This window comes from Lepidothrix coronata, unplaced genomic scaffold (genome assembly GCF_001604755.1).
Source record: "Lepidothrix coronata isolate B3197 unplaced genomic scaffold, Lepidothrix_coronata-1.0 Scaffold68, whole genome shotgun sequence".
Classification (NCBI taxonomy): domain Eukaryota; kingdom Metazoa; phylum Chordata; class Aves; order Passeriformes; family Pipridae; genus Lepidothrix; species Lepidothrix coronata.
The window spans coordinates 4,822,287-4,894,375 of NW_016690248.1; the positions used below are offsets into that span (position 1 = coordinate 4,822,287).

The window sequence follows — 72,089 nt, forward strand, 5'->3', positions numbered from 1 at the left end:
TCAGGGCACACTGGCAGTCTGGTAGGGTTCATGGCATAGAAGGATGACTGACTGAATTAGATATACCATAAAACCTTTTAGCAATTAACCCCCAACTAACCAAAAGATTTAGGCTAATACTAACAGTGGATAATAAAAGCTAGTTAAATTTCCATCCATTACCCACACACATACACACACAAATATCTGAGCCACATTTTTTATGACAGAGAAGTCTGTACAGAGGGAAGAATATTCTATGAAGGATCCAGAGGTGTCAGGTTTGAGTCTGTCTTGCAGTTTGAGTTGAGAAATGACATGAGACACAAGCAAATATCAAATTCAGGCTTGTGCATTTAATTAGAGCTTGCATTAGCAGCTGCAGTACTTTATTTTGAAAAAGGCAATAATAGCAGTATTTTTTCTCTAATAAACACTACTTAAAAAAAACTCCAAAACCAGAAACCACTAGGAACTACTTATGCCCTAAACAACATTTTTAGATTAAATTACTTTTTACTTGTAATTTCTATTAACTTGTTTAACTGCCTAAAATATTTGGGGATGCTACCTACATCTGCACAGAGAAGAGTGGGTTTCACAACAGACATCAGCTCTTTAAATGTGACATTTCATAATTTTTCCATGCACATTGGTGGCTGTTCAACAGACTGAAGACAGTTCACCACATCTGTGCTGTGCTTAAGAGGTGATCTCTGCTGGTGATCTCTGCTACTGGACTGAGGCACAGATGGCTCTCAACTTACTGAATTTTGAAGCTTGCACTTGTTCTGCACAGGGGAGGGAAATGCAGTGCAAAGCTCCTTCTGGATCTCAGCAAGAAAGATCTGTCAACAATTGGCATAATAAAAGAGCTGGTTTTATAAGGTAGAATAAAAAAGGGAATACAGATAATGGATAAATCTTATGTCACTTCAGATGCTGGGAACCCCATATTGATGCAGTGTTGACAGACCCCATATGGATTTTCTCATGGCATGTTGCACAGATGCCATCCATGGACTAGCATGATAATTCAAAGACTTCTATCCATCAATTAAATTTTGGAACAACCTTCTAATAGGTTGAGTAGGGAAAAAAATCCTAAACTATGAACTATGAGCTTTAATTAAGAGTATGACAGACCTTGGTAAATTCGTGGATGAGATTATGTAGCATCCATTGCCTGAATTCAGTGACCAACTGTGTCTTATGGCAGGTATTTTATGAAGAATTCTACCATAGGAAGTTTTTAGTAAGGCGTCATTTTTATACTAAAGAAAGGTTTTGTCAGACTGTCCTGGATCATTTTCAAATACTGAGACTGGGATCCAACATCGTCAATGCTTGTCTGGCTGTGCTCTCAGGAGGAATACCACCCACACAGATGCTAAGAGCTACTGAGAAACCTGCTGATGTTCACTTTTTGGCAGGCTCAGTCTGCTTCTCTTCTCCCTCAGAAAATCCTAAATGTAAGGTGAATTTGTGTATAATGACTTCGGAGCTTTGATTTCCAAGACCAGGAACATGTTTCTGGGGTTATTTTTGCCCTACCATCTTCAAACCCATGCTTTTGGGAGACACTATTACAGATTATTTATTAGTGCCATTGACAGGAGAAGGAAAGAACATGCCATGTGTCAGTCATCAAGCTCCTCTCTGGAAGCTTGAATTCTGGTCACTGTTTCTTTCACAATATACGAGTTTATATGGCATACTGCATAGTAGAGGTATTCAGTGCAGTTAAAACTAATTTTGGTATTAGTGAATCAGCGTAGACATCGTAGGGCAAAGCTGGAACTATGTACATTCACAGATAAACTTCTACTTCATCTAGCTCATGTAGAGACCACTTGGATGTTTGTACCTCACATTATAAGCTGAGTCTGTAGTCAGAAAAACCTGTGACTGTGCTGATAAAGCAGTAGGTCTCAGAGTATGAAGCTGTATTATAGTCAAGAAGCAGAATTTTGTCATATGGAGGCTGTCTGACTCTGTTTGGATCAGTGTTGTTGAAGTAGCAAGGTAATGATGCCGCAGCGTGTCCTTCAGTCATTGGACAAAAACCCCAGAATCAGTACAGACCTTGGGTCTTCCTTGTGGTAGGTATCCAAAGTGCATAAGACCTTGGCATAAAATAAAAACAGATCAAATCTGTTTTCACATGCTATCATTGCACCATCCAGCTACAACATGAACTTGTTCATAGTTTCATTCCCAGAATAATTTTATAAGTTATTTGTTGTTGGAGTCTGGACTTATTGCTCTTCCTCACCTTAATGTGAGCTAATGTGTGACTGTAGCGAGCCCAGAAAATAAAAAATATTTGAACATTCACTGGTTTATTCTTCTTCTCATGATTCAGGTACTACTGCAAAACTAAAGGCCACCATTGGACAGAGGTGCTGAAGGGTAAGTCTTTCTCTGGACCAGAGCTATCACACAGGCACTCCCGTCCTGCACAGGAGGTGTGAGGTGCTGAGCTATGCTCAGATCACACACAGACCCTGTGTGTTGGCCCAGCTAGTTATGACTAATGATAGAGTAGGACATCCTATATGTTGATGGCAATTTTCAGATAACTTAGCCTCTGAATTGAAATTATTTTCCAGTAAATATTAGCAAACAGATTTGTTACAAAACTGAATAATTTGTTCAAAAAGTGTAGGTTTTCTGATGGTGGCAAAAGATGATTTCCCAGCTGAGATGGCACTTCCTGACAAATATCATATTACTCTGCCAAAGCAGAGGGCTTGTCTGTGATACTGTTGTCATAATTAATACAGTGAACCCCAGTTTTTTTTCTTTAGAAACTCTTCGTCTTTAGAAATTATCCTTAAAATTCTAAATATTACTACTACTTCTTTTGTCACACTGTGGCAGTCATACAACATGAAACATTTTTGCTCAGACTATTAGAATTTGGCAAAGTTACAACATCTGAAAGTGAGGTCTCATAATGGGAAGTATTAAATAACTATAAATCACTGAGCAGCTCTATCTACATAAGCTCAGAAATATAGTTGTAAAAGCAGAAAAGCTCTCCTGAAATACAGCACTAGGTTTCCATGTGATTGTACTTTTTATCTGAGCTTACACTGGGGCAATGAAGTCATTGGAAGGTCAAGTGACCTCCCCAGGATCACTGACTGGTAGTCAGTGACCGAGACACTATCACAGCCTGTGGAAGTTCCTGGCTCTGAGAGAAGTACAAGGTAAGTGACACTAAGGTACATCTTTTCTCAGTTTCCATTATGTTTCTAATCTCTCTTCACTACAGTAATGAATGATAATGAGTTGCAATCTTTTCTCTAGGTTGCTCTTGCTGCTGCATCGGTGACACTTACTGTTACAATAAAGATATAAGTGGAGAAAAAAATTGTGCTAGGTGATATTAGGAATAAGCAAACCTAAATAACTTAGAAAAAGAACAGTGGTTGCAATAACTTCTTAGAAAGGACAGTCTTACTCAATGTGTCCGTGTCAGGCAGGTCACCCTCTCCTTCATCCAGAATTGAAAATACTGTGAAAAAAATTGACATGATTCAGTAACTTCTACTTTATGTAAGCAAGTCTTATTAATGAAAGGATAGAGACAGGTACATAGTTGACCTGATGATATTTTTCCTATGCAAAATCACAAACTCAGTTAACCCAGCACTAAGGATCAAGCTCTTGTTACGCAGTTGCACTTAGGTGCTGGTGAATATTAAGCATTTCAGACTCATAGAAAAACAATTTTCAAGGTTGTTCAGTGGTCGTAACTCAGGTCACTTTTTTTTGAAAGAGCTCAGCACTCAGCAAAACTTCTTCAAAAGGCAATAGACTTTCAACCCTGCTACGCACTCAGTGGCTCCCACTGGTCAGACTGTGCTCTGGAGGCTGTTGGGTGTTGCATCCTTTATCAAAGTCTGAGTGTGCACACTATACACTTTGCCTGAGAATAAAGGGAGTGAGGAGGAAGCAGGAAAGAACATTCAGCCGTCCTGTTTCTTTTTCTTCCTCTCCATCCTTCTCTTAGCCCCTATCTCTTTTTCCGCTGATACAGTACTTGCATCTCCAGCACAGTTCCAACCAGAAAGAAATAGCAGCTCTGAGCCAGAGCTGGAAAATACCATGGCAGAAGAGTGTGGGTAAGGGACAGTTTTGGGGAGACATGGACAAAAACTCAACAGTCAGCAATGTTGAGCCCTCTTGGTGCTAGTCTGGAAACATGTCCCATCCATGTGTTCTCGTAACAGTATTAGCCATGGTGGCAGCTGGTGAAAATTCAATAGCAATGGAATCCTTTGTGTATTTTAGCATGAGAATGTTCCATATGTTTGATGCTATCCCTTTAATCATCTTATGCAATGTTCATGATTTTGCTTTTCCTTGGTCTGCTGAAATACAATGTCTTGTTATTCTTCAGCTAGTTGTGTGTGTTTGTGTGTCTGTGTGTGTGTGCATGCAGTTCACTATAATTAGTTTATACTAGATTAGAATATTTTTTTTTCATCTCCAAATTATGATTTCCATTGTCATCATGCCTTTAATATCTTATTTTTGTAATTCATCTACTGGTTTCTTTTCTATGTAAAATTAGCATTAGATTCCTACAAGGGCACAAATGCAAAACCACTCACAAGCATAATAAGCCCTGTAAGGATTCATGAGTCTGATTGCTTAGAAGTCCTGGGTGTAAAGGAAAAGGGTATCTAAAAAATCATATGGTAGGGGAACCTGCACTGTCTGTAAACCTTGGAAACCCCATAGTATATGATGTGTGTGATGAGGTAAGGTGCAACTTGAGTTGCTCATGTTTATGTGACTCCTCCCATCTATATTGTCACTAAACCCATCTTCTTCCTAAAAAAACCATCTAACTTGCAGCTCTAGCAAACATTTTACCATGACTTCGGTTCAACTGTTGTGATGGTTCCTTCTGTGAATTGCCTTTTCTGCTAGATAAGGGGAGATATTATACTAAAATAATATTTTTTATATTTAGCTACTCATTTCCCAGGTCTCATTTGAGAACATCAGTCAGAAAGCCTATTATCTGTTTAAAAGACCCATTTATTACAGTCACTATTTTTCTCCTACCCTTTGGGTTAATAAAAAAAGTTTGAAATATATCTAAGATTTTAAACCTTTAGTTTGATAAAGTCTGTGTTATGAAGTAGGATTTTTCAGTGGCTCATTAAAGTAATTAAAGTTAACACTTCTAGTTTAAAGCATGCTAAAAGCTTTGAAATACCCATTCTCTCTCTCTCCATTCACATGTTATATAAAGCTTTACCTCTTATGAAATACCTTAAAAAATCTCTGTGGATGGTCTTGGTGGTTTCCATCATATCAGGGAGAGTCCCACCAAAGTGGCCATGCTGGTGAATCACGACCCTTAAAAGAGAGCCATGGTGAGAGTAGAATTGCTATTTTCCACACTTGAAATGCTTACTGCATCTGTTCTGTGGTGGTATACCAAATGTTTAAAACCTAAGAGAAAGAGATTGTGAAGGTTCTTCTTTTTTGAAGGACAGTTTCTGCTCTTACCATAGGAAGCAGGAAGCAGAACTGTCTAAATAATTCATTAGCTGAATTTTTATTGTTTCTCTGAATAATCTGTATAGCAACTTTTGATTTTCTTGAAGATGTTTGTTATTCTAAGTAGTTTAATGCTACCCTATTTCTGATCCTACAGATTTGTTTTGAGTATTTGATGCATACAAGTGGACCTTTGCTGGTTAATTTATCAGCTGCATCACATAATATTGTCCCTGTTTCTGTATGGAATAAGCATAATTCTTCAAATTGTGTATCTGCTGGGAATGCAGTGTGTCTGAATTCACAATTTGTATTCTCTGAGTATACTGTAGTATTCATTTAACATTAATTTTCCATGAATGTTTCATGTACCTTGTACTGGTTAATAACATGAAGACACTTTATGTATCCAAAACTCTTTTGTGATGTATTGGGGGAATTTGTAAAGCTGTTTTGACTACACTTCACTAGTAGTTTGCAAACGGAATTTTTCAAGTTGCTTCCAAACTCTTCTCTCTTGAACCCTGTTCTACATCCTCCATAGGCCATCATAATGTTGCTCTCAAAAATCATATTTAAAATGTAATGTCTTCTGAAAGTTGATGCAAAAAAGGGCAAAAAACTCATATTCTTCTCTATTTCGGGAGGCATTGGCCCAGCTAGGGTCAACAATTACTTGCTTACTCTAAGAAAAATTTATGAGAAAAATAAACCATAAGCTTTTATGCAAATGCTGCTTCTGACCCTTTCCAGGGATGACTTCTACTGCTTTTCTTCCAACATACTGGGTATGTTTATTTAGCTTCTATATACAAATATTAGGAGCTATAAAACAAGCCAATTCCTCTTTCTTTGTGTCTGAATTTAAGATCCATTCACTTATTTTCTCTCTCTTTCCCCCTCCCCCTTACAAGGGTTTTCCCTTTCCTGTAATCATACTGGTACAAAGGGCTTGAGAACCACTTCCCTCTCTGATTAAATTTAAGCAACAAGAGCTGCTGGATCTTGGGCTGGTAATGCTGGAATTGGCTGTCCATCACCCTCCCTCTCCATAAGCCCTTGGTACCTGGCAAGTGCCCTGAGATACTGCACACCTGTGGAGAAGGGGCAGGTTGAACCACCACCCTATACGTGTGTATATATATATACATATATATGTATATATATATGTATATACAGCAAACCCCCAACAGTGGTTTTCAACTATATTCTGAGGGATTGGGGCCTTTCAGGACTACCACTTTCCAAAAACATATCTTTGATGGGGCTGTCATCAGCCATCTGAGACAGCCCTTCTGGGAATGCCATCAGAGCGTGGCAGTTAAGCAGGTGTACAGAGTCTTTGAAGTACCTGTGGAAGCTCAGTATGAGGAGCTGGATAATTGCAAAGGCTCACAACACTTACACATTTTAGTTGCTTGTAAAGATAATTTCAATAGGCCTGCAAGTTATTCATTTATAGGGAAGTCTGGTGGCTGCAGAAATCCTAAATCACAGCACTGGCTTCCTGCTTGATGCTAATTTGGGCCAGTTCCAGCCAATGGAGTTCCTTTTCCATTGTGTCATTTAATTACACATTTACCCACACTTCTCAGCTAGTAAGAGCCTTAATATATGGCCTCTTAATCTAATACTGTTCTATTAAAAACTACACTCAGTATTTTAAAGTGTTAGACAACAGATGGAATTGACAGTTTTAATAGGTAGCAACTAACATCATCTCCCAATCTACACCTCTGTATTGGATTTCAAGCAACTGATATCACTGTGGACATGTGCAGATATGGAGCTTGCATTTAAAGGCAGAAATTCAATCAATAACCTGTCTCTCAACAAAGCTTACTAGATTATATCAGTTAGAAGTGACCATCTGGCCTAATCTTGGGAGTTCTGAGATATCATGTAGATCTTTTTCGCTAATGTCATTTTTATTTGGTTAACATTAATAAACCATAGCAAACATTGCAAATCTTGCAATCTGAAGCTGTAACTCAATTTTTGCCTTTAACATGAGACAAGTCAAACATCTGCTTCTCTAGGGGGAACGTGTGCGAGAGCCAGCAAAAGAAAGATGCGATCGCTCTGAAGATTTTACTGCCTTTCTAGGTGTTGTGAAATGATGAAAAGTGGCAGTCTTTTTTATTTACTAAAAGAAAAGTGTGTCACTAAAAGATATTCAACAACTAATGTGATTATTTCTGTGAATACAAAATATGAAGGGAAATATGTAGATAGCATTCTGGGGGTTAAAGTTTCAGAGTATTCTATGGCTGCTATAAAAGAAGAATGTACATTACATATTCATATACTAGATTTATGCTACAAATAAAGTCTAAGTTTTAATCTGGTACAGTCAATATATATCACATATCTGTGATCAGTCGTTTAACGCTGTCACAGCCAGAATGCATAAACTCTGAAAAGCCTTTTTTAATACCAGAGTTAAGAACATTCTCTTCCATTTCTTTGCTACATTAAATTTAATTTCAAATTCTATTTTGTGTTTGGCTGAGTACCAGCACCATTAGAAGTTCAGAAATGTTCTGTTCACAAAAAAGAAAAATAAACATCAGTGTCCCAGGTCTAATTATAACTTTGTACTTGTAAGTGGCACAATAGTGATTCAATTATGTAAATTATTGTCACTGAATTTTGATCTTGCAAAATAAAAAGCAGGACTGATTCCTAAATGGATCTAATGAAATCAACCCCCTTGAAATTCTGGAGATTCTTCTTTTTGGCTTTGTTCCATTGCTGATAAATTGAAATTTTTAAAATTTCAAACGGTGGAGTGCATCATGAATGCCCATAGGTAGGGAGGGGGAGAAGCAAAACAGGTGACATTGCTAAAAAGAAACAATGTCAGAAGAAACTGAAAAAAAAAAATATTTCGGAACTTCATTAAAGTAGTACCTCTTATTAGTACCTCTAATGGGGTCTTGTTTTAGGGTGCTTGGCACCCAGAAATCAAAGACATGTATCCTTCTCTGGACATTGGTACTCAGAACTGTACAAAGCTGGGCAAGCCATTTCAGCCTAGTGTGCCCTCATTTCTCCATCTAAAAATGATGAGAATGATCGTTACCCACCTTTATTTTCGGAAACTAAGTTTTATCATTTAATGCCTTCTAAAGATCCAGGCTGTTTTGCTGTTATGAAGTATTTCACTCACAAAATGGAACTAGCTAACTCTGAGAACAAAAAAATCCTACCTTGCCTCCCTTAAAACAAAATCTGGAATACAGGCAAACACCTTAAATTCTTAAAATAATAAAAAAAAGGTAGAATGTCAGTAGTGTTATTGTAAAAAGATTTGAAAACCAGAGTGAAAATAGAATCTGGAAAAACTGCAAAATCAGGGAATAGTACCCCTGAGAAGTTAAATATTTTTTTTGCAAAAACAAAATTTCGGTAAAGATTGTCCTTGAAATATCTTGAATGTGATTTTTTTTGGGAAATAATATTTTATTTTTGTGGTTTACTTTCCTCTTTTATTGGTGAAAGCTGAGAATCTGTAGTGGATTGTAGTTCCTGATTTTTTTTTTTTTTTGGTCAGCCTTCTGATTCAAGTATGTAAAAAATATTGTTTCTTTCAAAATATATCACAGGCAATGCTAACAGTTTCAGCCAGATCTAACAAGGGACTGAAATTTTGCATAGCAAAGAGAGTCTTAAGATGTCTTCTTTTTCTTTTATTGCTACCTATGAATCCAGCAGAATCCTGAAACTGATACTGGTCAGCTGTCCTCTTAAGTGAAGATGAAATTTTTGCCGTGTTTGTTTACAAGAAAACAACTGAATACTTTTGCAGGAAGAAACCCCTACATTTATCCATTGCTAGTAGCTTATTAACCAGCAGTAGAACACAGCCAATGGCTTCTTCCATGCTAGCAGGCTATGCACATACAGTCCTTTTTTAAACTCTCTGTTTCTCACTGTAGTTAATAAATAAGGATGCGGATGAGAGATTCATAGTTAATTTTCAGTAGCTAGCACAGCATGTCTCAGCCTATAAAGTTCTGGAAGTCTCAGTCTGTGAATTCCTTGATACTGACAAGCCAAACAGCTTAGAAATTATAATTATAAGTTACAAGTGTCTTAAGGGTTGTTCTTCTGACATAAAACTAATTTCATGTTTTTATTCATAATGTGAAATAGATGAGAGGATGGGACCTTATTTAGATTGAGCTCCCAGAGATATCACAGGCTCTGTGTCCTGATTATAATGGGATAAGATCACTTACATCATTCCTTGTAGCTGGTTGATTCTTTCTTTGTGCCTTTTTTTTTTTTTTTTTTTTTTTACAATCAGGCTAACAAAAAAGTGAGATTTCTTCCACTTTTCATCCCATCTTTTTTCATAGGCAGATATCTACTGGTGACTGTTGTTTTTTTCCTTAATGGTAGTCATACTAGAGCATTTCAGGTTCTCTCCTTGTGAACTGGTTCCAGTTTGACACCTCCTTTTGCATGAGTGATATACACCTGTACTATTTTCTTTGGCCAAGTAACTTCATGAATAGAGAAGTGAGAAGGTGAGACCTGGAAGGAGCCATGGAAAATGCAGCCTCAGAGGATGAGGACAGTCTCTGTCACCATTTCCCTGGAAGAAAGCATGGTATTCTGAAGACAACAACTCACTGCCCAAAACTACTCCAGGTCTTCAAAGGCTGGGGGTGTCTGAGGGGCATCCTGTGGGTGTTCTGGCACCCCCAATCTCATTAAAGCTGTGTCACCAAAGCCTACATCAGTCCCATTTTGGCATACATGCTGGGATTGGCAGTTGCTGGGAGGCCTGGGGTGAACGAAAGCACAAATATGGGGACAAAGTTGATTCCTTCCACAAACCTCTATATAATCAATTTAGAGGGAGGAAGGCAGGCCAAGGTCTATAAGATAGTAGTGAGAGAGAGGATGGGTTTCCATTTGCTGACTGAGGTCTGCCAAAGTCTTCTCTCCCTGCTTCAGGAAACAGATTTGGCTCATGTTCACTGCTGCTGATTAGGAATTACTCTGCTGCAGTAGTTGAGTCGTTCTGGTCTTCGAGTGCTTAAATGAGCTGCAGTAGTTCCAATCTTAATTTTGCATGTGTAATTGAGGATTTGCATTACTTAAAAATCCAATAATTCCCACGTGGATGTGCAAGTCAGCATCAACAAATTCAGGTATTGAACAGGTAGCATAACTTTAGCTAGGATAAGTGAAGTTCCTTACATCCGCCTCAGAAAACTCCATGGTTTTATATCTACTGGACTTAGTCAGATCCTTCTTCAGAGAGGTTTGAAGTGGAAGCTATCTCAGAAGGATGTTGTGAGGTTATGCAGAGAGAAAATTAGAAAGGCCAAACACCAATCAGAACTTAATCTGGCTACTGCTGTAAAAGACAGAAAAAATATATTTTTACAAATAACCAGTAACAAAAGGATGGCTAAGGAAACTCTCCATCTTTTATTGGGTCCAGGGGAAAACATAGAAACAAAGGACAAGGAAAAGGCTGAGGTACTTAATGCCTTCTCTGCCCCAGTCTTTTATAGTTGTCCAAGTTGTCATCTAGGTATCCAGCTCCCTGAGCTGGAAGATAGGGACAGGGAGCAGAATGAAGACCCCATATTTCAAGGCAAACCAGTCAGCAACCTGCTGTGCCACTTAGACACACCCAAGTCTGTGCCGCTGGATGACATCCACCCGAGGGTACTGAGAGAGCTGATGGAAATGCTCACTGAGATACTTTCTATCATCTACCCACAGTCCTATCTTACTGGGGAAGTCCCAGTTATCTGGAAGTCAGCAAATGCCCGTCTACAGGAAGGGCTGTAAGAAGGATTTGGGGAACTACAGCACTGTCAGTCTGACCTTACTGCTGGGGAAGGTAATGGAGCAGACCACCTTAAGTGCCATCGCATGGCACGTGCGGGACAACCAAGGGATCAGGTCCAGCCAGCATGGGTTTATGAAAGGCAGGTCCTCCTTGACCAACCTGATCACATTCTGTGATAGGTAGACTCTCTTAGTGGATGAGGGAAAGGCTGTGGATGTGGTTTACCTGGACTTTAATAAAACTTTGACACCATTTCCCACAGCATTCTCCTGGGGAACCTGGCTGCTCATGGCTTGGATGAGTGCATAGTTCCCTGGGTAAAAAACTGGCTGGATGGCTGGGCCCAGAGTGTGGCGGTGGAGTTACATCCAGGTGGTGGCCAGTCACAAGTGGTGTTCCTCAGGGCTCAGTATTGGGGCCAGCCCTGTTTAATATCTTTCTTGATGATTTGGGCCAGGTGATTGAGTTCACCCTCAGTTAGTTTGCAAATGGCCCCATGTTGAGTGTTGGTCTGCTGGAGGGTAGGAAATCTCTGCAGAGGCATCTAGACAGGCTGGATTGATGGGCTGCAGCCAATGGTATGAGGTTCATTAAAGTGAAGTGCCATGTCCTGCACTTCAGTCATGACAACACCATGTGTCTCTACATGAGCCAGCAGTGTGCCCAGCTGGCCAAGAAGGCCAATGGCATCCTGGTCTGTATCAAAACTAGTGTGGCCAGCAGGATCAGGGGAGTAATTGTCCCTCTGTACTCAGCACTGGTGAGGCCACACTTTGAATCCTGTGTTCAGTTTTGGACCCCTCACTACAAGAAAGACATTGAGGTGCTGGAGTGTGTCCAGAGAAGGGCAACAGAGATGGTGAAGGGTCAGGAGAACAAGTCTAATGAGGAGTGGTTAAGGGAGCTGGGGTTGTTTAGCCTGAAGAACTTGGGGAGAACTTGTTCTCTACAACTACTTGAAACAAAATTGTAGTGAAGTGGGGTTCAATCTTTTCTCCCAAGTAGCAAGCAATAGAACAAGAGGAAATGGCTTTGGGTTGCACCAGAGCAGGTTTAGGTCAGATATCAGGAAAAAAGTTATCGCCAAAATGTTTGTTGAGGGAAGCAGTAGAATCACCATCCCTGGAGGTCTTTAAAAGATATGTAGATGTGGCACTTTGGGACATAGTTTATTGGTGGACTCAACAGTGCTGTATCAATGGTTGAAACTGACGCCTTTTCCAGCCTTGAAAATTCTATGACTATGATTCTAGTTTTAACTATCTAAAAGTGAGGTGACAAGTCTAATCAGGTTGTAAGCTGGAATGATTTTGTTGTGACTTGGTCTTTCTGTAGAAAAAGCATTAAATCTCTTATTCTATTCTGAAAGAACCATAAATTAAGTGAAAAATAATGTGTTTTGACAATTTTCTTTTAGATTTTCAGAAATAGTTCTTTACTAAAATAGCTCTAACACAAATCTGCTTTCTAGGTATAAGGAAGGAGACTAACATAATTGCCAAAGTCTTCTTGTGTCAGCAAAGGTCTAAGAACTGAAAGATCATGGGGAAAATATTTTCTTTTCCTCCACTCTTCCACAAATGTAGTTTTACAAAGTCAGGATTGCAACATATGAGCAGCAAAGAAGAGATTCAATATATGCATTGGCTTTCTCATGCTGTGAGAGGCTAGTGGGAAATTTTTCATAGTCAGTTGTCACATTTCTGCAGCCTTAATTTGCTTGAAAAATAGGAATCTTTCTTTTTTTTGTCTTTCAGCATGGAATAAGGAGTTTAAAGAACCTCATCGTGGTTTCTGCATTCATCCAAGATTAATTTAAAGAGGACTTCTGGACATGGATTTTTCTGACATAAGGTCTCCACCACAGAAAGATACAGAATTTTACAAAGCTTTTGCAATATTTACTTGCATGTGATACTGAACCAAGGCATGGCTGAACTGGATGCTACTTTCTGCTTCTGCTACTGACTTCCTGTGCAGGCTTAAGCAATTTGCTTCAGCTCTTTGGCTACAGTTGTGGAGTAGACCACAGGACTCCATCCCAAACTCAGCTTACACCTCCCGTGTGAATGCAGACCCGTGTAGAGGTCTATGCTAGATCTCAATCCAAATCCATTATATGACTGTAAGAGAGAAAGTGAAACTTAAGGTTCACTGTTTTGGAGACTGGGTGGGACACTGGGTGGCCTGAGCTTTGCTAGGCCACCTTCTGCAGGCGTCCTGAAGTTAGCAACAGACACGCACAGAGATGGGCCAGGGTTTCAGTTTCTTTTGAGTCAGTGCAGTGTTAATGTGAAGTTTCACTTTCTGATACCTTGTCTACATTCACCTCTTTGGACAAGAGATATTTGGGAAGCAGGAGCCTCTTTCGATGTCCTTTTATATTGTCTATTATTATTATTATTACCACTATTATTATTACTACTATTATTATTACTGTTATTACATTGCAATAAATTATGATCAGTAACAATAAATTTGCTTTACCACACCATTAAAAGTTGTTAGTTATCTTGGGTAGTCTTTTTCTGAGTTATCTTTCACTTTCTTTTTCATTTTGGTCAGGTTTTCATTGTCCTTGTGAGACTTGCTTGGATTAGACTGTGATGCATGGCTTGCTGGGCTAAGGCAGATTGTGGATGATAAATAGCAAAGAAAAACAACCTACAGTTGCTGGAAAATGCACTACAACCTCTGTGTTTGCAAAGACAAAATCTTAGAAGGTCAACTGATAGAAAGGCTTTCAAGATATTCAAAAGATAGATTTCTGTAAGGGAAATGCAAAGCAATGACAGGATATATTTGAAAGGTGAGATTTGGTTAGTTCATAGAATCACAGAATATGCTGAGCTGGAAGGGACCCACAAGGATCATCGAGTCCAACTCCTGGCCCTGTACAGGACACCCTAAGAATCACACCATGTGCCTGAGAGTGTTGTATAAATTCTTCTTGAACTCAGACAGACTTGGTGCTGTGACTACCTCCTTGGGGAGTCTGTTTCAATACCCAACCACTCTCTGGATGAAACATCTTTTCCTGATTTTCAACCTATACTGCTCCTGACACAGGTTCATGTTGTTTCCTCGAGTCCTGTCGCTGGTCATGAGAGGGAAGAGATGGGTACCCACCCTTCTATTTCCCCTCATAAAGTTCCTGAAGACTGCAATGAGGTCTCTTGTCAGTCTCCTCTTCTCTGGGCAGAACAAACCAAATGTCCTCAGCTGCTCCTCATAAGGTTTCTCCTCCAGACCCTTCATCATCCTCATGGCCCTCATTTGGACGGTCTCCCATAGCTTAATGTCCTTTTTATATTGTGGTGCACAGTCTGCACCCAATATTCAAGGTGCGGCCACACCAGTGCAGAGTAGATTGGTACAATCACAGAATCACAGAATATCCTGAGTTGGAAGGGACTCGCAAGGACCATAGAGTCCAACCCTTATCCCTGCACAGAATCGCCCCCAAGAGTCACACCAGGTGCCTGAGAGTATTGTCCAAACACTTGAACTGTATCACCTCCCTTGAACTGACTGGCGATGCTTTGCCTGATGCACCCCCAGACATGGTTGGCCCTCCTGGCTGCCAGGGCACTGCTGACTCATATTCAACTTGCCATCAACCAGGGCCTCCACCCAGGTCCCTGTCTGCAGCACTGCTTTCCAGCCTCTCCTTCCCTAGTCTATACACACAACCAGGGTTGCCCCATCCCAGGTGCAGAATCCAGCACTTGCCATTGGTAAACATCATCTCTCTAATTTGTCCATCTCTCTAATTTGTCAAGGTCTCTCTGCAGGGCCTCCTTGCCCTTGAGGGAGTTGAGAGCTCCTCCCAATTTAATGTCATCAGCAAACTTAGTTCTAGTCCTGCATCCAAGTTATTAATGCAGATGTTGAAGGGCGCAGGGCCTAAGATGTTCCCTGTGGAACCCGACTAATGACAGGTCGCCAGTCTGATGTTACTCCATTCACTATAACTCTTTGTGCCTGACCTGTGGGCCAGGTGCTCACCCGTCAAGTAACATGGTTATCCAGCTGTGTGCTGGACATTTTGTCCAGAAGGATACTGTGAGAGACACTATCAAAAGTTTTGCTGAAATCCAAAAAGATTACATCCACTGGTTTTCCTAAATCAATTAGGTGGGTTACCCTGTTGTAAAAGGAAATGAGATTTCTCAAGTAGGACTTCCCCCCTCACAATGCTGTGCTGGCAGTGACAGATGACTGAGTTGTCCTCCAGGTGTTTTTCAATACTTCCCAGAATAACCTTCTCCATAACTTTACCAGGCACTGAAGTGAGATTGACAGGCCTGTAGTTTCCAGGGTCCTGCTTCTTGCCTTTCTTGAAAATTGGGACGATGTTTTCCAGCTTCCAGTCAGCTGGGACCCCTCTGGATTCCTAAGACCGCTCAAAAATCCTTGAGAGAAGTTTTGTGATTACATCAGCCAGGTCCTTGAGGATTCTTGGATGAATCCCATCAGGCTCCATAGATTTGTTTGGATCCAGCTGGAGCAGCAGATACCGTACAGTTTCAGCGTTGACTGGGAGTCGATCATTCTCACAGTCATGGTCCTCCAGCTCAGGGCACGATATCCCCTTGGTCTGTCATCCGTGTAGAAGACAGAGGCAAAGAAAGTGTTAAACACCTCTGCCTTGTCTCTGTCCCTGTTTGTGAGGTGACCATCCTCATCCTGTAATGAGCTGATGATATTTCCATACTGCCTGTTGACCGTAATATATTTGAAAAAACTCTTTTTATTGCACTTCACATTTTTCTGGCCACTTCATCTCCAGCTGTGCTTTGGCTGCACAAATTTTCTCCCTACAATGGCAAGCAGCATATCTGTATTCTTCCCATGTCACTTGACCTTGCTTCCACTGGACATACACCTTTTTTTCCATCTTATTTCCAAGAGAAGATCCCTGTTCAACCAAGCTGGCCTTCTATCTCTCCTGCTTGACTTCTGAGATTTGGGAATTGCTGCTCCTGTGCCCTTAAGAGGTGATTGAAAAGTGACCAGTACTGATAGACCCCAGGACCTGCAAAAACATTTTCCCAGGGGATTGATCTTACTAACTCCCTGAGCAGCTTGAAGTCTGCTCTCCTCATGTCAAGAGGAGAGGTTTTTATGTAATGTTCATTACATAGAGAGACTGGTTGGAAAAGAGTTCTCCTCCACCTGGATGAGTTTTTGCTCACATAACGTTGCTTTCATATCCTGGACTTTTGGTCCTTGTAGATGTATTTTCACTAATACATCTGCAACTTCATCTTAATAATAACAACATGTGATGAAACTTTGGGAATCTTATACTTACCTCCAACTCCTTGAAAAATATATTTTCTAAATATAAAATAATTGTTCTTATTTGCATTCTGAGAGAGAAAAGTGAAATTTGTTCAAAAGAAAATGTTTCAAGCTGATGTACAATATTAATTTAATTTAATTATATTAATGGCCTCCATGATTTTGCGCTAAAATGGTTTTGAAAAGAAAAGTGAAAAAGGAAAGGAAAGGAAAGGGAAGGGAGGGGAAAGGGAGTAGGGAAAAGCGAAAGGGAAAAGAGAAAAGGGAAAAGGGGAAAAAAAAAGAAAAAAGGAAAGAGAGATAAGGAACATGCAAAAAGGATAAAGGAATTTTAAGCATTCCTTACAAGAAAAATACCTCAAAAGCGGAATAAATACAATGATAGTTCTTGGGTCTAGATCGTTCAGTCTGAAGTAGTGAGGCTAGAAAAAAATGGGTGCAAGCTGGGAACACAAGTCACTGTCTTATGTGGAGGGGCAACTGGGCAGAGAAAATGTTACACAGAGGGAAATGGAAGTAGAAAACCAGAGAAGATGACAAGAAGGAGCTGCAATAAGAAGATGAGGAAGAGACAGAAACAAAGGACGAGAAGTGCTTGATGAGAGACTGCAGTTCTGAAAACCTCATAATTAAGAAACTTGCCAATGACTTCAGGTGCCACAGGAAAGGTTGATCTTCACCTTTGTTCAGACCACCCTGGACATCTCTAGGATGTCCCACAGTAGATACGGAGGTGTGCTTAAGTCCCTAGGTTGTATTCAGCCCAATTTGATCATAAGTAAAGCGGAATTTAACATTCCCCACAATATCATGCCTGACAGTCCAACTTGATATATATGAACAAAACAAGATCACTTACTCCACTACTAATAAATGTTCAAAGTGTAGGATTTTTGGTGGAGGTTAAGGAGAAATATACGCTGTATAGCATTAATTGCATATCTCTTAAGCATGAAACTCTGATATATTATGACTTTTAAAAAATATATGACAATAGTATATTACACACATTTCAGAAGAAAATTATGTCTTTACCTGGAAAATCTACTTTGTCTGACGAGCTGATGTAATCATTTTAGTGAAGGAGGAGGGCTGCAGAGAGGAAACCAGCAAAGATTCGAAGGTTAGAAATGATGAACAAAAGGCTGAGGGTTTACTTTGCATGCAAATAAGTAATTCATCACAAATCCATAAACCAATTAGTAATGAACTAATGATATTGCTTAACAACTGTATTTTTGATTAACATATAAATAATTTAGGTGAGTATTTCTTTGGTCATGCCAGTTTCTGCTATTATTTACTAGCCTTGTCGTGACCGCTCTCAGATCACATGCCCCTTATGAAACATTTCCCAATCTATTGCAAGGACCAGTTTGTTTTAATGCGCTCAGTTAACACCGCTAGAGCTATTAACAAGCTTATTAGCATAATCCATTGTGATATATCATTGTATAAAAGTTCAGCTCCTCAACTGAATGGGACTAGGAAATGGCTTTGAAGATTTTATGATACAATAACTATCCATTTGATAAGCAATTAAAAAGATACTCTGAGACATTAAGAGTGAAGACAATGGCAACATGAGGAAAAGAGGAGGGGGTTGAGAACAGAAGCTGATGCCTGGTGTGAGAACTGTGTAAGTTGTGTTGCTCGTGCTCCTTAGCCACAAATTGCGTGCTGCTGCTGGGCTCTAAAGCTACAGTAACAAGTTGGGCCTGACTTTGTCTTTTCAAGCTAGGCAGAAAAACAACAAAGCAGTTTAAGGCTCCGTATCTTCTGCAAGCTCACCCATGATCACTTCCTCAGATGCTCTAAAGAACATTTTAATACACAGCTGAAACTCTGATTTTATGTTGACTTTTGCTTCTTTTAAATTTTAAGTTCCTTTTCTTATCTGTCTGCATTATCTTTAGTGAAGTTCTGCAGAAAGAAACAGAATAAAGGTTGCTGAACACATTACTACACATTATTGTTCAAAACTCGGTTTGTATATGACTGTACTGTGCTTTTAAAATGAACATGCAATGAAAATAGTAGCATCTCTATTGCGAAAAAAGTAGCTTTTCAAGTGTTGCTTTCTCTGATATGCAATAGCTCTGATATGCTAATATTTTGTTCAGCTCAGTCCTGATTCTCCAGGGATTATTTGACCAAAATGTCCATTGTCTATATAACAAGAAATATTCATGATATCATGCATTCACACAGAATTTTTCTACTGGCTTACTTCGATGTCTTACATGCATTAATTAATTCTTCCTCCTGATAAGGAATGGAATAGAAAGCTGACTTCTGAAGGCAGCATGATCTAGTGTTTTGCACAGAAAATGGAGATTTGGTTTCCAGTCTTACTGATATTGCCAATTTCCTAAGCCAATTTTCTAAGACTCAGTTTGCCTGTTTTAAAAACTGGTATCAAAACATACAGGTTTTCAGAATCCTGTGGCATTTGTGCATGAAAAACATTTGCATCCTAATTGAGAGGTGTTACATGGAATGTGATAGCTAAGTCAATAAGTTTTAAATAATTTATCTTATGTCCCAAATCAAGTTGCATTAAGAGGGAGACATTTTATTCTTAACTGTTTCATATTTGATATCTTTTTGAACAGTCTTAAGAATTGTACAGCAACTGAAAGCATACCCAGGCTGAACCATTTCCTGATATACACTTCTCCCTGAAAATAGATTTTTTGAAGATAGATACATGAGAAGGAATCCAGTGTCTTTGTGAAAGCCAGAGGGATGCTCCTGCCCACTGCAGAGGCATATGTGTGTGTCACTCTTGTGACCAACCACATTTATCAGAATAGGAAGGGTTAGTGTTTTTTTTGGCATTTTCTTTGAATTCATTTTACTAGGACACACTTTTAAAGCTATTTTTATGGTTGAAAATCTAAATTTTGGGGAATGAAATGTTAGACCCAAAACTGGCAGTTTCTTAGTAAAATGTGGCTATATCTCTGTTGTCTAAAGAACGAGCACTGTAAGAAAGTGTTCTTGCCATCCAGACGTAATAATCAAGCAAATGTCCTCATAAAGACAAAACTAACTGTGGTAGATGGACTAGTTGTTTGCATTTACTGAATATGGAGAACACACACATTAAAAAAGTCCAACAGGTAATGTAACATACTCTAATAAGGTGAAGAATTAGTTCAGAAAATGTATTGCTTCTGAGCACTCAGCTATACAAATTTAATATCACTGTAGAAACCATGCTATACTAAGTAGAGGTGTGAACTAGTGCATTTTAAGACATTATTTATCTGAGCAGAAGTTGTGGACCAAGGTCAGCACAGCCACTCTTATCTATGGATACATGCACCTGAAAATTCTCCAGCCATCAGGAGAAATTTGGGGTAGCTTTGAGTAGGCAGAGAGGCTCCACAACCCTTCCTCTTTTGAAGAGTGTGATCAGAGCTAATGAAGTAAAGGAAAATTAGCTGAATCTTCTCCAGATCCTGGTTATTGATAAGTCCTGGGAGAGCTCCTTAGAGTTGCTCAGAGTTAGCTGAGGAAGAGCTGGCCTGAGAATGCCCCACTTGCATTGTGTCCTGCACACTTCTGTACCATCTGAGAATTAGGGAAGCACAATGGCAGAGTAAAATCACTTTTGTCTCCCAGTCTGAAGTCCAGCATCCTCTGAGCCTCTCTGAAACATGAGGACTCTGGCTTTATATACCTATTTGTTTGCCAAGAGATTGGATGATATATAGGGTGTCATCATTTTAAAGCTGGTTCTGACTCAAAACTGTGGGTTTCATTTGAGTGTTATGTGAAGTATCATATACCTCTGGCCAAGGAACTGCAGCTCATTTAGTAGATAAATTGAGATGAGAAAAATGGCACAATTTAAATATCAGCGATCAACAGAAAAAGAGGAGGGGAACAGAGAGAGAGAGAAGGAGCCCATCTTCTTTTATTACAGCCATCTTAGTGCTTCAACAACAGGTAGTAGTATTACATATTCCCTTTCCACTTTAAAGCTCTGGTAATTTCCTTCCTCGTGTCGGGGCAATTTTATTCATTGTTTCCTTGCAGCAGTGATTGATGTTCTGAGCTGCTAATCTCTCTGAGTGATAACTATTTTCATGTAAGTCCATGAGTCTATGACACAGGCTGCTCGGCCAGGGCTACTGCTGACTACTTATTTTGTGCCTCATTTACATTTCAATCTTGGCCTCATGAATGTAAAACCTAGGCTGCAAATTAATAACAGGAAGAATATTAGACCGCTCCAGAGTGGGGGAACAATGCAAATCCACCAGAGCACAAGGCTTTACCATTGTGTTCCAGGAGGGACTCATTTATTGGCCGGCACTGAATGACATTACAGAGAATGGCATATCCAGAGTGACACAAATTTATTTCTGTCCCCAGCGCTCCAGTATATTTTCATAGAATCAGGGGGCTATTTGTCTAGGGACAATTTAGTTTCCATGAAAAATTTAAATGGTTTCTGTGGAGATAGTGGAGTGAAATTTAATTTGTTTCTCATTTACTACAGCAGGTATGAAAAGGAGAAAAATTGGATGTCTGATGGGCTGAAATTGGTGCTGTCCCTCCCCACTATCCCCAAAAGGCCTGTGGGCCTATATCATAGAGATTGAGCAAGACTACCTCATCCCTCCCCTTAGAGAATGGTAACCTTAAACCAACTTACAGAAAACCTTTGGGGAGGCTGCCAATCACCCTGAAAACAACATTTCCATCGATCCCCTGTCTGTGTGATTTATGGCTTCATTTTACGGTAATTGAGAATTAGTGAGAAGATTAGCAAGGCTCAACACTTCACCTTGATATGCACACTAAGCACCGTAATTTGTCACTAAGGGATGTCGGACACTTTTTTAGTTACACGGGGTTCCCATCTAATTGAATTTGGAGATAACATGGAAATTAATTTGACACAGGAAAATTTTGAATACAGCCATTTCCTCTATTGTAATGCACAATACTGGGCTGCATTCAGGGGCAGCTATATTGATCCTGATCACTTTCAATTGTGGCCAGCTGAAGGATGGAATACACTAAATCTTATTTAAGCTCATATGAAAGCAGTTCATCTGCAGCAATCTGTGGCAGATAAAGAATATTACCTTTCATTTTGTCTGACTGCATCAAGATGAAGTTTTGAAAATTTACTTCTTGCAGCAAATATACCAAATGTCTAAAGTCAACAGTTACAATTCAATTACAGACCAGCTCTTGTGGGCTGTTTACAGGGTAATTTGCTACTTAGGCAGCAAATGAAAATACTAACTATACTCTCCATGCATAGAGAAGTTACAGCACACAGAGAAGCCCCAGGAAAGACAAAGAAAAAAGATTCCAAACTTCTCAGCAATTTAAAGCACTGCACATTGCATTAGTCTCATTATAGCTTGAGTGGTTTCATACACAATCATTTTTTGTTTGTTACTGAGCCACTTTGTGGGAAGTTTATTTTATCTTGGAGGCTTAGCATCAGAGTCACAAAGAGGTTACATGGTACAGACTCTTCATATTTGAGAGACGCTCTACCACAAGACTTTCCTGCATTTACATTTCTATTTTATTCCAACTTTATTCCAACTTTATAACTCCCCTTTATGCTGTACTTTATCCTTCAAATAAGGACTTCAGATTCAAATAAGGACTTCCGTTTCAACAAATTGCTGAGGAAGATTATTCCCTGAGAAAGGTGCTCCCTGCTGTGAATAGTAGAAGCAGATCTTGGCACTTTATGCCAGAGGGTGCGTGGCTGGGATATTTATAGACATTCTTTAACAGACCATCTGGCTTGCTTTGTTCATATCTGTTTTAGTGATAATTGGCCTGAGATGAGCTGTAATCAAGATATATTATTCATTACCTATTATTATTACATGATGGATGTTAATCCGATCATCATTACATCGCTGTTTGGAAAGAGTTTTGAAAGGTTTAATCATAATAGTTTAAAGCTGTTATTTATGCAGCCCTGTTCTGTAGTCACAGGTACATACCTGCTTCTCTGAACATTGAGGACATTCCCCAGTGTACAGGCATCAAGAGATGGAATTTAATGGTCAGAGATACGTAGATGTGGTCAATAGGTTCAACCTGGATCTCTCAAGATGTGGTCATACAACTTGGAAGAAATGTTATGCTGAAAGCTGTCCTCATCCAAATGCCAAATTCCTTGGAATTACTGATGACAAATGACAATTGTTGTCAGCACTTTTATATCCCTTCAGTACTTCGGTCTCCTGTAGGCATATTATCTGGTCTCAGGAGTTTACCTGCAGGTAGTCTTCTGCAGGAGATGATGAGTGGCATTGCTCAGAGAGGTCAACCTGTTAGAAATGACCTTGTGATTTTTACTCATTTTATAGCTGGAAAAGTTGTTTCTCAAAATAGTAATTTGATGAATATTATTAACTATGTGCATATGCATATGTAATTCTCATATCACATTTTCATTGGTTTTCAGTAATGTAACATAAAAAGGTGCTAACATGACAAAAATATCACTGTTATAATAAGCTTAAGGAATTTGGATCATTTTAGCCAGGATTTGCTTTCATATTTGGATGTCTTTTGGATTATACTAGAGACATAGATTTCTCCAATACAATGAGGAACATATTAACATAATAAAAACCTTACTAATACAACAAAATATCCATATTTGATTTATATGCCATGTTATAGTATCTAAAAAACCCCACCCTTTTCTTCCTTTCTGAATAGCAAGCAGTAAGGTATGATGTCATAGTTGTCTGTCTTTTTATGTCTCCATAAAATATTTTTGTATTTACTCCAGAGTTTCTTTCCACTGCCTGCAAGTGTATTCACTTAAAGATCTGTCCATTCCAAGACAAATTAGAGAATTTGCTTTATAGGGTGATAGTCTCACAGATGTTTGTATCTTTCCTGAGCTGGGCTGAAAAGCTGTAGTCACTATTTTTTCTCTACCCCAGAGCAGAGCAGAGCAGAGCAGAGCAGAGCAGAGAAGAGCAGAGAAGAGAGAGAAAAGAAAAAGAAGGTGAAAAGAGAAAGAAATAAAGAGAAAATAATAAAAAGAGAAAGAGATAGCTAAAGTGTGGAGGATTGAAAGAGTGAGTGAAGGAAAGAAAATAAGGATGAAAGAAAGAAAAGAAAGAGGATACAAAACCATGGGGATAACCATAGTTTTGCCTAGAGTAAAAAATGTACTCATGTCTGAAGTCAAATCACCTTAGGCTTTGATTTTATTAATTTTCAGAAATTGGGGGTTATGTACAAAGGGATTCAAATGAATTGTAGCTATTTTCTTTCAAAATGACTGTCCTCAACAACCTTCACTCTGTTGTTACTCTGAGACTGTAAGTGCTTCTATATCAGACACACTGTGGTCTTTGAACATGAATTTCCCTGGGTCTTGAGGGTTATAATTCTGTGTGTGGATCTCAACACCACTGAGCATTTTGGTTCCAAGCATCACCAAAGCAGAAGGGACATTCTTTGTCATTTAACTCCTTTGACGGGTTTGATACAAGATTCACTCTTAAAATGGGATGTAGTTCACACTCTGTTTTGAAATATAGCTTTTCAAAGCAATTGCTTAGTGGTTAGAACCTTTCCAGGAAGTGAAATTTCTGGTCCAATTTCTGCCTTTGCCTGAAGAAGTTAAATTCCACCCCAAATCACTCACCTTATCACAAGAACACTAGATGTTCTATGTGTGTGTACCTAGACATATGGAATGAATTTTCCAGCCAAGAGGGAGCAAACCTGAGTGTTTCTACCAGCTGGACTGGAAATAGATCCATGGGTAAGGAGAAAGGGGTTCACTTCCATGTGAAGTGTTTCTGTTTTCTACACTAGGTTCATTAGTTCTCCAAATAGGGTCTCTAAATTTTCCAGTAATGAAATAAAATTTTACATGTATTTCTCCAGCTCTACTATAGAACTTTTAGTATTTGCAGGGCAGGATAAGTCAACATGGCTAACGTATTCTGTGTCGACATCTTCTTCCCTAAAGGAGATCAGTCTTGTGTGCATACACACTTAAAAATGTGTATGCACACAAGTGTTCTGTTTATGTTAGTAAAGATGGTGCTATAAAAACATGCCTTGCCCTTGGAGTGGAAGGTGATGAGTATGCTATGGTGATTAGTTCCCAAAAGATATCCCTCATACTTGGGATGGCTGCTAAGAATGTTCCAACAAGTGGTAGTGAGTGGTGTGGACAACTCCCTTATCTGACAACTTAAAGCTATATTTTAATCTTCTTGGCCAGTGTCACCAAGAGACTTACAGCAGGGCCATGAGTTGGACTCAGTGATCCTTGTGGACCCTTCCAGCTCGGCATATTCTGTGATTCTGTGAGATATAGACAAATTCTTTGAAGATAATAATTTAATTAAGCCTCCTGGAACAAGCAGAGCACAGGGACATAGCAGCTAATGCTGTCAGTCTTGCTAATAAGATGTGGACAAGGGGGAAAGATTTTAAAATAAAAGATTTAGATTAGATATCAGGAAAAAATTCTTTACCCAAAGAGAAGTGAGGCATGGGAACAGGTTGCCCAGAGAAGCTGTGGATGTCTCATCCCTGAAGGTTTTCGAGGCCAGACTGGATGGTACCCTGAGCAGCCTGATCTAGTGAATGTCATCCCTGCCCCATGGCAGAGGTATTGGAACTGGATGATCTTTAAGGTCCTTTCCAATCCAAACCTTTCTACAATTCTATGATTCTTTCTATGTGGTACAGTGTTCGCTGTCAGCCAGTGTTTCCTAACTACTGTATGATAAGTTACAGCATTTTGCTGTAGTCTGGTTGAGGAGTGCCATGACTCTCACGTTGTCAGCTTTTGAGATGATATGAAGTTCAGATAAATACATATGAGTGCTCTGCTTTGAAAGTCTGCTATTAAGAAAGAGTCTTAATGTGATCCTATGCTGGTGGATTTATTCAAATAAAAAAAAATTCCACAAGAAAAGAGCAAATCATGCTGGAGACTTTTGAAAATTACTTTCTTTTACCTTTCATATCTTTATTTTCTCAGCATCACCTGATGGCTTCCAGAGTATGAACTGAGCTGAGCTGAGCTCTCTTTTTTAGGCACTGGACCGTCCAGGTGACTGTTTTGCGTTTATTTATGATGAAGGAAAGGTAGATCTGGATACCACATATAATAATTTATAATGCTGTAAGATGTTTTAAGGCTCATCTGAAAATTTTGAGTGTAACATTTAAGTACAGATATTGTACTATTTTGGGACTCAATTCAATCCACACATAACTAAGCAAAATTCTTTTTATTTCTAGCAACATATAATTGCTGAAAGGCCCAGAATTTTTTCAAGAGTCTTTTTTGCTTGTCAGTATTTCATCTCTGCCATGGATGAACAGTCACAAGGGATTAAAATGAACTAAGGAACCACAACTTTGTCTGACACTATTCCAATTCTAAAATAAAGTTGCCCAAGCTTCTTTGCTGTTCTTACTTTCTTTAGGGTTTTGATTACTCAGCTTAAAATAGAAGAGGTCAGATATGTGTCATGATGAAAAATGCTGAAGATGTTCGTGGAACTGGAAATTTAATAGCCATATTGGTCTTCCAATGACAAGTTCAACTGAAAGCAATAAAGCAGTTTTCTCCACTCCCCATATTCCCTAATGGTGCTTCCTAATAGCTGTGTGTTCTGAGAACATCTTCAGCTTTGCAAATGTTCTCTTCCTCACTAACTATCATGATTGTCTCCAGTTTGGGCACTGCATTTCAACATTCCTGAATATCCTTGTTCTTTGGGTGACATTCAGTGTAACCCAAGAGAACATAGGAGAGCAGAAACACCCGGGCCATCAATGCAAATTGTTGAGAATACAGGGACTGCAATGAGTTGCACTCTCCCTTTGCTTGTGAAGAAATCACAAAATTGCTCTGCAACACTAGATGAAAGAGATGTCAGTCAGACATTCTGACATTCAGACAGAGGCGTTCTGACTCTGTGGTCAGAACGAAAGAACAACAGGTACGGAAGCAGTAGGAAGTAGGAAGAACAAAACTAACTTAGGAAGCCTCAGAGCTACAGTGGAGGTAATGCAAAAAACCAACCAAACAATATGAATGGTTTCAAAGAAATTCACATAAGGTGTTCCTTAAATGTAATTATGGAATGGGATATAGTTTCTCATCGTGACTAGGGGCTTTGCCTATCTGCGCTAAAATGTGTGTAAGGGCTGTACTTCTGTAATTACTACTGCACCTGCCCAGGGGAAAGCACTCAAAGGAGGGACATTGGTTTGAAAGTAGAAATGATCTATTACACTTGAGAGGATTTGGTCTCCATCAGTTTCACGCTGTTTCACTAAATTGGACTTCCATGCCTGTCCCAAATTCCAGCATTGCAAAGACAAAAGTCAGACCTGGGTTCCCACACATACCCTGTTTCCCATGGGGCATGAAGGGAAGAGTCTTAGCTGCACTGGGCAGCAGGAAAGCTGTGATTCTTCCAGCAACCTGCTCTAAAGTGGCTGCTGTCCTTCCCTCCCATGGCTGTGGTGTCACTTGCCACATAAGTTAGATATTCCTTTGATTGGAAGAGAAGGGAGAAGTAGAAAGGAAGCATTCTGGGTAGTCTCTGTCTGCCTTTTCCTGTTCTCCCACTTTCTGCTGTGGATATTTTGGGTCAGCTCTGCTTGAGAGCAAAAGCTAAAAAGCTAACTGTGCTGGTTCTGAGCATTTATCAGATGAGTGAGGTGCTTCAAGCAAGAGCTCAAATAATTGTGTTTCCAACATTTTGCATGAAGATAAGAATTATCTTGAAGTGCTATTATTAACAAATCTTTTTTATAGGTGTCCAAATAATGCAAACTTGCACAGTGATGCAAGTCTATAAATCACCAAACTTTTATCCCTCACGAGATGACTTCCAAAGCTCCTCAGGTTCACAGCAGATGCTGATGCTTTGTTTCCCCGTGCTTTGCACCTGGAGTTTCTCAGGGACTGTGAAGCAACCCTGCGTTTGATGGGAGCAGTCAGAGGGGGATGGGGTTGAGCATCAGGAGAAAGCGTAACTGAGAGACTGATAGAGACATCCTGACAGCTAGAATGGGTCATCAATAGATCCATCATGCCAGTAATTTGCAACAAATTTAACATACATCACTTTAGTCAGGCCATGCTGTATCTGTCTTGTCACAGCATCAGAGTGAATAACACTTAAATCGGGTGTCACCGTTGACCTCTCTGACCCTTGAATTGACACTGCTGTTTGAGCTTGGCCTAGCTGGCAGCGGATGTAGAGAAGATTAGTACAAAAAGTGGGGGTGTACTGAAGGAGGACAGAGCATAACAATACAGCTTAACCAGGCAAACAAATGGTATCTCTGGATTTTCTCCCAGTCTTGCTTTGCTTGATGAAGTGTTGGCATTTGTTTGGACCTATTTCCAGCATTCTTTACTCAAATTAACTGTGTACATTTTTCATTCTGATTGATTCTGTATGTATGCATGAATATACATATGCAATAAAATTTGTAGACTTCAAGGTGACCACCATGAAAACCAAAGTCCTACAGAAGATGTAGAACACAAACTGTAGTAAAACTAAATTATTGTCTTCTATGTTCGAAACATGACACCCAGCCTGAGACATGAATGGATGCTTTGACTGCGTTGCCACTTTCAACTTGTCAGTGCAGACCTAGCCCTGTAGGAAATGACCAAGCTTCACAAAAAAGTGTGTCTCAGAAAGAGAGCAGGAGAGACCAAGACCCCCATCAAACCCCAAAATCCTGTGCTGAGTCGGGACATGTTAAAAAACCTCCTAGATTATCCTATGGAGAATTAAGGCCCTTCCAGCAAGCACAGCCAGTCTGGAGCTTGGGGGAATATTCTTCTGACATCAAATCTGAAGACTGAATTAGCTCAGAACCTGTGAGCAAGGCTCACCAACCAGCTAAACGACATATTTTCATTCATCCAAGAGAAGCTGTTTCCCCCATTTTCAATCTTAATGAATACCTTCCATAGACTTCTATAGTTGTTTCTACAGACTAGCATGGAAACGACTACAAACCTGTTAATTCTCGCTGGTGCTAGAAACTAGACACCCTCCAGAGCCAGACAGAGCCTACTGAGTCTGCCAGCATTTATTTTTGAATCAGCACATGATAGAATTACACGATTTGTTTGCTCACCCGAAAGGCACTTTAGAGCCATTCATGGTATGTGTGCGACTGGATGCTGGGTGGGCTTTTCCACTTCAGTCATTCATCCTTCTAAACAAATATGTGGCTATGGGCTGAAATTGGATTTTTTTTCTTCAGGCATTGTTCTTAAATGGGTGACTTTTAATTAATGGACTTTGAATGGCAATAAAGGGAGAAGCTGTGTGAGCAGGTAATTGGAAGTTACAAAATTAAAATGTATATGACTTGTATAACAGCTTGTTCTTTTTTTCTGACAATCTGCTTGATGTTTGATATCTTGGTTAAACTGATTTATCACATCACTAAATATCCCTCAACTGGAAGAATAAGAAGCTCTTTGATTATTCTGTGTGTCTTATAATGTTCACATTTAATGAATATTTGAAGGTGGAAACATATCAAAAGTGACAGAAATAACAAGAAAATTATAAAAGGTTAGAGAAATTAATGTTTTATGCAAAGAAAGACAATTTATTTCTTTTGCATTATTTCTGCTTTTAGGAAAGACTGGTAGTAAAGTGAAATGTATTTGTTAATTAGTTGTCCAGAATGTTAATCAGATTCTACTTTATTGCTTTCTGAGTATGAAGGTGACACCCCAGACATCCATTGACACCACCATAAGCATTTTTCCTGTCTTTCTCAGGAGAAGGACTATCTTCAAAGGGTCTGAGTTAGGCCTTAGTCTTATTTACAGCAAGGGCTAGTCAGGGCAGATTATAATATGTGTAGTATCTTTAGAATGAATTGTATCAAAATTATTCATGTTTGTAATTTTTTTTTTATAATTAGCAACTGAATCAGCATACACTGTGTTTGAATTTCTGTGTTGCTTGGGCAGCGAGAGGCAAAAAAGTGGAGACAAATCAGTACCTGGCAAGCCATGTTTCACTCAGGATTTCTGGGATTTGAGAGCTGAATGGAACTGAAATTACATCAGGAAGGTGAAGACCTCTGTCCCATTGTCCACTTGTCCTATATTCCACTGAGAAGATAGGTATCAGAGGAGTTGGGGGTCATACAAAGGTGGGCATGGGACACATGTGAATTCACATACAGCTCATAACCATGTATGAACTGGGGTTAGCCATGATGGGGAGTCCTGGTTCTTGGGATAATGTAGCCCTTTACATTTTGCATAGATATGTTCTCTCCTTCTTTCTACTTGATCTTCAAAAAAACTTTTTTATAGTGCATTTTACTTAAACCTGTTTCTTCCCTCATTAATTTTGATGTGAAAGGAGGAAGGAAAAGAATGTGTCTGACAAAGGACCTTTCATGTGTACGTGCAGTGGGTTTGGGGTTTTCTGGTGGACCCAGTAAGGAGTCATAGTATGCATCTGAAGGCAAGTTTGAGACTTTCTCTGGATTCTTCCTATAGGCAGCCCTTGGGAGTATGTAACAGCTGTTCAGGATAGGAGGTAAGAGACAGCCAGAAAGGATGCTAAGTGCGTGGTCCCCTTGGTGCAATCAACTGCAGTAACTGGCCTAACTTACCTGTGTGAGCTTGGTGGCTCTTTGTTGAACACCTTCTGGCCATCATTGTGTTTCTATTACTGGGGGAAGGTATTCATTAAGTTAGCTGTGAATACTCCTACTTTTGGAATATATGAGCACATAAATTTCTTTTTCCTCGAAGGAATGTCAATCTTAGGTCTAAACATTTAAAATTCCAGTAGAGGAATAGAGCCAGAGTACCTCATGAAAATTGGGATTTATTTGCTTTATGGCCCCATTTTTCCCTTTGGTCCAGCCTCCTTCACTGGATAAAATTTCCTGTAACAGATTATGAGTTTGCCTCAAATATGAACCACTTCACCACCAGGCTTTCTGCTATTGTGGACAAGGGCATGCAATTAGCCAGGGTGACACCTCCAAATAAAAGTGATGATATGAAGCATTTACATTCTAATTCCTGTAATATATTCATATGGCACTACCTCAAGGAAGCTATTCAATTTTGGGAGAGGATGTGCATGGCAATGTTTTTTTTTCATATGTGTTATTAAGTAGAAAGTTGGTAAATAAATGATCCAGTTCTTGTGATAGCTCTACTCTTCCTGCCTAATGTGGGTAGAGGAGAGTGCTAAGGTATTAGTAGAATCATACCTTCCACTAGACCAGGTTGCTCAAAGCCCTATACAGTCTGGCCTTGAACACTTCCAGGGATGGGACACCTACAACTACTCTGGGCAACCTCTTCCAGTGCCTCAGCATCCTCACAGTAAAGAATTTTTTCCTTATATCTAATCCAAACTTACCCTCTTTTAGTCTGAAGCCATTCTCCCTTGTTGTATCACTACATGCTCTTTTAAAACTCCCTCTGTAGCTTTCATGTAGGCCCCTGTTAGGTACTGGAAAGCTGCTATAAGGTGTCCCTAGAGACTTCTCTCCTCCAGGCTGAACAACCCCAACCCTCTCAGCCTGTTTTTGTAGGAAAGGTGCTCCAGCCCTGTGATCATTTTTGCAGCACTCCTCTGGAGCCACTCCAACAGGTCTGCCACCGTGTTTGTTCTGGTAGGTGTTAATACCCACATTCTTTACTGTCTTCACAGGAAATTAAGCTGAAAAGTTACAAAGGGGAATGATAGAGAAACTTTGCGTGGAGAGCCATGCGATTGTGGCTGCACCTAATTCCACTCTCTAAATAGATTACAGATAATTTTTTGGCTCTGAATTCACTCCCATGAGGTAATTGCATTCTTTATTTTCACACTTTACAAGTAAAAGTCTGGGACTCTATCCCAGTCTCTTCCTCTCCCTTCTCTTATACCAAAACAGAGCCTTTGTAGCCACAGCCCTCTTCTGCTTAGAAACCTGAGATGTTTAGAAGCAGTACTTGACAGAAAAGGGAGCCAACTTCACTTTCTCAAATGCAGTTTGTGGTAATGCTCTTGGTAATGCTGTGTGCATACCTGTAAAGGAGACAGCTCATGGGGGGAAGCACTTTCCCTCTGAAGCCTGGCACCTCAGCATCTCTCCTCCAGGCAAAAAAAAGAGGGAGCTTGTGGTTGGTCCTGGCCTCCTTGCAATAGCCCTTCAGAATCTTGTTGCTGCTGGCAGGAGAGGCCTTCATGCCATCCATGCATGTCCCTACCAGCCTGAGAGGCTGTGAAGAATGGCTGGAGGGAGCACAGCAGTGCAGGTCTCCTGTGGGACTGAGCAGGACTGTTGCTATACTCATGGGGGAATTATGGTCCAGCCAAGGAAGGGAGACAGTGTGCACACATTCTTTATCCTGCTCTTGGGGGAGTGCTAATCCTACTCCTTGTGAGGGCTGCCAGCAGGCATTGGCACATCCTACTCAACCCTCGGGACAGAAGGATCACCGTACAATCTCATGCATTTCTTAAATCTCATGCTAAAGGTCTCAAGCTAGGCTGTTCCCACTGACTTGACCTTCTTAAATAAATGTATCCCTTCTCTTGTTTTCTTATCAATTGTTCAGTGACTCACCTGGTGTTTTTCAAATTTTTTTATTTCAAAATTTTTGCAATGTATTGTTTAAAATCAGAGGCATGGAAAGAACTCCTAAGTGTCTCACAGTGGTTTGTTCTCTGCAGCTCTTCTTTACTCTTTTCTGCCATGGGAACAAATAAGGTGATGATAAAATTATCATTTGGTCCAGCTTTATATGCCTGTTTAATTTTAAAATTAAAAGATTCATAAATAACTTTCTCTTGTCAAAATCATATTTTATGCTTCAGTTTTCAAGAGTTTTAGATTTGAATTGAACCTTGCTGTTTAGTCTCTGATTTATACTGAAGTGATTAAACCTCTGATTTATACTGAATACTTCCATATTAAGAAATAATAAAGGTGTGCTAAAACCTTTTCCCAATAATCAGTTTTGTTAGGTACATCAGGTGTTACTGTAGCATAGATATACAGTAGTTTAGGTACATTGCAAACAGCATCTTATAGTATCAGACAAAGAGAACCTTTTACAAACCCCATGTCTCTAATTTCATTTTAGAAAATTAGATACTCAGAATTTTGCATAAGATAACTGTATTACTGGGATGCAATTTGGCCCAGGTTTCTAGCTTTAGTGCATGTGGCTCCCTAATAAAAAGTGTCAGTTAAAATGAAAATACAGCTTGGGTAATTAAATTTAATTGGATCTTGTCACTTTAAATCCTCTTCGTTTTTGAGTGTTTCTACAGAATTGCAGCTTCTGGTTTGCTAATTTCTTTATTGCAAGCTGTGCTCTGAACCTGACTGTCCTATAATAAAGTGGGACCTTGTTTTTGTAGAGGGCTTTGAACCATGACTGTAATAACAAACAAAAGAAGGGTGGGAGCTAATTTATTGCCAAAAGAAAACCTCTCCTTTATTTCCTACACGTTCAGTTAGTGAAAAATAATGGCTCTGAATTTATTAACCCTTTAATTTTCCCCTCAGTTGAGCACCATTTTGCATAAGCTCTCATGAATACTATGGTATGATGCTATGCCTGTGACAGGCAGCAGCAGCAATTATCATACTTTTTTATACTGGAGTTTTTTTGGGCAAGCAGTAGGGATTAGGTGAATTGCAGTATTCATATGTAGGTCAAGCAGGGTACAGGCAGCCACAATGCAAATGATGTGTACTGCCTGCCAATAGCCACCGTGCTGATTCGCAGGGATCACCTTCTCCAGGGGTGAGAGGTAATTCTGTTTCTTTATTACACATTGCACATGCACAGCATCCAAAGGCAAGAAAGATTTAAGTGCAGGTGATGAAGAGATAAAATATTGGCCATACCAAGAGACACATCATAAAAATGATCAGTCTGTCAAATTGTACAACTGCTAATGCCCATATTTCAAATTAAAGACAGTTGAATGAATTTGTACACTCGGATTTTATGCGTGAAATACAGTATCATTGCATCCTTGATTAGAAGACAGGTCACTTAACACTGATATCTCAGAATGACTAAAGATGTAGGACTGTCCTTCACAGCACAGTAGTGGTCCCCTTATTTTCTGCTAAAGCAGATGGATATGATATAATTACATTTTGCAAAATGCTGGCAATACAAGTACCTCAAACAGGATCGCTATGCCAGTGCAGTCACACTGTTTATAACCTCTTCTGTTCCAAAGGTGTGCCTCACATTTTACTGATAGGCCTGGGAGAAAATCTCTGCAACCAGATACAGAAGGCTCTGTTTAGTTGCCTGCACATGGGTGTTGACCAAGTTTTGAGCTGGCTTCCTGCCAAGTCTCCAAAACTTAGCAAAAGCCTTTTCCCTCCCCTCCCCTTTTGGGCAAAGGAAAGAAAAACTGTAGAAACTGAAAGAAACCAAAACCAAGTAAATTATACCAAAATATATATATATATATATATATATATATATATTACATATATCACAGTTATATACAGTGAGAGTACTTTGTACACCCCCCCCCCCAAAAAAAAAGGAAATGGAAAAGGGGAAAAGGGACAAAACCGGACAAAACCAAACCAGATACACACAATCAAAACCCAGGAACTAACAAAATAAAGAACTAGCAAAATGAAATCTCACCACTTCCCTCAAGGAAAGCAGGGTCGCCAGACACAGTCAAATCTCTCCACCTCCCACATGGCAGGCAACAGCAGTCGCTGCAGGCCTCAGCTTCCAGGTAAGTGAGACCAATGCGGTGACTTACAGTTCCTGAACCTCACCAGAAGAGAAGAGAGCGAAGGCTTCCCTTCCTTTCTCATTTATACCTCTGGTTATGTAAAGGATAGCATGGAATACTGGGAGCATAGGGTACTTCCCTGGTTACAAGCTGGTCTCCAGGAAGGCCTAGACCGAAACTATCACAGGTGTCTAGGCCTAGTTGAGGTGCCTGAGGTTATGTGAGGTATCTGCACAGAGCTGAAAGACACTGGACCCTTAAAGTAAGATGCAGAGTGCAGATGAAGATGTATCTTCATGCATTGGTATCTATATGGGAAATACATTCCTAAGTGCGTATTTTAACTAATGAAGCTCTAGCCTTTGGTTCAGATGCCCCCAAACAAGTGGTAGCTGGGATGTCCAAGCTTACCTCACCTGACCTCTACCTGCTGGTCCAGAAGAGCATAACCATTACATGTTCCTGTTTTATATCTATTGCATCTATCTTGGTAGCCCAGGAGAGATCATCCAGCACTAATTATCTACCTGTGTTTAGGAAACTAAATCTAGGCCTAGAGATCCCTTTGTTCCATAAAAGATGGGCACCTAAATTTAAGGGTCTGTAGCCTGAAGCTGTACAACTGCTATTTTTGCAGACCAGCTCATCATGGGAACATGTGGAGCATGAACACATGCCTCTTCCCATGCTTGGTCTCCCTCTCTGTTGTGCGTTGACCACCTTGCTCCCCTGAGCAGCACCTGGCTGGGGCTGATGTTCCATCATTTCCTTCTCATTCATCTGCTGCTTTTCCCAAGGCAAGTGCATCATGACTTCCCAAGGAGGTAACACTCTCCTAACCTGCATGCATGGCTGAATTAGGAGAGCTGAAGGAGGCACCCGGAGGCAGGAACAACCCATCCTTTCTGAAATAGGTGGTACTCACCATCTTTGGAAGATCTGCTTTTTCCATTCATTATAGCTGGAACCTGGATGACTAGTTTGTAGTATTCACCTAAATTGTAGATTCCTAAATTAATAGATCTAAGATGAGATGAATCTCATATTGTCTGTGTTTCTATATATTATTGACGGAGTCACAGAATTTCTATCTGCTTAAAATAGTACAATCAGACCAAGGCAGCAATAATACACCCCAGTAATTAATTACAGGGATCAGATTCACTATAAGAAAATGTCCTGGCTTGCTGTTGCTGAAAATAGTGGCCAAACATCCCATCACTTTCAAAGAAGTCAGAATAAATTATTTCACAGTGTTTTCTGGATTTGTACAGTGTTTTATAATTTTATTAGGGGAACACATAAGCAAAGACAGTCTTATTTTCATACTTGTCTTTTTGTCATTGCTTGTTTTAGAGCCTCTGGAAAGCAATAGACTATAAAGATCTATTTAAAGAGATTACATGCTTTATTTATACATGGAACAGATGAATGAATGGATAAAATAATATATGATTTCTTACAGCTACCACTTAATCAGCATGACTCATCAGACTGTAGTAAGTCTGCTAGTAAGTCTGTCTAATTCTTTTTTTCTGTCACATTTGGGCCTTGGGATTCAGATTGAGATTGCATTTCATTTTGCAGATGAACTATCTTATCTTAATTTATGAGAATGATAGATGGAAACAATGGTTCTCATGTTTAGTGTATTACATCAGACACATAGGATGGATTATACAAATACATCTTGTAGTATTGTGCAATTTTCACTTTCTTTTTTCCTTTTTTCCCTGATTTTCAAAGCATTGAATCTCATTCACAATGGAATAGCATTTTAAAAATATTCAAATTTATTATGTCAATGTTGGTAAGGTATTGATTTGTCCAATTTTACTTTTCCTTCTGCCAAAAATAGACAGACACCTGAATTCCAGTTAACTCTCGTGAGGTTCTAAGCTCCAAGTTTATTTGACACTGCTTGGAAAATGCTATCCTGTAATTTTAAGTACTTTAATGGAAGACATTTCAGCTAGGTCCACTTTCTTTTCTGTTGCAAGAAATTTTATCAGACTTCCCTGACACTTGGCTGGGACCTGATCCACCTTGTTTATGGTTTAATATGTAGTCTTCATTAAAACCAGTACTAGCAAACTGGCCTCTAAAAAAAGGGCAAAAATACTGTACCCTGTAACCAGGAGCATGGCTATAGAGATTAAACTACATTAGCAACTACAGTACTAGAATTAATGCTGTCTGATTAATTTGCCCCTTTTAGTGAGCAATGTCTATTTTTTCTGTAGTGCTAAATGGCTCTTTAAGGATATATGATTACAAATTTACAGACTGTTTTTTGAGGCCTTATCTCTACCTCTTTGATCTTTAAGGGTTTACAGCAATCTGCTACTAAATTTTTGCAACATAGCGAGAGTAATTATTTTAAATTTATGGATGATTTCCTATTCGATCACTTTTGTCCTAGATTAGAAACCACCTGAATGACAGTCTAAAAATCATGATAACAAATCTTACGTGACCTCTTCATCATCATAATTTAATACAGACTCCTAAATGAACATTTTTAGTAGCTGATTGTTCAGCACTTGCACATTATCATGAAACATTCAATTTCAGGAAAAAACTCTGTTGGGAATAGGGGGAGCTCAATGCATATATGCAAGAGATTATACAATGCACTGTCTGAGATCTCAGGGGACACTCAATAACTCAGGTGTTTCCTTCTGGCCTTATGTTTTCATTCGGGCAAGCATCCTCTTTTGGGTCCAGCAATGCTGGATGTTGCTGTTTGTATAGCTCTTGCAACTGCTTTTCTGTAGAACAGTTCCTGGCTTCTGCCAAGGAGGAATTCATGTGAACATTCACATTTTGCTGCACGTTTTGCTTGAACAGACAGTTGTACCATTTAAGCTAGTCACAATCACCTTGCCTACAGTGAATGAGGGAGAGCAAGCAGTTTGCTGGAAGCACTAACCATCTTAAGGATGGACCAAAATGAGTGGCCACCAGCACACTTCACTCCGGAGTTGTACTTTTTAAACTTTTGAATTAAAATAATTGATTCTCATTCATGTAATTAGTGCTGATGACTTTTGTGGGACTATTACCACCTGTGAGAGTACCACTTAATTGATACTATAGTTTTCTTTCCAGATGTTTCACAACTTTGAAAGACACTAGATCAGTTACTAGTTACCTCCTGATCTCCCTGATAGTTCTCAGGCAGAGGAAGGAAGTGTATCCTTGCAGGTTCCCACTGCTCTATTGCAGTACAAACTAGATTTGCTGCACTGCTCCCACTGACTCACCTGTTTTCACAGCTTGAACGTCAGCATAGCTAGCAGCCTTGATGCCAGCACAACCCTGCTTCTGGTCATATAATGTCATCTAGACTGAGAATTGCACTTGAATGAATAGCTCATGATCTGCATGTTGCTCAAGTGTTTTGTGAGCCAACAAGAAAGCAAACTGTAGACCTGCTTTGCTCAGATCACCTAAAGGCAAAAGTCACTATGTCCCACCAGCAATTCCCTGAGTCAGGTTGTCTGTTATTCTTTGTCAAGGATGAATCCAGTGGCAGCTGCCAAATGTAATTGGCAGGATGCACTTACTGCATGCCAAAAGGACTAAGTGTCCTGCTGTGTTACATTGATATTGCTGGTGAAGCCATGGAACCCAGCTGGTTCTGTGCCTCATATAAGTACGACTGAAAAGAGTAATTTTGCATGACAAACATATTCCTTGAATGTTACCCTCTATCCACTGGGATAGAAAACCATCTCTCCATTCTGGGCCATGATTATGATCTTTGGTTTTCTTCATGCAGCAGTTTATGCAATTACCGTGTTCATGCCCCTCTCTCTTTAATAACTTTGGAGACTCCTTAATAACTTTGGAAGCCCCAGCCAATTTCAGCCATAGCTGGCAGGGAGGAAAAGATCTGAGAGATATTAATTTCCTCAAAGTTTGAATAAAATAGTTATATACAGAACCTTTCTAGAGAGTCCACTGAGACAAAAACTCGATCCTTTTTAGAGACCAGACTCTGAGCAAGAGGGAAATACAGTGAACATCCCAGCTGTAGGGAAAACTTCAGTCAGCCTTTGCCCTTTATAGCTGACTAATAGATCAGTTGTATCACAAATGTGCAGGAATCCAGACTCTGTCAGCTGTGTTGTTCACCAAGTTACATCTGCATTAACCATCCACCACAAGAAACTTGTAAGTCAGTCATAGGTGATAAGCATATGTACCTATTTTTCCTAAAAAATCTCCACCCTTATTGGATGTATTTTTGCACATTGGATCCCTCTTTGGTAGTCCTTTTCTCCTTCTAACCACCTAAAAGACTTTGGTTGGTTTAATAACCTGGTGGTCAGCCACTGGACTAATTTCACAGGTCTATGCTGCTTCCCTGGCCCAACAGTGTTATGTCAGGTGGTATTACAAATGAAGTGCATACAGAGAGACAGGTCAGTGCAACACTCAAGTAACCAAGCAAACCCAACAACAAAGACCACTGTTCATCCTTTCACCCCTAAACTCAAAGACTGGTTACAAAAAAAATTGATTCCAGTGTGGGAACTAGGGGTGTAAGGAGGAAATCCTGAAGTTTAATGTTACATACAATTGCCAATATTTTCAAAACAGGTGCAGAAAGAATGTGGTACACAGTTGGAGTGGCCTTAGTCTGATCTACCTGGGTGGACCTGCACAGCCCTGCCCAGCAGTTTAACCTATGCTGACACAGACCCCAAGGCAAGCTTGCACTTCCTAGGCCATGGATCTGAGTAAGGGGCTGTGTAAAGGCTTGGTCCCTCCTGGGGGAACTCCAGAGAAAGAGACAATTCATTGAGCTGTCCCACAGGAGCAGTCACTGTGTAGATATCTCCTGTGCTCACCGAGTTCACCTGCATCTTCTCTGAGCTTTCTGCTTAGATAATACCAGTGTTGGGGCTGTTCTTATGTTTCTGTACCATTCAGAGGGCTTTTCTCAAGGAGGGATTCATCAGCTCCCTTTAAAATAAGGTCAACATACAGCAGCACTAAAGATTTTGTCTTCTAAGTGACTTGCACCCCTTGATAAGATAATGTACTGGAAACGTATGTCACTGCGATATTTCTGAATGGATAAATAATGTATGATTCTGGCAAATGAAAGTTTTGAACTCAAGAGGAATCACTGGTATTTTTTAAATAATTTAGGAAGTGCTCATAAAAGAGAAAAATGAGGAAAAGGCCTTTAATAAATGTCACATTTGGCATCATAACCTCTTTAGAATGATTGGTATTTTTTCTGAACTTCATGTGGATAAAAATTTATTTGAATGTGGAAGTATCTGCTTTCTTTGTAAAACTTGAAACCATTTCTTACAAGAGAAGAAACTCTCATTGAAGTTTAAATGGAAGCTATTCAGTGGCTACTGGAAAATTAATGGCCAATACTGACAATTATTATTTGTTTATGCAGAACTATGTTAGCTAGTTTACTGAGCAGTTAATAGAATACATGACTGAACTAAGTGAATTTTCAGTTGTATGCTTTTTATTCTGTTCTTTCATTCATGCCATACCTGTTTCCACGCCAAAAAGTGACCATGCTGACTAATGTTTTTTAGAAAAAATCAATATCCTTTGATATCTCTATCAAAAACTCTTCACGTGGGTTAACTCAGATGGATAAAGAGACTGGAATACTTACATAAAACCCCCATGAAGCTTCTCATTCCTGAGATAAATCACCTAAATATGGTTTTATAGAAGTTGTTTATCTCTTACTTTGAAAAGGTTCCTCTTGGGTGCCTATGCTTAGTGACTTCTTCCTCATCCAACACTTTTGTTTGCAAATGACTTTGCAACTGAAAGAGTGTACACTTTAAGGGTCAATGGTGGAAGTTACACAAGGAAATCTAATAGGTCTTCCACAGAGATTCTAGTTTAGTTTAGTTTCATTTAATTTTGTTTTGTTTTGGGGAGTTTAGTTTATAATTCCTTTTATTATCTAATCATAATACTATTTTTGGCCTCTACGATATCACACACAAAATCCAATAGCAGTTCTCTATGCTGTCTGATTCAGATTAGCTTAAATTATTTTTCCTCCCCTTTTCTGTGAATTTCTGTTTACACTGTATTTAGAAATCCATGTGTTTGGTTCATGTAGATTCTGTCAAAGCAGGATGGGAAAGGGATAGTACGTGGCCTTTTTTTCTACAGTAATTTTAGTCCTTTGATGCTTAGTGAGGTCTTACATTATTTTTTCAAGAACATCTTTTTAGGAGTAATGTCACTGAAGTAGGTGAAATATGTAGGAGAACTGATTTTGTTGTTGATGGCAGCAGCTGATGCCTCTCTTTTTTTTCAAGAAATCATTTTTTGACTCTGTGTGATTGTTCCACAGTCCTCTTTTTGTTAAGATTATTGAAAGGGTGTGATGTGTCTCATCTCATCTCTTTGACCTTGGTCAGGAAACATGGATAAAGTTTGGGAATTAAGGAAATTTTCTCCAAGTGATGGCTGAGGAACTTCTGTGTCTGCCTGGGGTGCTAGTGATCACAACAGATTAGTGATTTATCTGAGATCTAGGATTGAATTTGAGTCATCACACATGAAGGTACCAAGTAGTATTCCCCAGAAATGCTATTGTAGACTCACGTTCAGTCTTGTCTCCCTGTTCAATGCATGTGTGTATTGATGTAGAAGGTAGATGCCTTGATTGTGGGGTTTACAGTATGCTAAAGACATCTTACTACAAATCTGCATTTGAATTGAAGATGCCAGTTCTGTCAAATGTGTTAAGCAGTGCCTGGATGAAACTGGAGCATGGGACAAGAGTTACCTGGCATAATTTTGTCATAACGTATCACTTGTCTCAAGAATAACCCCAAACATTATGAATGCGATTAATGGCTTGACATTTTTATTGATGCTTTTTGTAATGTAAATTTAGATATATTGATTAAAGAACTCAGCTTTGATCCAACATCTTTTGAATTCAACAGAAAGATTCCCAGTGGTTTAAAAGACTTTCCACTAGTTTAAATAACTACCAAATCCTGTTTAAAAACTGATTCTATTCATTTCGGTTGCTGTTGTACAGTATCTCCTATATAATTCAAAATTATGTTTGAATGAACGGTTCCTGTATTGGAAGTTTTTTTTCAGAGTGGAAATGTAATAATTTTCTGATTTTTTAAAGAAAGGAGTCAAGGGGCATTGCAAATTTTGTGAACACAAAGGTAATGACTTAAGAGGAAATATTTTAATTTTATACATTATTGATTTAATTTACAGGACTTGGATCAGTAGATTTTCTATGACTGATGTCTGAAAAGTGTTGCATACACTTTCATGTATAGAAATACTTAGGCACGTACATTTATGTATGTGCATGCAAATGAAACTTGTAACAATATCAACCATTTAAGTGCATTTCCTCATAAAGCAAACTTACATATAAACAATGTTTTGATGCATGACATTTTATTTATCCCCTTTTCCATTTTATATTCAGTATTATTCATGTGTATTGGTGTAAATGCTGTTGAAGTCAGCAGCATTTTTCCTAATGTATATTAGAACAGGTATTGTCAGGATGTGGACTGGTCACTTGTATTTAGCCGTGTTTCCTCTAACATAACCTACCCAGCACTAAATATTCCATATCTTCCACTTTCCTAAACACAAAAGTTCCTTACAAAAGCAAATAATGAGCAGTTCATGAACACTTTGACTTTAAAATCTCATTAAACACCCCATAGCCAAATAATAGAAAAAATGATGTTGCTACTCTAATCTAAATGCATAAATCATGTCTGCAAAATTATTTCTCATGAAACATATTTGTCTTTATTTTTTTCCCATTTTTTTCTTTAAACTTACATACATATACACACATCTATTACTGATGCAGGTAAGCTACAACTCTTTTTGAATGTGAAATTGAACTAGCAGCCTTTGATCTGAACTACAGGCTGATCTGAATTCAAGAAAAGGCTGCTGCTAAGCCACATTCCCATTCAATCCATTAAACCATTCACTTCCATGCTCCTCATCACACTGACTCCTAATTTGACAATGACAAAGAGCTCCACGGTGATTTTAAATTTCATAATTTTAATCTGTCAAGTCTGACATTTAATTAGTGCCCTTCTAACCTGTGCCCGCTCACTTGAAGGTTACTGTTGGTTTTCCTTTAGAAATTTTTCCTCTGGAAGAGTGGATTAATAAATATGTACATAACTGGCAGGGATAAAGACAATACACACACAATGGTCTATTAGTTCCAAATCTAGACAGATGAGGTTAATAATATTTTAAAGTGCTGCTTTATTGTATTAAGAGTGATTAAGCCCTTGGCTCAACCCTGTATGAGTTGTTCATTCAAAACATAAAATATAAGGTCTATTAAGCAAAGTCTAGCGAGAATGGTTACCCAAACTACAGTAGTAGTGTGTTCATAAGGCATACTACAGGAATGCAGAATTTCTGAGATATAATTTTTTGACTTAGCAAACACAATGGAACATGCTAGGCTCACTAAACAGACTAATTAGATTTTGATCACTAGTCGGTCTATGAGAACCTGCCTTATAGTCTAAAATCTAGCGCAATTTAATGCTCTGGTATTTCATTTTCTGGAGGATTGAATTCAAATGTAAGTTAGGTTACTTGTTAAAAATGAGTTTGCTGTTCTTAGATCAGCCCCACAAGGACATAAATCCCAATCACAAAAATATGCCACCATTCGTTAGCGCTAGCAGAGTGGTCAATCAGAGTCCTCAGGGAACAAACCTCAGCCAAGCTTTCCAGCACTATACGTGGCTGCAGTCAGTAATGTATGATGTTCATTATATTGTCACTAAATATTGAACATCTAGAAGTGAAGATAGGAATAAAAGAATATCCCTTCTTAAAGCAGGCATTAGACAAAAAACATCTGAGAGAGTACAGGGATACCATGAGCCTCTAGTTCTCAGTTGGCATGCCCCTTTTCTTCACTCTGCCCACAGTGCTTATGCTTCAGAAAATAATGAGTCTATATAAATACTGTTATTTTATTTACTAAAGAAGATACCACCATGATATAGCAGCTTATCTGGCAAGTCAGACTCCTTGTAATACAATTTAACATTAGTGAGGCTTCTCCAGAATTTTTTTAGAAGACCCAGAAGAAACAAATAACACAAAGTTTTCTTTAAACACTAGTGGTGTCAAAAACAAACTGGATACCGATTTATACCCTACTACTTTCACCCAGATTCTTCTCTCAAAGTAGTTATGGTTAACTGTTGCTGGAGTCAAATAAGAGCTGGCAAGCGTGAGTATGAGTAACCTTTAAAAAAAGCCAAAATGACACAAAAAATGACTCACCTTTGCCTTTATATAATGTATTGATTTAGGTGCATAGGGTGATATATGCCAGTATCTCAGGATTAACCTCTCCCTCTGGATACTGTTCTTCCACTGTAGGAAGAACAGGAAACAACATTTCTAAAAAGTTTCTGTACGTTTCCTGAATTTCCATTATTTAGTTAAACAGAAATGTACAATAAAACCCAGTATATTATGCTAAAATATTTTCAAGGAAATTCTGGGGGAGATCAATGTTGGATTTGAAACTAAAGGTAACTGCTGAGCACTGTGGAACAAACATACATGACACATATCTAGAATTTACTGCCATTCATTTCTCATTCTCTTCATTCTCGACTGTCCTACAAGCTAAATACTGGAAGGAGATTAAAAAATGCTACTGAAAATAGACTACAATGTCCTTAATAATAACTGCAGATTCCCTTTTCCTATTAGTCTTAGTAACTTTTTAACATCTTTATGAGACTTTCCTGAAGAATAAGATGGCAATGGTGTATAATATAGTGTGTTCCTCTTTGTTAATGCTGTCATCTTCATCAGGATAAGGCCACTGAGACTTTTACATGCTTTTTTGCATCTCAGCAGTAAATGGTGTTTTTCTTCTGTCCTCAGAGATTCAGGCTCAGCTTGAACAAGGCAATTTTTATTTAGGAAGTGCTGAGCAACACAGTCAAATTTTTGAATGAATGTATAACTATTTCAGGTGAACTTTTGTCAGGAAATATTCCTTAGCTTCTGAAACTTGAGAAAGTTAGGCACTTCCTCACAAGAACTTTTAAGGGATCTTACCTCCCATATGCGAAAATCAAATTCAAATCTCTCTGAATCATCATCTTGTAACTTTTGTTGACATTTCATTTCTTGATTTGTTTGGGTACAAATCTTAAAATGTTTCTATTTTCTGTCCTTTTGTGGAAAATGAGCATTTTTGAAATCCTTAAAAGTTTCACTGGGTAGGTATTTTACAGAGTTCTTGCAGGACTTCTTTCTAAAAATTTCTTTTTCCAAATTTCAAGTTTTCTAAATTGGGGCAGTATTTTAAGGAAACCATTCATCTTTGTTTATTGTTTCCAGATGTGACAGCTTATAAGAACAAATATATGATTTAGGTGTCCAAGTTAGGAGTTAACCATTTTGACTGCAACCAAAATATATCTTTAAATCAGCTAAGGCTTCTTTTCTATCTCCATTTCTACTGTTACAACTGTAGTAACTTATTGTGTGAACTGGTATGACTAATTATATAACATTATTAGTGGAACACTATTTAATATAATATGGCATAGGCATGGATTTGTTCCCCAAAATTGTGGCACATAGGCTATTAAAAAGATCTTAATGTGTCCTTTACAGTTAGGGCTGAGAGAACACATATGCATCTACCAAATTATTTGTGACAAATGGCTGTCACGAACTAGTGATAGCAATGACTAAAAATGGAGACCAATGCATTTAAATAAATTCACTTGGTATAAGTACATTTTTGTATATGAGACAGCACACTGAAGACTACAGCTATTTTCACACTATTGGGCAGACCCCAGTTTATTTCAGTGCTTGAGAATAATAGAACAGCAGCAGCTATTTGCTTGAGTGACTTTCATGTGAACAGAGATATTCCTGCTCAACTCACAAGTCCTGACTAGTCTTCATTTCCATGCAGTATTATAATAAATTCAAGGATGCCTATCTGAGGTGCTCACCAGATGTTCTGGAAAGCATAGTCCTCACCAGATTCATGTTTTAAAATAGAATATAATAAAATCATTAAGGTTGGACAATACGTCTAAGATCGAGTCCAACCTTTGACTGAACTAAACCAAACAATGGCACTAAGTGCCATTTTCAGTCATTTCTTGAACTCTTCCATGGATGGTGATTTCACCACCTCTCTGGGCAGTCCATTCCAAAGCTTAAAAGCCCTTTCAGTGAAGAAATTCTTCCTGATGTTCAACCTGAACATTCCCTCATGCAGCTTGAAGTTATGTCCTCTTGTCCTGCTGCTAGTTGCCTGGGAGAAAAGGTCCCAGGTCCCCACCTTTCTACAACCTCCTTTCAGGTAGCTGTAGAGAGTGATAAAGTCTCCCCTGAGACTTTATTTCTCCAGAATAAACAATCCCAGCTCCCTCAGCCACTGCTCATAGGACTTACTCTCTAGACTCTTCACAGCTCCATTGTCATTCTCTGGACTCAGTCCAGCACCTCAATGTCTTTCTTGTAGTGAGGGGCCCAAAACTGGACACAGCACTTGAGGTGTGGCCCCACCAGTGCCAAGCACAGCAGGACGATCACAGCCCCGGTCCTGCTGGCCACATTATTTTTGATACAGATCAGGGTGCCACTGGCCTTCTTGGCCACCTGGGTACACTGCTGGATCATGTTCAGTGGTTGTTGACCACCAGCCCCAGGTCCTTTAGTGCTGTGCTGCTTTCCAGCCACTCTTCCCCAAGCCTGTATTGCTGCATTGGGGTATTTGCGACCCAAGTGCAGGACTTGACACTTCTCCTTAATGAACCTCATAACATTGGCTGCAGCCCATCAATCCAGTCTATCCAGATCCCTCTGCAGGGCCTTAAAGAATCAGAGACTTTTAGGAGTGAATTGAATGTGGTTTAGACTCTGAGAGCAGACAAACCTGTCACAGACCTAGCCAGGTTTTGAGATGGTACGATTCCAGTTAAACAAATGGAAGTGGGGTACACAGTTCAGGCCTTTCTACTAGCCCTCTGCAACATGATTTTGACCCAACTGCCGGTCACCCATTTCTAAGAGCAGAGAGGTGTGAGTTTTGGGGGGACTATCCCAGAATCTTTTGTCTAGGTAGGGTTTTTTTAGAAGCTAAACCATGAATTAATTAATGGAAGTCATGAATGCATGAAAATCCTTAGCCAAGAAGGCAGTTAAAGCTGTCTCCCACAAAAGTAGCTTCTAGCTTACTTGAGAAAAAAACCAAAAATGGTCTTTTCTCTCTGCTGTCTGAGAATAATGGCAGGTGCTTTTTCTTGCTAAGGATCCTGGGGTTGGGATTTTAATGGAGAAAGCTTTTCTCTAATTTCTGGTTTAGAACCGTAGCTCTAAAGAGGGGTAGAAATATAGGTACTTCCCCCTTTAATGTTTCCTATTGACTGGTTCTAGCTCTAGCCCTCCTTTAGTGTCAGGAGTTACCCAGTCATCAAGCACTGTGCTCTGCTTAGAGCTGAATTTTGGCTATCTTTCCTAGTGTAGAACAAGCAGGTGCAGGTGCATGGCCATTAATAACAAGCAACACCAGAGACCATTTCAGTCATCCAGGATACATTGATTTATTGGCAGGTTAAATGAAATGTAGTAGCGAAACAATACGGGATTACATATGGGAAAAGTGAAGTCTTGCTCATGACCTCTCTGGTCCAGCTTCCGTCTGCAAGGGGTATTTCCCTGCTTTGCTCAGAGATACTTGCCTTCTCACTTCTGCTCAACCTCTTAGTCTGCTCGTTTTTTGCTTTCTAATTACAGTAGTCTTAATATCCAGTTGGCTGTATTTATATGTCCTTGGCATGAGAGAATCCACGAGACATTACTTTACAATTAGCTTCTAAGTTATTTTTCCTGAGAAGTTGTGTATCTGTCTCTTGTTTGTCAGAGCATCATCTGGGCCTTTGTTTTATTTTGTCTTACTTCTATTTGTGTCCCATCCATGATAATTAGGGATCTGACTGAATTTACGTCCCTTTGTATTGATATTGGGGATGTAAGAAAGGAAAATAAGGACACAATACGTAACCTGCTCACTAAAATAAAATAGATCTGCACATGCAAAAATTATGGTATCTGTGGTCATACAGCAGTCTCTGGGTATCTCTGTAGAGAACTTTTATTTTATTAGTGATAGGTAAACCAATTACAGCTAGGCAAAATAATGTAATTGATGACTGAGTACAAACTGTGTAGTATAACACTGCTTACTGATTTTTGCACAATTTTTAACTTTTTTTTTCTTTTCTCTACAGACTACACTTTTATGTAAAGGTAAACTTTAAATACAACCCACTTGGAAACCTGGTGCACAGACTATGTCTATGAGATGTCAGCACAAAGTTCACAAAATACATCAGAAAACTCATTTTAGAAGCATAGATATGAATTCCTACATGCAATCAAGGCTACTCACAAAAGGAAAGCAGATTAAAGTAATAAAGAGACTAAAAATTTAGCATAATTTTTATTTGTTTGTAGAAGAGAAGCAGGTGGAGACATAGCACAAGACAGCCTATGGACTTCTTCCAGCATGATCATGTTGGCTTTTATTCTTCTAAGTCTCTTTGCATGGAAAGCTACCTACACTTGTTTCCTCTGGAACAGAAAGAAAAGAGATTGTTTAAATCAGGCACTCAAATTAGATCAGTTCAGATTTATTTTGAGATAGACATTAACATATATGTAACAAGCTAAAATCCAAATGAAATCTCACTGCGTCCCTATTACCAAACTTCAGTCTGTACTGTGACCTAATGAACATACTATATAAGCAAACACTGTAAAATTTTTTAAATTTCAGTATCACTGTGGTCCATTAAAGCCATCAAAGAAAAATAAATACATTATATTTCTATTAAAATTCACAACTTAATTTTCCTGAAAGCTTTTCAGTGCCATCATCACATCACAGAACACCGCTGAAATAACAGTTAATCCTCCTCTTGTTCCCATTTTTCCTTCTAAGTTGTTCAGTGGTTGCTTATCAGAAAAATAAATAGATGGAGTGTCGTTCAGCAGAGGCTCAGAAAGCATTACTTGTGCAATCAAGAGGGTTTCCTTCAGTTAGTCTTTATGATTTCACAGAAAGAGGAATGTATACTTCCCTCAGGCTTGTCAGGATTTGATAGGTGTATGTTCTCCCTCATGCTTTCTCTGGTTCACCACTTTCCTGGGTTTGTCTCTTGTTCTGAACATGCAGAATGTCAAGCACATACACAGTGTACTTCAACTGCCTTTTTCATGTAGATGGAAAACCTCAGAAATATTTTTAAAGCTAGTTTTACTTCTTTCTATTAGATGTTTTAACCAGACTGTTTCTTGTTACATCATTTTAGTTTGAGAGTTTAATAAGAACTGGAATTCTGGTTTAAATGTCTAAACACATTTGTTCCATATGAGTTAGCTAGGTTAAAAATATTATTTTCAGCTTCATTAAGCTCAAAGAGTCACTGTAGGAACTGAAAAATCATTGAAGATTTCTTTTTCTTAACAGTTTTTTTTTGAAAATGATTTTATGTTTCTGCACTTCATAAGATTAAAAATGGCTGCATAAATATTTCTACACTATTATGAATATTTCTACAATTATTATGAAGTTCTTTTCCTCAAAAGACTTGTTAAGAATCAGCTGCAGCACTCTACAGGACTTTTTTATACTGCACCTAAGACACATCATCACTGAAATTATTAGGGTATTCTACAAACTCTGTCAGAACTGTACAAAGGATATACAAGATTTGCAACTAGAAGTTTCAAAGACAAGCTGCTAATATCCAGTTTTTAAGATACAGCCACAATTTGCATTCTTTCCTGGAAACATCAGTTAGACCAAAGTAACTAATGTCTTTTGTAGAATATTTTCCAGTCTTTGTTTTTTACTTGAAATCTTAAGCATACGAATGCAAAAAGTATTTTCCAGCATTAATTTCAAAAATGCTGAAACTGAGGGTTTTCTGAGGAATGAATGAAAGAAAGTCAGCTCTTATGACATGGTTTATGGCTCTGATACATCCATGCTTACCTCTTCTCTTCTAAAGAAAACATCCTTTCATTCTTTCAAAATCAGACCTTTCATTCTTTGAAAATCAGACCTCAGTAAACTAGGAATATCTTAGAAGGTTCCTTTGCTTAAAAAAAGATAATAATTATATCACATGGGTTTTTTGTATGAGGGAATAAAGTCTTTTTGTCTGTCTATGTCTCAAGTGTGTGGTTCCCTAGTTAGGTTCTTTAAAAGTGTGTCTGTTTTGTGGTTAGGGGTGCTATCTTCCTTGGGTGAATCATCTTCTGAGTAACAGAAAGCGGAGACATCCACATTTTCTTTAATTAACCAAAATATTTAATTTATTAAAACAAGGAATAAACTTCTTCCCTCTGTTAGACCAAAAATCCAAGAGCAACAAACACAGATGTTATCACTCTGTCCTCTTCATCATATGTAATTACAAAGGAACAATTATTTGTCTTTCAGGATTCAGCAAAGATGTAGCCTAATTTGTAAAGATTTGACAGTACAAATGATAAGGGCTCTAGTACAACTATTCTCTTATCAATAATTAAGCATGCTCTCAATAAATTTTTCTTATCTGCAAAGGTATTAATGTTTTTAAAGAAAAAAATAAAGAATGCACGCCATGTAGTTTTGTTCTCTAGTGAGATTTCAGGTAAGCAAATCAAATGTTAGAGATGCCTGGATCTTTTGGAAGGCTATACTCATACAGGCCAACCCTGGCTGATACTTTACATGATTGTAATTAGACTGTGAATGGAATAAACATACTGCACAGTTGAAAACAATGTAAACAACTCTTGTAAACGTATTTTTTGAAATTTTACAGCTTTTTATTTTCTTTTAAATTTATTTGAGAATGCAGACAAATATGAAAAGCCAACAAACCTACAATTCTACTTTACTCAGGGTATCTCCATCTTTCTCTACATGTTCCCTGAGAGAATAATGAGCCCTGGTGATTTGCTGAGGCACTGCTTCTGTCTATTCATGTTAGGTCATCCAGTTGGGGAAAAGAAACAATATCTTCTAATTATCATTGTGGCATCCGAGTGCATAAGTAGGTGAATGATTACAAACATCAAAACATGATTTGTGAGTAACGAATTCCCTAAATGAGCATTTGTAGCAAACTGCTTGCAAAAAAAATGAGCTGAAATTTGTTTGCGCAAGTGTGTCAAACAACTCTGAACTGCAAACACATTCAAAAGAATCTTTCAGCTTTAAGACAATTTTTCAGGAAAATTAGAATAGAGTAGAATAGAGCAGAACAGAATAGAATAGAACAGAATAGAACAGAACAGAGCAGAAGATACCAGTTGGAAGGGACCTACAATGAACAACCAGTCCAATTCCCTGACTATTTCAGGGCTGACAAAAAGTTAATAAGGGCATTATCTAAATGCATCTTAAACACTGATGTGCTTGGGGCACTGATCACTTCTCTAGGAAACCTGTTCCAGTGTTTGCTTATGTTTACATTTATGTTTATGTTACAGCGTTCTCAGTAATGAAATGCTTCTTAATGTCCAATCTAACCTGCCCTGGTGCAGTTTTGAACCATTCCCACATGTGCTGTTATTGCATCCCAAGGAGTAGAGACCAGCACCTCACTCTCCACTTCCCCTTCTTAAGAAGCTGTAGAAAAGCTGGGGTTGCCCCTCAGCCTCCTCTTCTCCAAACTGGAAAAAGCTACAGTCCTCAGCCACTGCTCTCAGGACATGCTTTCCACCTTTCACCAGCTTTGTTCTCCTCCTCTGGACACATTTAGGGATCTCCACATCCTTCTTACACTGCACACAGAAGTCCAGATGAGGCTGCACCAACACTAAATACAGTGAAACAATTACCTCCTTTGACTGGCTGGTGATGCTGTGTTTGATGCACCCCAGGACGGAGTTTGTCCTCCTGGTTCTCAGGGCTACCTTTGACTCCTGTGGATCCTGCTGCTGACTAGCACTCCCAGATCCCTTTCTACAGGGCTGGTCTCCAGCCACTCCAGCCACTCCTCTCCCAGTTTATATTTCTGCCTGGAAATACCCATCCTACGTGCAGAATCTGGAATTTGGACTTGTTAAATTTCATCCCACTGGTGATGGCCCAGTGCTTCAATCTATCTAGACTATCTCTGCAGAGCCTCCTGTCTCTCCAAAGAGTCAACAGCACCTCCCAGTTTGTTAGCATCAGCAAAAATGACAATGGTGCATTCAACTCCTGTATCCAGGTTGTTGATAAAAATATTGAACAGAACTGGCCCTAGAGCTGAACCCTGAGGAACATTACTGCTGACAAGTCATCATCCAGCTATAGCTCCACTCACTACAACACTTTAGACTCTGCCCTTCATCCAGTTCTTCACTCAGTGCACTGTGAACCTGCTCATCCCACAGCTGGACGGCTTGTCCAGAAGGATCCGGTGAGGGACAGTATCAAAAGCCTTACTAGAATCCAGAAAAACTACATTCATTACCTTCCCTTCATTCATGAGGAAGGTGACTTTATCATAGAAAGATATCAAAGTAGTTTAACAAGACTTCCCTTTGTGAGCCCATGTTGATTGTGCCTGGTGATTGCAGCGTTCTTCAAATGCCTTTCAATAGTGCCCAGTGTAATCTTCTCCATATTTTTTTCCAAGATCAGACAATAGACTAACAGGTCTGTAGTTCCCTGGGTCTTCCTTCATGCCCGTTTTGTAGACTGGAATAATACTGGCAAGCTGCCAGTCAGCAGGGACCTACCCAGATTTCTCAAGACCTTTGGCAGATGATTGAGAGAGATCCTGCCGTAACATCCATTAGCTCCTTCAGTACTCTGGGATGAATCTCATCAAGCCCCATGCACTTGTGAACATTCAGCTGATACAGCTGGTACCTTACAATTTCAGTGTCCACAAATCGAAAATCACAGACTCATGGGCCTCTGACTCAGGGGATTCAGCAGCCCAATGTCTGTCAGTATTATTAAAGACTGAGGTAAAAAATGGATTTCAATGCCTCTGCTATTTCTTCATTCCTATTAGCCAGATGACCATCTTCAACAAGTATTGGTCCAATGTTTGTTTTCTTTAGACCTCAGAGTTCATAGCTTTTGCCCATTTCCAGACTGCTTCTGGGAGAAGCAGTGTATGAAAAAGAGAAAAACTCTGACACTAAGCAACCGCTGCTCCACAATAGTATGTTAACAACACTGCTTTAGTCACAAATCTAAAATACAGCATTCTTCAGGCTACTATGAAGAAAAGTAACTCCATTGCAGCCAGACCCAGTGCACCTATTTAGAAGCATCATATGAAATATTTTTTGGGGGGGGATATTAGGTGATGGTGGTCGATATACTAGATCTGTGTCTCCGTCTCTTACTGAAGAGAAAACTTGGGTTTTAAGTTATTTATTTTATTTTTAATGGAGGAATTTGGCCTTTCATGCCCTGATGAAATAGCTCACTTTTGGAATTCAATGAGATGTGGGTCTGGTGATTCTCTTACCTCTTGGAGTGATAGCTAATAGAACTAGATTGGCAGCATCCATGAAACCTCCATGAAAGTACTCAATAACTGTGCTATGGGCAGGTCTTGACACAAAGGGGACAGAGTCCCAGGGACATCTTGCAGGTGTTTTGAGTGTGCATCTCTACAGCCTTTCTTAAAACATTTCACAAAGAAAGTCTGAAAATTAGGTGATTGCCTGACAAAATGGTAGCATAAAGGAAAAGGTAAGCTAAGCAAGGATGTAATACCCTTCTCTCCTCCTTCCTGTAAAGAGTCTGGCATCTTTGCTCTCCCTTAGGGAGTCATTGGCAATCAGTTCCAATAATGAAGAAAACACTGGCAATCAGTTCCAATAATGACTCCATTATTAATGGGTATGTTTTCTTCCTACGATATGTTTCTTCCTTGATTCTGTCTGTAGGAGTCTTATTCTCCTTACCCCTTTGGCTAGCATTAATTTGTTCAGCTTTTTTTTCCCCCTGCCCTTTCTTTTCCCTGCAAACCTTAATTAATTCTGTATATTCTAGTTTAATAATACTTACCTACCTCAGAGGGACATTTTGAAGCTTAATTAATTATTGTACAGGTATTTTTTTCAGTTGCATCTTTGAGCAATCCCTCTTTGCAGCTATCCTGGCAACTTTTTGTTCTTTCCACTTTTCTTTTATAGGCCTTGGAAACTCATATGCCTCAGTGAAGATAACCACAATTTTTCTTATCATCTTCTACATTGAGTAACCCTTCCATGCAGTAAAGTCTGCTTGCTCAGGGTTGGATTCAAAAGGATCCTACGTTACTCCTTCTGTTTGATTTCCAACATACTGAGTTTCAGAGCCATGGTCCCCGTCCTAAGCTGCTGAAGAAGTGCAGTCCCAAAGTGGAATGAGGCTCCTCAAGGCTCAGCTGCCCTGGGAGATGGTATCTAAGCTGTGAAGAAACACACAAACCAGAGGGGAATGGAGGCATCGTTGTTAACTTCTTCAGCACTTGGGAAGTGGAGATTTTAACCAGATGAAACACACCAAAGGTGCTGCCTGTTGTAGTGGGTTTCTGTGGCTGGGTTTTGGTAGCCGGGGGGGGGGCTACAGGGGTGCCTTCTGTTAGAAGCTGCTGGAAGCTTCCCCTGTCCTGTGGAGCCAATGCCAGCCAGCTCCAGGACAGGCTTCCTGCTGCTGGCCAAGGCCAAGCCAATCAAGAGTGATAGTAACACCTCTGTGCTAACATATTTAAGAACAGAAAGTTGTTGCACAGAAAGAATTCCAGCCAGGGAAGAGCAGTCTGAGAACATGGAATAACAAAGTAGACACCAAAGTCAGTGCAGAAGGAGGGGCAGGAGGTGCTCCAGACTCCAGAGCTGAGGCCCCTGTAGCCCGTGGTGCAGACCATGGTGGAGCAGCTGTGCCCCTGCAGCCCATGGAGGACCATTGGGGTGCAGAAACCCACTTGCAGCCTGGGGAGGAACCTATGCTGGAGCAGGTGGATGCATGAAGGAGGCTGTGACCCTGTAGGAGGCCCAGGATCCTGCGGGAGACCTGCAGCCAGTGGAGAGGGAAGCCCACATTGGAGCAGGTTTTTCCTGGGTAGGACTTTTGGCCCCTGTGGGGGACCCACGTGGGTACAGCTCATTCATGAAGGATTGCACCTTGCAGAGGAACGACACACGGTGCAGCAGTTTGGGATGGACTCACCCTGGAGAGGTCCATCAAGGACTGTCTCCTGTGGGAGGGACCCCACAGGAGCAGGGGAAGGAGTACTCTTCCTGAGCAGCGACAGAAACAACAACTGACCACAACCCTCATTCCCCGTCCCCCTGCACCATTGGCAAGGAGGACGGAGAACATGGAAGGAAGGATGGGTGGGGACAGGGCGTTTTTACGAATGTTTTATTTCTCATTCTTTTACTCTTATCCTGTTAGTAATGAATTTAAGTACTATCCCCACTTTGACTCTGTTTTGCCTATGAAGGTAATCAGTAACTGACCTCTCCCAGCTCTTATCTTACCTCATGAATGCTTAACTTTTTTTTTTCTCTCTCCTCTGTCCAATTGCAGAGGGAGAGTGAGAGAGCGGCTTTGGTGGGTACCTGGTATCCGGCCAGGGGAAACCCACTACACCCGTCCATTCTCATGGACAGCTGAGAGTTGTGCAGCACCCTTGACCTTCTCCTCCACACCCTTCTCTACCCCTCAGCAGCCACTGACACCACTTTGCTCACAATCCTGTAAGACTTTCAGATTCCTCTACATATTCATGCCACATTTTTACCTACACAGAGATTAGTTTGTCACATCTACATACACCTCCACCCTCAAGATGAACCTGTACGCAGTTTTATAGCAGAGCAAAATTTGTTTTGCCACTGTAGAGAAAGCCGATGATTGAAACATTTACCAGTGTTTCCAACCACCCTCCTCCAATTGTTCAATTGACTTAGCAGGAGCTTAACAACAAGAGTGTTGGAGACCTGAGATAAACAGGAAAAGGGGTGACTGCGACACAAAAAGGAAAAGACTACTGATCTAAGATTTTATAACAAGTTCTAAGTGGAACAACTTCTTACAGCGATTTAAAAGTTTTACTGACAGTTATTTTTAAAATATTAACTAATTCTACACCTCCAGTTTTCCTTGATCTAAGACATCAAACTTGCACAAAACCACCCCAGCACAAGGGGACATATCCACTAGCTGATAATATTCATGGAAAAGAGAAAGGAGGAGGAAACCTTGTCTAAAAGCTCTGAGTGACTTCACTAAGAGCAGAATTTTTTGTTTCTTGGGGTTTTTTTTGTTTGATTTTTTTTTTTAGGCATCATTGCCTTTCTTTTTTTTTTTTTTAGATTGCATTTTGAAAGCCAGCACTCCCTGCTTGTTCACCACTGCAACAGCTACACTACCTTGGGTTTACTGCTTAATACATGTCAGGTGGTCTAAGGACAGAGACTCAGACAAGAATCGAAAGTAATCTACATTATGACTTGAAAAAAATCCTGGGTTTTGCATTAGCCTGGTGATTGTGCCAAGTTTGGAATATGCAGCACGAGCTACATTTCTGAAATCATGACGGATTGTAAAAGCAATAAATTTTAACTTATGTTTTAAGCCAAATACTTTTTTTTTTCTTTCGGGTATCCACTCCCCTTTATCAAGCCCAAAGATGGAGGCAGTAGGGGAAGGTACAAAAGCACTTTTGTGGTGTCTTTGAAGCTAATGGCCAAACACACTCTGATTTGAGCTCCCACATTAATGGGTATGTAAATTCTCTATCACAACAGAGTCAATTTGATTTGCAACAGCTCTTCTGTGAAGTTACTAAATGTTCATAGCTATAAATCAATACAGTAAGAAAGAAGGGACACATGTTCATGTGCGTTAAAATATACTTTGCCAGGCATACTGCTACTTGGAAGACATCTACTGAAACAACAATTAAATAATACTACTAGTTGACATGCTTAAAATTTCCTAAGAGCTGTTACAGAGTTCTCCCAACTCTGAAGTGGCCATCAAGGAATATTTTTATTATAGTCATCATCTATGAAGCATGAACTTCAAAACAGCATTTTGTTTTTTCAGTGCTATTCTGAAACATTCCTAATATCTCCTTCAACTCCTGCCCAGAGCTTGACTAAACCTCTGTCATCAATCCAACGCTCACCACTATGGTTCAATAAATGCACTACTAGGGATAACTTGAAAATAAAAAAAAAAAGGTATTGACAGAAAATAATGTACCTTCTACAGGCAGCATATTTCAATCACAAGTTTACTGCTAATCAACCTACTTCCTTCGCCTGTGTTGGAGACTTGTATAATTTTTCATCATAATTTTTCTTCAGTTCTCCGTGCATCCTGCTTTATTAAGAAGAAAAAAATCAATGACCTTAATGCAGTGCTACCTAAAAAATTTTCACTGTGTTACTGTTCAGCTTCTTTCACATGTAAAAAGATTTTTAAAATTGATAAAAGTAGTGACTTTTCCCTGCTTCATTTAGAATGTAGCAAAATTACATAAAAAGATGAAACCATGTGGATGACTTATTAAACTCCCCCACATTTGTGTAATTTAGACATTATATAATGTATGAAGGAGCACATCTCATATATACATATTTCAACAATAAACATTAATAACATGTTAATATATTTATTCATATGCTCTTCCTTTAATCTACCAAAGGAAGCTGGAAGCAAAGTTCATATCACAGTTATTTTCATTAAAGCTACCCTATTTTAAGAAGGGCCTAAGCTTTCTTCAGTGGGTTATGAATATTTTACCTTTCAGCATACACATAAATATACAAATATATGAATTTCATATACCTGCTACTTAACAAATGTTCTTCATCTGTACAAGAAGATATTTCGAGGACATTTGGACTCATTATGATGAATGGAGCCATTACCAGAAGATCAGGTACAGGGTCATGGAAAACAATGGACAAAGTTGGTAAGAGACTGATTTGAATTCTGCAGATATGGATATAATAGCTGCTTTCTCAGTTACATTTGTATTTATTGCTTATGCATTCTATATTTCTACAGTTATTATTGCAGCTATAGTCTATATTTTATAGTGCAAAACCATGCTGAGACTACTGATAATAGAATTTGATGTTTATTTTGCAATGAAACCTAGAGACTATTCCACTTTGCCCTTGCATAAGCACCAGGCAAGTGCAAAAATGTCTATGGACAAGAATTTGGAGATAAATGTGATGTACTCAGCTTTGTGTTTTCCTGAATGTAAAATTTAATTTAAAAAGAAAAAAAAAAAGAGTCCACAACATGTGAGCCAGGGGTAAGGAGAACAGAGAGTTTGTAGCCCTGGTGCCAGGGAATGGGGCTGGGCTGCCCAGTTTGTGACCTGCATGAGAATCCCACAGCTGCTGACTGAACTAGTACAGCTGGCAGAGCTTTGTTCCCAACTGAAAAAAAATGATAACTAGGAAAGGAAAAATGCCTGTTCTGGTATACTTAGAAGAACATGGAGTCCTTTTATACAGGGGTGCAAAGACAGTGTGAAAGTACAAGCTCTGCCCCAACACCTCCAGTGTAATCAGTGAGCAGGTGGGGAAAGAAGCTGGTCAGTTACTGGTATACCAGGACACAGGCCAAGGCAACATCTACCACTCGATATTTTTGAGAACAGGCTAGCAAAGGATCTGTTAAATGTGTTTTACATATTAGTGATCCTATTTTGGAGTAGACCAATAGACTGTGTTCTTCTAACCCTATTATGAGACTACTTCTTTGACAGTGTATTTAAAGGGTGATTTACAGTCTTTGGGCCTAGTTGTATATGCATGGTAAGATCATACTGATAAAGATTCAATAGTTTAAATAACAGAAAATACACAACCAGCACCTGAAGCACATTAGACATGAGATCGAGCTGTTATTTTGGGACTGATAAACCAGCGGTGGGTGGGGTCTTTGGATTCACAGCTGGGCAATGCAACATGTCTTGTTTAAATTAACCACTTGGTTTAATTAACCAACTGTGGACAGGACTTGCCTATGGAGGTTGGTATCTCTCCACTGACTTTGGGGAAGGTCCTTTTCAACCTCATCTATTCTATGAAGTTGTGCCTCCTCTGTTTTAGGAGGGCAGTGCACTGAGGGGCAGTGCTAGTGTGGGCACAGGCTGGATTTCAGGTACTGACATTGGGCAGAAAGACACCTGCAAAGAGCTCTTTCACTGCTGCCATCCTCAGCAGATCAACTGGCCACTGAAGCTGGGACACCATGAATGACCTCAGTCAGCTGTTCCGAACCAGCGATGCCAGTCTGCCTTTCCAAGGGGAGAGAGTTGTCAGCTGTGCCACAGAAGGATGCATGTCTCCCTGATGCTGTCATCCATCCCGGGCCCGGTGATTCCTGAAGGACAGTGCTCTGGGCCCAGGCAAGAGTCCCTTCAGCGTTCACTGCAGAGATACCATGTCCCTATGTCCACGCTGACATAGTATAACTAAGGGCAACAGAGAAGGAACTAATCTAAGAGGCAGTTTTAGAACTCACATAGTTTATTGTGCAATACCAGCTGGGAGTACTGGAGAGCTAGGTACTGGGAAAAGCCTCAGACTGCCTGCAGAATTGCAGTATCTGGCTATGCATGTCAATCTGAGCAGTTCTCTGCCGCGGTCCGAAAAGGGGTGGGGACCGTGGCACTGCATGACTCCGGGACACAAAGGTGGGATGCAGGTAGAATGCTTTACTCATGCGTGCACCCGGTCTTTTATCAGCTCGGGAGGGGAAAGAGCCAGAACATAGGGCGGAGCATGAGAGAGACAAGCGGGGGGACAAACCAGGATAGGGACACGGGCAAAAGAGGAAGGAACGTGGGAGGAACCGGGGAGAGAAGGGGCGAATGGGGACTGTCCCCTCTCTGCAGCTTCTCCACCCAATCCGCAGGAAAGCAGACAAGCCTGAACATGCCCGGGAAATACAAATTCTGGGGAAGCATACAATGGGTATATACATAATAACTATAAAGTCTGTATCATAAAGTCCTTTCAATCACTGTACATCTTTTTCCACTTCTGAGATTTTCCCCATTCTGATTCCTGGTCCTTCACAGTTCTCATACTTTCGTGGATATGTGTCTGGAAAACACCCACCATTAGAAATAGTAGTAACAAGCAAATAATGACACGACACACAATTAAAATCAATGTCTGTGCTATCAGAAAACCATTTTGCTTAGGGAACAGATTGTACCAGCTGGGAGACAGTAACAGTTGTTTCCTTGTGACAGTGTTAGAACTAAATGCTGTATAAAAAGGCAATAAGTATTTGAAAGAAGTCATCAAGATTTACTTGCATGACTGAAAGTATCCCAGATCTACAGAGAGAGGAAAGAACATATACGAGTTTATTTATCTTGCATCATAACAAAATCATCAAGGTTAAATTTGAAACCACAACAATTAAGTAAATTCAGTCTGATAAGAATCAATCATTCTATACACAGTTATAACTCAAAGACTGGGAATAAAGGAGAATGTTGTTTACAAATTAAAGGTCATATTCACATGGTATAAGGAAGTTGTTTCTCCAGATGGTCCTGTATTAATATGGCAACCAGACTAGAGCTTGGTAAATATGCTAAATATGGCTAAACCTACAATTTGGTTAATTAATGCAAAAAAGGAATTTAACTTTATTTTGCCAGATAGAGTCTCACTGAAATATCTGACTGTGGGTTTTTGCATTCAGAAGCTTAACCTTAGATGTTCTAGTTACTTTTTCTGAATTATGCACTTGTTAAAATGTTTACATAAAAATTATGCTTACATTAAAATAGTTGATTTAAACAAAATATTTGAAAATAATTAGAAAAGCACCACATAATGCAGTAGAGGTTTTGAAGTAAAATAGACATATCAGCATGAATCATGAAACCACACAAAAAAGTTAAGGCTTGGGGCAAAGCACTCATAAAGCGCTCAGCACAGAAAATAAGAGAAAACTGAGAATCTGGCGTGTAAACATATTTTCTAGAACTCATAGAAGTCTGCTCACAGTTCTGTCTTAAACTCATAATTTTTTAGGATAGTCATAGGCAGCAGGCACTGAGAAACTTCCTCATGAGAGTCCTCTTGTTCTTTAAGGGGCCTCCAACTCCTCCACTAACCATAAGATACACAAAACCAGATAAACACATTGTTCAGAGACGCTAACAGTACATTTATTTGTCAAATTTAAATTGAGGGGAAGCTTTCCGAAGTTGGACCTTTACTTCAGTTTTTTAAATTTTGAACTATCAAAGATTTTGTAAGTCAGAACTCCTTAATAATATGCACCAAACTAGATTTAATCTCAGATTCTGCAACAAGCAAGCCCTACTGTTACCTACTGTTATGCTTTTGAGGATAGCACAGGGGAACGAAGGGCAGCTGTCAGTCAGAAAGAGTCCAGGCTGCGCTGAGTCAGCTCAGAAACTGCTTGAGATAATTGGCAATACCATTTAAAATCTTGAAGTTCTGTTGAGTGCTTATTGTGTTTGAACATCAGAGAAGTACCTGTTTCCAGGAACATATCTCCCCATTTCGTCTCACAGAGGCCTTCAATCTTTCATTCACATAAGTGTGTGAGCATCTCTTGCCTGTATGACCCAGTTGTACCACTGATTTGAAAGTAAAACTGAAGCAAAAAGATACAGCTGATGAATCCTTTCTCATTTCTTCATGCCTCCTGCTCTGGTAAGCCTCTGTTCAAATCTTTATACCAGCCAGTCATCTTTTGATGCCAGCTTTTGGTTCTAATCTTAGAACTTAATTTTCACAAGAATTTATGGCTCACTAGCTGCAGCAAAAGTAAAATCCAATTCCTGGCGTAGATCAGAAAACTGAGGGTGGAACATTTGAAGAACAGGAATGGCATGTTCCCCAATTCCAGGCTGTCATAAGAGATGAGCCCAGGTGGGTCCACAACCTATCTGCCTTAAGAGATGCTGTGAAGTTTCCATATTTAAATGAGACTTTTCTGCAAAAGGCAGCTGGAGAGCTCCAATATTTTTTCCCATCAGCATTGCCTGATCAGTCAACACTCTTTACACTGAACTTGGTTTCAAGAACAGAAGTCCATGAGGAAAGAATCTCGAGGCTATTTTCTTGATTTTATGTTAAAGCCATATATATTCCAGGCATAAGTGACAAGGCAAATCACAAGACAGCAAGAATAGGCAAAAAAAATCCTGCCATTTGAAATAACACTTGACTGTTATTTGTTTGGAATGCACCATAGACCGTGAGTAATTGTCAAAAGTAGATGAAATGTAGAATTTTTTAATGAATGTAGACCCTCTTTATATTTCCATGAAGCAGTCTTGTAGTATTTAGAGTTTTGGAGAAAGCTAAAAATTTTTCTGCTAAAATGAGAAGCAGCTTAATCTTACCCAGGTCCAAAGCCTGAAGGTTATGTAAGCTAATACTGATAGTATAAACATTACTAGGGCATTAGAATCAAAGCTTCAGGAAATTCAGACCTGCATAGTTGATGTTGAAATTTAATATATGGATTCCATATTTACCCAGTGTCAACAACAGCTACTCACATGTTTTCAATGCTTTCAGTTTATGCATGGGGCGAGTGCATAAAAGATAGGAACCGTGTGGCAAACCATATATTAGCAATCTGTGCTGTATAATGGACAGAAAAAAAGTACTATATGTCCCTGATTATTCTATGATTGCATATAAAGATCTTACATATAAGACAACATCAAATCATCATATTTAGCCATGACCACCAGGTCTTTTGAAGCATATTGCTTTTGGTACAAATAGCAGTCTCAATCTTTGTTTCATAAAAGCAGTGAAATGTGATCATCTTAATTCAAACAAATGTCTGCCACTACAGTTAGGTAGGAAGATAGGTAGTTATTAAGATATGTGCATGCTATACATAGATAGATGCATATAAAAATATATATGCATAAACAGGCTTTTGTGTATACATATATACATTAAATGTAGATCTATGCAGAGAAAGAACGAGAGAAAGGGAGAATGAAGAACACAAATATAGGAGACAACTTAAATCTTAATATTTTTCAATGCAGTCAAAATATTACTCATGTTCTTGAAAGAAGAAGGAAAGATTTGTTCATGGACGTATTCACGGGGAGTACTCAAGACAGTGACATTACTGTCTCATTTAAATTTTTGAATTTTAGAAGGAAATTCAGGGGCAAAATTAAACTTGAAACTGAAATGTGCATGAACTCTCAACTTTAGTTTTCTCAAAATTGTATTTCCCTTTGCTGGTTGCTCTTATCAGTGAAGGATGTAGATTTTTTTTTTGCTTTGAACCTTTATTCCATCCTCTTTACTGGAGAAATGCTCAGATTTTCTACCTCCTGCTTCCACTTCTGTTTGCCCTGTATTTTACATAACAGATGTTTTGCTCTGTTTCATGTAATGATGGATTAATTGTGTAGTGATATCAAAGCTAACTGTCAAAATATTAGAATATATTAGTTTTGAAGCTTAAGAGTAACCGGACTTTTAGAGTTTTTCTGTATGACAACGTGTCAGACAGTGATAGGACTGAAATTAATGATTAAGTAGTTAATATCCTGAATGGCAGAGATATAACAAGACTAGAAATAATACCTTACAGATACACTTCCATTACTACAATGTGAAATGTACCTAGAGGTCAAACATTTTAAAAATGAAAACTTCAAAGAACCTCATCTCTGTTTTGGTACCTAAGGACATTGAATAATTTTCAAAGCTCTCATGAAATGATGGCTTGCTGAAACATGCTGAAAATCTGAGAAAAAAGTAATTTCTAACATCATTAGGAAATGAAGACTTGGACTTATTCTTTTTATACCTTGGACATGGTGTCCTATCGAAGTTTACAACATAACAAGATCATTATGGGCTGAACAGTGAGTGTAGGAAAATGGTAGTTTCCCATGGTACTTTGCCCACTTGGCCACAGGAGATTTTTCTGTACTTCAGAGCCGCATTGTATAGACAGAAGTAGTTGAACTGTGGAAATAATGATTCACAGATGTGTGAGAATTTGTTTCAGACACTGAGGAAGATACATACATAAAATTTGCATTGTGTGAGCTCTACTATCCTTTTCCCTAATGACAGGAGTTAAACTTCTGAACAGTCAGGATTTTATCTAGCAATGCTCTTAGTATACATTACACACTACCATATTCTACCTTTTTTCATCTGGCACATGTGGTAAGAACACAAAGACTCCTTTGTTGCTAAGGTTAAATTTCCTCTCTAATACTATAGTGCCTACAAACTGGGAGAAATTACAGGTAATTTTGAAGTGATATATGTACGGCCTTATTTTTCAGACCACAATACATGAGTGGAAAAGTCATCCCAGGAGTGTGGTCTTTGCTGGGATTCTCCAACATCCACTATGTTAGTCGTCAAGCTGGTTATCCATTACCTAAATGTGCTAAAGATCAGTGGGACACTTCTTTCTCCTGATCTGCATCTTGTTCTGGTGGTCCCCCGAGGCTCCATCTGCACCTCAATCTTTTGGCTTGACCAACCTGCTTCAGGTTCTTTTCATTGCTGCTGATTTTTAGTTTAGTGTTGCCACTGGTGAGATTACACTGCAGTAATTCCAATAGTCCAGCTAGTATTAAACAGACTTTTAATCTAGTAATGTCAGTGTTGACATAGTCATTGTTTGTGGTATTGAAATGCAAATACATTCCTCTCCTAGTCTTGCTTTCAGGTCAGAAAACAACAGCAGTCTCTTTTACTGCCCAAGTCCCCAGATGAGCACCTCTCCAGTGCCTCAATTTTTCTGCAGTCACAAAACTCATCATACCTTTGAGAGCTGATTATTGCCTAGGACATTCTCTGGCAGTACCCTTTTCTAGACCTCCCTCTCCCCTCCCTTCCCTGCCCCGAGATGATAAAAAAGCTTTAGATTTCTCATTTTTATCCCACCATGGTCAGTTCTCTATGCATGTCCTGTCCTTCCTTTCACTGCTTTCATATTGTATAAAGTTGTTTTTTTTTTTTTTGTCCAGCAAAACTAACCTTCCTTGTAGATAATGGTACCTAAGAGGCTCTCCCTCTGCTGCTGTCTAGCTGCTGGTTTGTTTTCCTGTTAATCACATTCTTCCTCTAGAAGAATGGACTGACCATTCTCACCATAATTTACATAGTACCTACTAGGAAAAATCAGGAGAACTCTGTACTCTGAAACTAGATTGCCACTTTACTATTCAGAGAGGTGCTTTCTGCTGCCTCCACCAAGATTCTTCCCACATAAGATAGAGAATGGGGGAGCATGCATGTCCAGTTTGTAGTTTATTTCATCCAAACACAACTATAAAAAACAGACCAGATGACTGGCAATCTATAAGCAGCTCTTTCTCTCTGCTGACTAAAAACGGGGTTAGGCAATTAGGTCACATGAAGATGTTTACCCTGTCTAAAGTGAGGTGAGATAAATCCCATCAGTGTTACTTGGGGTGGATGGTTTTTACTTCCCAGCTGCCATTAAATAACATCTAGAGATATTTAAAAGAACCTTAATAAAAGGTGTTGTGAAGCAAAAAACAACTGCTCTTAACATGTTGTAATTTCAGACTTCAGTGTGTCTGGCAGATAAGGCATCTATTGTTCCTTTAATGCACGTGAGACACATAGCACATTTAATTACCCTGTATGTCAAAATTAATACAGATCCCAAAGCAGGCAGTGTCAATACATTTAGTTATATAGCAATTATAGTGCAGCCAGAGCTACTTAATGTACAGGATTGAAAACAGAAACTAAACAAACATGAAAAAAGGGGGGGAAAGCATGGATCAGTGCTTCAAAGAATAACCTTATAACCTTAGGAAAGCAGGAGTTGTTCATTAGTACTAGGCTTCAAGTCCAAATAAATACGTAACCTCTCAAAAGTGTTCAGACCAACCCCAGAGCCTGTTAGGCCTTGTTGTTTTAGAGACCTCAGAAAGGTGAAGGTGAGCTCTTGACACAATGCTTTTCATTTGAATTCGCTTCCTGCTCTCTCGTTTACTGGAGGTAACTTCCCTTGGTACCTCATCTGGCTTTCTTCATACAGAATGATTCTCTATTTGCATTTTGGTCCTAATACTGAATTCGCCTAACATGATTCAATCTTATTTTCCCAGTGGTACCATTAATATTTTAATTTAATCAGAATTTCAGGAACTTGTTTGCCATCCAGAGCAACTTGGTTACCTGTCAGCCTCCATCAGCTTGTCATATTAGAGGTGATTGTTCCTTGAATCTAATCTACTTTAAATGATTTCATTGGGTAGAGGTCTATAAATCATTTCAGAATGGGTCTGACAGATGAAGGCTTAGGTAAGTAAACAAATCAGGCTTGCTTTACTTTAGGCAGCAATGAACTTGGCTTTATCAACTTCTCATTGATTTCTGTACTGCAAAAGGTCAAAAAAATCTCTTTAACATAAGAACATTATTAATATAAGTACAGTATTACAACCAACCATAATTAAGATAAGTTCCAACATTCAGTGATGAGGCTGACTTAAGAACATTGCAGACTGCATTTCAATAAAGCCTGTTATGCAGTTTGAATTGATGAATTCATTTCCAAAAGGTTTACTTTTGTCTTTCCAATCAAAACAGAAATTAACTAATTAAGTAGTCCAGAGTCCTGCTGGATTTTGAGCCAAGTTTGTAAAGGATAATATGATAAGTCTGCAGCTGGGAGTCTAATGTACATCATATTATTTGAATCTTCCAGTATGTTCACATTTACTTACCTAAAATTGTAGTTAAAAGAAAAAATCTGGTCTCTGTGAAATGTTGCCGAGGAATCAGACATCACATCAAGATTCACTTCAGATATGCTGGGACTGAGTTAATCAGTGATTGTCAGCATGAAGCTGGCAATGACAAGGTGATACAGAGAACAAGGTATGTTACATAAGAGCACATTTTGTTGTAATCTCTGGATTTCAAACAATACTGGCACGTGTGACTTGGAAGAACTATGTCTCCTTCAGAATGGATAAGGAGGAAAGATCTGGTTTTCTGTGGATGATCTCCAAATGTGATAGGTAGATAAAAAAAGTAAAAAAATGGGGATAAATAATGAAAAAAACCTCACCTCATTTATTTCATTAATTGTATACACAGTTTAAAAAAATACTAACAACAAATGTACAAGAAGAAATCCTGCAGCAATTTTAGATGCCTTTAAAATAAAGGGTAAATCCACATCCAGAAATTATGGCCACATAACTCCCTCCTCCCCCAGATCTTTTCTGGAATGAATGTCTATTTCTGTTTCTAATTAGCTTACAAAACTGCATTCAGATAAAATATACATTTAGTAATAAGTTTAAGGAATGTTTTCCTTGCAAAAACAGATTTGGCTGCACTGACACCTCCTGTCACATCACTGATCAAGGGAAGTTAGACAGTTATGCAGACAAACATGCCCATGGCGGTATGTAGTTACAAGGTTTGAACTCACCAAAAAGGGACCAACTCTCCTCAAATTTGCATGTCCCAAGGAGATGTGAGGGAGGTAGAAGGTCCAATAATAATTAATAATTAATATGATTCTAGACATGTTGAAGTAAAATCCCTTCATGCTGATCTCTAAAACACTTCAGAGAAATTAGCTTCACATTGGGCTGACCCTTTCTTTTTTTTGTAGATCAATATCCACATGCAAAGCTGTTTGAAAATTCTTACTAGGATTACAAAGTCCATGGATCATAATAGGCTATGTAGAATATGAGATTAATGAGAGTTAGTCTCTGTAGCCAAAGAATTGATGAAGCTGGTGTCACATCCACTTGCTGTGGCACCTCAGCACAAGTTATGAAGAAACTATTTACAGCTGAGATTACTGGGCAAATTTGCAGAAGCTTATGACATGGCTTAAATGCACAGCTCTAGTTTGTGGCAATTGTCTTAAATGCTCTGCTCCAACAGTCTTAAAGCTAGAAAGCTAGGAAGCATTGTTGACTTCTTTTTGTCTCAGGCAGCACTATTGCATTACTATTTATAATTACATAATTTTGTATTGTTACAGGTCACTTTCCTTTGCAGTAACAAACTGTTGTTGCATAGGCAGTGAATTGGGTTGCAGCTGGTGACAACACTTTGTCCTGCATTGGAGAATGTTAGTGAGTAAGGTTGACATGTAGAAAGAGAACATGAATATTGGCCTGAAAAGACACATCTGCCTCAGCTGTCTAAAGTCTGATGTCTGACACAGAAGGCACCTGTAGGTCATGATTTATGCCAGTTGCCTCTGATGGGATGTGTCCTAGAAATTCTCAGTTCCCCTTCCAGCTATAAAGAGAGTCTGGACGATGTCTACTCACAAAAGACTTAGCCTGGATGCCTAGAACTGTTGAGCAAAAAAACCCACCTTGAAAATGCTGACTATCTCAAGCCCACAAATTGTACTTAGGATAAGGGACCATGTCATCTGTTGGTAGAATGGGCACTATGGTCTGAACAGAGTCCATGCTCTGCCTCCACAGTGTTTCATGGGCTTACATCTGGGATCCCATGAATTAATTTTTTTTTTCCATTCTGGTGTTTTGTGTGTTTTTTTTTGTTTTTTTTTTTTTTTTTTTTTTTTTTGTTTTTTTTATTTTGCTAACATGGTTATCACCAAAGAAACTCTGCAGAACTACAAGGCAGAATTTATTGAGTTTCTTTGGGAATAAACTCTCTTACCTAGAGTGGCTTCCCAGCAACACAAATAAAAAAAGAGAATCCTTGCATGTAGAGGATACAGCAACATTCAGGCTACACTGCACATACATAAAAATGTCATTTTGTTTTGGATCAGCTTTTAATTGCCCCAAAATTATCTTCAGGACTACTATTGTCAGTTTCTACTATAGATCTATTTATTTATAGCTTTGATTATATTCATTTTGAGGAAAGCCATATTTTAGCTACTTAAATGATTCCACATGAGCTAGATATGCTTTAAATATTCAGTTATAATTTTAAGAGTTATCACTGGTAAAACACATGTAATATAAAGTCTGTATCAACAGCTGTATCAACATCAGAAACAATATTTTATTTAAATGGGATTTATAGATTGAATTACAATGCTTCTTTCCACTTTTAGTTCTTTTGCCCCATTTGATAATGGCCATGGTTTGAGAATAGTTCAAGTCTTACATAATAATATTGAGAGCTACCACAAGAGCTGTGGTATTATATGTGAGAAGGAAGAAAATATGACCCTTGGAGAGCTTTGTTGCTGATGGACTCAGCTTAAGCTGGTGGTGAGTCCATTTGCAGCTGGCTGAAGATGGCCCTGTCTGATATGGGGGACAGCTTCTGGTGTCTTCTCACAGAAGCCACCCCTGCAGTGTCCCCATTACCAAAACCTTGCCATGTAAACTGAACACAACCAGGTGTGCTGGCTTTCACTGAGGCAGAGTTAATTTCTTCATAGTAGCTAGTATGGGGCTATGGTGTGGATTTGTGCTGGAAACAGCATTTATAACTGTTTGCCTATGGGGAAGATATTTTGAAGACATTGCAGTGTTTAGCAACTGTCTCCATTCTTCTCTGTCAGCTTTTGAAATTAATAGTGCTGCCTGTCACACCTACTGCTGTCTACTGAGGGCTAGGTGGTACAGCTGAACTGTCTGCCTTCGTTCCTGGCACTGCAATAAGACTGCAGCAATGAGCAGAAGGAGCTCATTCATGCATTAGATTGTGACTTGATATGAGAGGCAAAGGTTAGGAATGAGGAATATATTTGGCTGTATGTCCAGCCAAAGGTGTCATTGGAAAAAGAACACTTGTAGTCAGAGGCCTAGAGGGACACACCAGTCCTTCATGTGTCTCTCTCAGTAGCTCAGAACTTCAGGCACTGACATGCCACTGTGTGGGTATACTGCTCCAAACCCCACCAACACCACAAAAAAATCCCCATTAAGGGACTAAGTCTAAGACATTCCAAAAGGTAATTGATCAACAGAATGAAATTACCCATGTATTAAGATGATAAGCAACATTATAATTATTGCCACACTGCGCAATAATTATAACAGTGAGCAAAAATAATTTCACTTAAAATGATTTCACTTTGATTTCAAGACATGCAATTATGATTTATCTTTTTCACAGTATTTAATTATGAGAATAAAAGCACATGCAAACTGTGAAACTCTCCTGTTGGATCTCTCCTCGCCTGTCATGTTAGAGAGCATTTAGCATGTTCTGTTTTCAGAAGAATGGAGTGTGAGTACTAACATGGTATATTCTTTGGCAAAGGTTTTGATTTACCTGACTGAACAGATCTGTAATTTTTATAGAAATCTTCAAAGTTGGAATGAAAGGTATAATTTTTAGTGAAACCCTGTTAGCACCAGACCTTCACTGATATGGACAATGCAACTTCATATACCGACAGTGTTGAATATACTCTGTGAGAGACATTCAGCAAACTTTGTCACAGACTGTTCCTGTTTACAGAAGTAAGATTGTATCCTTTCTGTACAGATTTTTTTTTTTTTTTTAGTTTAGCAAAATTTATAAACATTATTTCAATTGTTTACAGTAAAACCCTTTGGTAGTAACTTCATTATTTCCTAATCACACATATCTCATCTGAAAACAGAAAACATAAAAGCATTCTGACTTGCTTTACTTTTGTTAGCTATTGCCATTCAGAAACATTTGGTGGGAAAGAAGCCTGTGTGAACTGAAGCTCCAACATCTGGTTGTCTTAAGACAAAGTTAAACTGGAGGTGTAAATTTGTATTTTGGTGTTTTGCAATTTTTTTAGTATGAGATCAGTGGAGAGTGTCTAGTAAGGGACATTTATCACTGTTTTCTATTAAAGCCTGTCTGGAAATTTCAGGAAAGTATTATCAGTGAATGCACATGAATATACTAAAATAAATGGGTACATGCTTTATATTATAACTTTAATTTTGCTTTCATATATTTCCAATACCTTAATCAAAGATGTGCCTTGGAATTATATTAAACATATCTAATATATGTACAATGAATACTTTACGTTCCATCTCTACTAGACTTAAAATACAAATCAAGAGACATACTGTAAATTGCTCAGGGCTGGATTCTCCTCAGCCTCTTCATTCCAGTGGGAATTTTTCTATTAAATTCACAGGGCTTTGGATGCTGGTCCTTATCGCCTTTTTAGCTTTTGCCAGCAAGGAATGAATTTCTCATTCAATGGTAAGCAAAAATTATATGGGCTAAGCAAGGTGCTCTTCAGGTGTGAAACCTGCCTCTTGATGGTCCAGAAGCCACATGATTCTGATGAAATACCAAGGTAATTTTCAGATTGCATACTGAGTTTTTATCAGAGTGCAAGACCCCGCCAGTTCCAGAGTATACCAGCAGGGAAACTTGTAATTGATGAGTTTGTTTTGTTCAGCTGCAGTGTCTGCATGTGTTTTGCACAGAATATACAATAATAATTTTTGTGATACTATTAGCAAAAGACAGAAGTTTTTGTACAATCCAGACATTTCTTAATTTAAGTAATATTCAAGAATTAATTTAGCTATACTAGAACTTTATTTCACTCCCATTGATGTAAATATGAGTCTTCTTTACAAACAAAAGGTCTGTATAATTTTTGCCTTGTGAGACTAAACATTTTGAGGAGATTAAGCAACAATTATGGTTCACTGGTGCTACAATGAAGTGGGGTTATGATCTCAAAAATTTGAGACAGTCAATAAAATCAGTATTTCACATGACAAATAAAAATATTCAAGATTTTAAAATGTGAAGATGTTGTGGTTTGGCTCTTTTTTTTTGTTCATAGAATTTGATATTGCATGATTGAAATGTATGTGGAAATAAATTGTTTTCAGCAGTCCCAGTCTCCATTTGAATAACAAAGAAGAAATACTAGTGTTCTTGATTTGAAGCAATTTTCTTTTCCGAATTTGCCAGGGAAAGGGAAGGAGTGGAACAAAACCAATTCCACAACACTATGATCGTGTTACTATTTTCCTGACGGCACATATATGAATTAAACTGAACCTAGGGAAACATTAGAATATTTTGATTCTTATGTTCTCTAAACCTAATGTTGCTATTTTATTATATGAAAGTTTAATGCTTCTTTCCTCTTGGTGCCAAAAATAGGACTGTACTTCCCTGACTGACATCATTGCAAATTCACTAAGATCAGCTTTTGTGTTAGAAATGAATAGTGAAAGGGTAGAAAACTCAGTTGATACACAGCTCCTGCAGATCTTTTTTAGGTCAGCTAGTTGTAGTTCTCTTTTCGTTTAGTTTCATATCAGAGGGATTTTGTTTGTTTATTTTGGTGATGTGTAGTAAGAAAACAAAAACTTTGTGCCCTATTCTGCCAATATTATATGTAGAGAACACCCAGAGGCTGTCTACAGTACTTTCCCAAGATGAGATGATAGATACGGAGATTGTCAGGATGAACTAGAAGATCTAATGTGTTTTTCTTTTTTTCTGTCTAAGGTCTATGACATAAATTTAAAGAAGAAAAATGCTGACACATTTGTCCCTTTGGCCAAAGGTTTGAAAATGTTGGAGTGATTATAAATAGCCCTTGTTTAACTGAGATAATTCTAATTCAGATTTCAGCTTGG

General features: G+C 38.9%; 3 long non-coding RNA genes across 3 annotated transcripts in view; all 3 read right to left on the minus strand.

The window, feature by feature from the left end:
* The window catches only part of LOC108499005, an 8,265-nt gene extending 4,754 nt beyond the window's left edge, over positions 1-3,511 (minus strand). The window contains exon 1 of the long non-coding RNA XR_001875376.1: positions 3,449-3,511. This is a non-coding gene — a long non-coding RNA (uncharacterized LOC108499005). The remainder of the gene's footprint in view (positions 1-3,448) is intronic.
* A 14,154-nt stretch (positions 3,512-17,665) lies between these two features.
* Positions 17,666-22,747, minus strand: LOC108499004. The gene is made up of 3 exons (XR_001875375.1): positions 22,624-22,747; positions 18,422-18,553; positions 17,666-17,722 (listed from the first exon to the last, which is right to left on the minus strand). It is a non-coding gene; the product is annotated as an uncharacterized LOC108499004 (long non-coding RNA).
* A 9,522-nt stretch (positions 22,748-32,269) lies between these two features.
* Positions 32,270-34,552, minus strand: LOC108499002. The gene is made up of 3 exons (XR_001875373.1): positions 34,320-34,552; positions 33,835-33,934; positions 32,270-32,381 (listed from the first exon to the last, which is right to left on the minus strand). It is a non-coding gene; the product is annotated as an uncharacterized LOC108499002 (long non-coding RNA).
* Positions 34,553-72,089: the final 37,537 nt, after the last annotated feature.